This window comes from Toxotes jaculatrix, chromosome 14, assembly GCF_017976425.1.
Source record: "Toxotes jaculatrix isolate fToxJac2 chromosome 14, fToxJac2.pri, whole genome shotgun sequence".
Lineage (NCBI taxonomy): Eukaryota > Metazoa > Chordata > Actinopteri > Toxotidae > Toxotes > Toxotes jaculatrix.
The window spans coordinates 16,776,336-16,846,628 of record NC_054407.1 but is presented as its reverse complement, the minus strand read 5'-3'; the positions used below and the strand labels follow the sequence as shown (position 1 = coordinate 16,846,628).

The following is a 70,293-nucleotide window of genomic DNA, read 5'->3' as shown; positions in this document are numbered from 1 at the left end:
TTAGCGATGCCCTCAGCGCCTCCGTTACCTCCAGCTGAATAACCAGCCAGGAGACAACATATAAGAGCAACATGAATATCTCTGTGCAGTCCAGACATGAGGGTCAGAATGAGCGCCGTCCAGAGGCAGTGTGTCCGTTGCCATGCATCACTGTTTCTGTAGTTGTCTGGTGTAAATTTTTTAGTTGGAAAAACAAAAATCGAGAAAAGTTCAAGACATCTACAGTGTTGTCAAAGTTAGATATAAAATGTTTATGAATGCCAATCAAATTGTTGGACAGTCTATCCAGTTTGTCTATGGACAGCTCCTGTTGTTTATAGACTCCTGCCATTCTAGTGCTGAGGGACACTGCTCCTGAGGGATGGAGTTGTGACAACCACAAGCAAGACAGACAAGGGAGAAACTGATGAGTCAGAGCATTAAAAAAAAAGCGACATTGTCACATCATGTTGTCACTGAGCCTTGGCATACCATTCCACCCTTGCTGCTTGCATAGTCCTTACTTTGAGTCTAATTTGGTCCTCTCCAGCTGCTGCTCCAGGATCACTGTCCTGCGGCGCTCTTCCTGATACTTCTGCTCTGCCTCCAAACTCCTCTGGTTCATCTCTCTTTCTCTGGAAGATTCACAACAACGAGGTTTCTGATAGGTACAAATGAGTAAAAATAAAGGTAAAGCAATTCCTCTTGATGGTGACTGTAGAGATGGACATAGATATGTCAGCAAAGTAATTACTTATGCATACATTTATGTTACATTACATTATTTATGATGTAATTAATTTTCTTGAGGTAGGAAATTATGTTTCTTTTTAGTTACTTTTAAGTTACATAATTTTAGCACTGGGAAGATGTTCTAACACTAATTTTAACCAAAAGGCTGTGAAATAAACTGTAAAACTGTTTTTGTTTGTTTTAGTGCACCCCTCAATCTGAGTTTGAGCCCTTAAAATAGGCACATACAATGGACTACAAATTAGCAGAATGTTTTGGTTCTGTAACATTTTTTCATGTGAATCATTTAACCACTGCAAAACAAACTCTTAGTGCATGGGTACGGCCATGTCTGGGACTAGCAGTTGACAAACAGCATTGGTAACCTTTTACTATATTAACAATATATTAATTTTTAAGTTAGACAGTCTAACATTGGAAAACTGCAGTGACAAATGTAACAAAACGAAAAAGTTCTTGCTTTCAAAGGTCATGTAGGTCCAATTCTAGTGGCACAAAGTGTTCACCTGTTTTCGTAATATTTTGTTAGAATCGGTATAAATTGTTTTAAAATTACAGATTGAGAAACATTTTTAGATCTATGTTTCTCCAAGATGACCATTTTAACAAACACCATGTAGCACTGACAGTAGAAAATGGAGAAGAATAAATTGGCAAAAAAGGTGTGTTCAGCAGGAAAACAATTTCCAAGACAAAAAAAAAAACCAATATCAACTGGCTTTATTACTTTATCTGTAGGACGTTCACCAGCTCAATGAGTCTGTCCTTCTCCACGCAGAGGATTTTATATTCACTGCACTGAGTCATGAGTGCACTCACATCAGCTGAACACTGAGGACATTTCGAAGAACCTGGACCCCTGAGAACAAAGGATACAACATTAAAACATTATTTGCTGTTTATTAATTTCTATTTTTTAGATTTAGTGGCACCTAACCGGATATATAATAATAAACAGAGTAGCTTTATGTCCACTTACTTGTGTTCTATACTACCACCCACAGCAGGCAGCACCAGTTTATGACCAAATTTAGAAACGGAACTGGAAAAAAAAAAGTTGACAGACAGTCATATTAACAGAAATCCCAGCAGAATACACTGACAAAGCTGTGAGGCATAAACAACAAAAAAAAATCAATAACCTGATTACAGAAAGCTCCCCATTAGCCAGAGAGAATTATTAACCCTTATTTTGCCAGACAACCCTATCTTACAGTAACAGCAAAGAAAATTAGTTTAAGATTTAAATACAAAATCAACAGTCTTAGTGAGTGTCAGTGGTAAAAATCCATTAAGGTAAACTAACAATATTCATACTCCAATGATCATTTAGCATGATTACCACTAGCATGCTTACCCTGAAAATCTTATTCTCTTGTCCATGTCTCCCTCTTCAGGGGAAAAACCTGAACTGCTGATTGTTGCCTTGAGAACGGACTCTCTTTCCACGCCCTCTCCCTGCAGCAATTGTAAACACAGATTAAATGTCCTGCCAGATTTTTAATCCAATATTTCTGAATTTATGACAGAGCACAAAACCTCTGGATTTGATTAATTGAAAAGTCTGAATAGACACATAACTTTTCAAACTCAAATTTTCCTGAGGCTTGCCAAAAAGCAAATGCAACATAACATTTGCTTTTTTTTTGTTTTTTGTTTTTTTTTTACCTCGACAGAGAGCTGCAGGATTTTTTCCTCTAGCTCTTTGATCTTTGCCTCTTTCTCAGCAACCAACTGCTGAAGCTTCTGGATGAAGGGGTTGTGCTCTGAGGGCTCACTGCTCAGCTGTTGTCTTGGGCTCTGCTGGGTCTCCTTGCACTGTTCATTCTGCTGTTGGGTGAGCCGTCTCAGCACCTCCTGCATCTGGGTCTGCTGCTTCTGCCAGAGGTAGATGAGATAAGGAGCAGGTACTGTTGAGAACAATGTTGCACAGCATGGGTTCACCACACAGGATCCCTCTTTCTGCATTCTGGGGCGTATTTTAACTTGTAAATGTGATGTCAAATCGATCATTATTCATTGTTATGTGGTATGTGGAACAAGAGCTGAACTGTGCATTTAACAAACCATTAAATGTAAAAAGCATTCCTTGCCTTTCAAGGAGCATTTATCTCTAAACTACAAATTGTCAGATGGGCTTTAATCGTGTTATGCATTTAACAATACTTAATTCATAAACTAAATGAATTCCTGTTATATAAAAACCTCATCATGTTTCTGCAATCTGAATGCTTTTCTTCTCCATGATCCATAATTTCATGATCCGACTGAGTTTATGTACACCTTCTATAGTTAATCTCAAAACGTCTGTTTTTCTTGTTGAAAAGATGATTTACAGGTTTTCATACACTTGAAAATGTAGTCACAAATGCTCAATAGGTCTCATAACAGCTACTTTAAAATTACGATACACAACACTTTGTCTGCACATAAAAGCAGGTACAAATGGTACATAAATGTCACTAAAGATCATTTTTGTTTATCTAATTCCTTACCAGCAAAGCATCCACAAGCTCATCATCATGTTTACCCTTCTCCAGTAGGGTGGAAATTTGGGCCTTCAAAGTTTTCATTTCAACAGACAGAGATTTGTTCCTGGCTCTAGAGGCGTCCAACTTTTTCTTCACATCCTCATGGTCTTTCAGGAGGGCCTCATATTCCACCGAGATCCTCTATACAGAGCAAGGTCTTAGTACACTAACAGATTAATATATTGATTCATTAAATTTAATGTACAAATATGTATACACACTTCGAACGCCTCCCTCTTCTCCTTCTCGATGGTGCGGATGTAGCTGAGGTTCCTGTCTTGAGAGGGGGTTTTCAGAAGAACCCCCATGCCCAGAAACTCCTCCTCTACACTCAGGACACTTGGCTGTCTCTGCTGAGTTGACCGGTTCAACTGCTGCTCAAGGTCCCGCACCTGTTGCACAATGTCCAGTTATCTTAACTGTTGAATTCAGGTACTTGTTTTATGTGTGCTATCTTTTATTAGTGACTTTACAAAGCACTTTATTATCTCTGTTATAATCTTGAATTTGAGAAGCTCATTATGGCTTAAGATTTAATTTCATGTCTAACATACCCTTGTCTGAAGAGCCAGTATTTGCTGAGAGCGACCTCTAAAGCTTCCTGGGCAGCTCAGTAATTGCTGAAGGTTGACCTCCTCTCCAACTTCAGTGATCAGAACCTGCAACGGTAGTAGGAGTTCATATTTCGGAATATACAAGTCACAGATGATTAATCATAAGAAGTCATAATATTCTTCCTAAACAGTTAAACTTAAATCAGGAAAAAAGATACTACCTTCTGAGCTACTTTCAACTCCTGCTTGACGGATTGAACCTGGTTGCGATACTCAATCACTTTCAGTTGGGCAGCAGCTAATCTTTCCTGTAGAGATTTCACCACTGGATTTTCCTGCTTTTGTGAACAAATGATACATAATTCAGACTGAGTTGACACCATTACAATTAGGAAGACTTAAAAATATCCTTTTGGTCAATTTTCATTACAGCTACTTCAGTAATTACCTCACAGTCTTCAGATAGCCTCTTCTGTGACTTTGTCTCTATCTTTTGTCCAGTTGGAGAGCTCACCAAAGCAGCCTGTAGCTATAGAAAGGAGCATAACATTACACTTCTTCATTCATTTATTCCCTCTGTAACAAATCATGGCTTTCTATAAACAGCATGATAAACAACACGTAGTTATTTAAGAAGAAACCTAGCTTAAAACTGTTAACAGCTGTGTGTCAAAAAGATGAACTTCCATCCAACAAATCAAATTAGATGATACACTTAACTCATAACTTTGTTACCTCTTTCTCAAGCTCTTTGATTCTGTTGCTGTTTTGCTTTGACTTAATCTTTTCTCGCTCAATTTCAGCAGTTAGCTCTCTATTCTTCTTGGACAGCTCAACAATCTTGGTGGCTGCTGCATCCCCTGCCAATCCCGATGTGCCTAAATGGATGAGTAGAGGAGCCATGAGGAAGCTGTGATGCATCTCTGACATCACTGTATCGTGGTATGAAGTACAGGTTATGGTATGGTTATGGTCATACCTGCTAAAGCCAGTCGTTCCTCTTCTCGTTTCTTCTTTAGGTGTTTAATTTCAAAATCCTTTTCACTCAGAAGTTTGAAGAGCCGACCATTTTCATCTTTAAGCTCTCTCAGCTGGTCTTTCAAATTCTGATTCTCATTCTGCAGGAGCCTATGGGAAGGAAATTAATTGCATTTTAAGAACATGATTGTTCTCACTTGTCACCAAAAATTAAGTAAATGATAAAGACTTCACACTTGAAAGATTTCACTATTTATATTCTTTCTATAACATAAAATAACATAACATATATAGTACCAAAGCAGTTAAAGCTGCCATTGAGGTAAACAACTTTGGTAAACATTTTCAGCCTGTTGTCTAAGACTCACCTGTTGTCTGCAGCCAGGTTGGCTTCCTGAATGCCTTGCTTTGAGAGTTCCAAGTCATTCTGTGAAACACTGACATTAGGTTTATCTGGTTCTTTCTCCTTTTTCCTATCCAATTTTCTTTTCTCCTGCTGTCTTTGTAGAGCTTGGAACTGAAGCCGCAAGTCATTCAGCTCATCATCATGCTCCATGATCTATGATGTACATCATAAGGGGAAAATAATTATCTCATACAGTAAAAGCTAAAGCTTTTTTAAGCTTTTGGCTAAAAGAAAGTTTGGCCCTCATAGATACATCGATTATTATATTTTTCTAGGATGCCAAATTTAAACACGTGGTCAAATAAATGCAGTAAACTTGCGTTCATCCCTGTTAAAGTGGCTGACTCCACCACTTAGCAAAACTCCGATATGTGGTAGGTGACGTGTCGAGCAATTAGCGAGATAAGTTAGTTGATGTTTATGTTGATGTTGATGTGATAAAGTACATTAACCCACAAGTTAAGCTTGTAAAAAGAGAAAATGGCTCACCTATCACGTATCCCAGAATAACAACTGTAAACAAATTAAAAGCTGTTTTGCACTACATCGTTTCGTATGGCAGGCGAAGAGAGCAGCTTCCCCACTGGCTGCGACGCTCTTGTATCCATAGCAACGGCTCTCCAGAGCCTTAAAACAAGATCTCGCGGGAGCAAGAATGTAGTCATCGGCGTTCGGGATGTTCGAGTGTGTTTATACTGCACGCGAATCTCCAGTGGTATCGAGTTTGTGGAGTTTTTCAGGTTTGGGTGCTACGCACCTTTTAGGCCACAAGGTGTCACAAGATGTACATTTGTTCTGTGCTTTTCAGAGCACACTGAGACATTGTGCCATGTTAACTTCAGCAACAGCAGGAAAAATGGAGGTGTTCCAAGGTGGAACAGGGCGGTTGCATTTCTGGATATCAGGTAGTCTCGCTGCGTGAGTAATACTTGTCACAGGAATTGCCGAATCACAATGACACCGCGTTTTACAGCATTTAGTCATGGGACAATAGACGGGAAGTATTTCAGAGATTAAAACATTGATATATCAGTTAAGGAGAACAGAGATTTATTTGATGGGAGTGTAAGGGTAATTTAATGGTTTTATTGTTTGGAAATTTTTTGGATGCTGGAGCGCAATGACGTGTAAAGAGTAAAATGTTCCATTTACTGGGAGGCTTTTTGGTGCAACTAACTAAAACTAAATCAGCCTGGATTAAATCCTACTTTTATGAATGTTGTAATGTTCAGTTTTTGTTTAAACTGTTGAAAACATTATGGCAATTGTGAAGGCTATACTTTATGGTGTTGTTGACTTGCACAGCGTTGTACTGGTAGGTGTTTCTTGTATCATGTCTGTAGTCTGTACACTAGACTGCATTTTTTTAAGCAGCAGTAGGTGTGCTTGATTAATGTGCAGTTACATATATAATGGTTTACTGTATGGTACAAAAGACTAAGGAAAACAGTCAAAACACATTTTCAGGGCAACTTGGTGAGGTTCCAAAATGTACAATCTACAAAATTTCAGAATTATGAGAATGGTCATTTTTATTTCCAGAGGAAAGAAAACAGCATTCAAAAATAACAGATTCTGTATTAGCACACAACATTCAAAACTCAACTTTGTGGATACCTTAACAAAGCATCTATTTAAGCATATCACAAGGTAGGGTATATGATGATATTTTATAGGCTACCACAAAGTCTGCATGTGTAGGTGTCAGTTGGTTTATATGTCTCATGAGGGCTTGTGAAGCTGCCGTAATGAAATACTGGACCCCTCTGTTATACACCATCAATTTCTAAGAAGCATACAGAATGAAAGTCGCCCATTTTAATTCTGCAAGAGACCTTTATAGTTTGGTATGGCTTTTCCCTTTGCAAATTTCCATGTTAATAATTTATAACATTTGTTGTATGGCATGATGCTGTGGTGAGTCAAAAATTCTCTAATTGTTCTAATGGTTTAAATACTGTGAGAGCTCAGGCCTTGTTGGTATGCCAATACTGTCAAAGCCTTCCTCGAGATGCCCAAAATGCGCTGGGATGCCCATTTGAAAGAAAGTAGGCTAAGGTGCAAGTATTTTTTATTTGGCAAAACATCCCTAAATTAGGACATAAAATATAGCTGATATGAGACAATAAAGTATTGACAAAGAGAAAAAATATCAGGCTACTTGCCATTCGTGGTTGTCTATAAATTATATTCAAAATGTTCTACTTTCTGATATCTCAGTCACTCTTGAAAATAAAAGGCATCAAAACTCTGTACTCACTAATGTCACCTGTCCACACGATATCAAACCAGCTGGGTTTATAACTGCACACACAGAGTGTAACCAGTGTTCAAACAGCTGAGATTAATACACCTTCTCAATACAGAAGTTATAGCTCGACTTTCTGGTGTACTATTTAGAGGATAGCGTGTGTAATCAATAAATTGTAGCTATTTATAGTATAGGTGACATGCTGAAGGGATGCGTGCATACAAAAGTTATGACACATCTGTAAAAATAAATGCTCTACACACCTTAATATTAAGGGAAATAAAACAACAGTATAAGAGGCTTCTTTCACTTGTTTTGCTCTGATTTCTGTTGTTCGATGGGTTTTGCGAAGTAATCTCTGTACATTGTATACAGGACTCCTAAAAACCAAGAAAGAGAGGAATAAGTTATACAATGCCCCTTAAATCTACTTAGAAACAGATAAGACAAATATTGTAGCTCAAACTTTGTCATTGACAAATATAAATGGTCATGGTGTAACCAGGCAAAATCCTGATCTATATTTTTTAAAGATAACAGTTTTAATCAAAACCACTTGTGATAAAGAGGAATCAAAAACATGTCATTATGTTAAAAACATTAAATAAATAAATAAATCAGAGCAGTTTGGCAAAAACTGAAACTGTGCAGCTGAGATCTAATCAGACACTTGATACTCCAGGCTACATACCGACAGTCATGGCGCCAACCACAAAGCCTTGGGCAGCTACACGCATGTGGATCAGGTGCACCGACATTTTTGTGTCTCCCCGACTTTTCATTTTCATCAGTCTGTACCCAACAATGGCAAAGAATCCAGCAATCCCTACAAGGAGCAAAAAGACATGTCATTCTACATAGGTGACTAACTACAAAGGGTGTAATTACTTTTACAACACAAAAAACAAGCAAACAGTGGGGTTCCTCTAACAACATATTGTAAGACAACACAATTCTGTTTTAACTCAAAAATTTAATTCATTTTAGTTGAATGTAATTATTTCTAACACTTTATTTGTCTTTCCATGATGTTAACATGAGGGTCTACTCACCGACTGGGACAAATGGATTCTCCTTTACTTTTCGCATTAACTTGGACTCATTCTCATCATAGGCAGACATCCTGACTAAAGAGAAAAGGAAAGTTAGCTACTAGCTTAAGATGGATGTTATTACCAACACATAGCATGGTAGCTCATTCAAGTGGGATAGAATCCTCACTGCAAACCTAAATTACAGTTGTCGATATGGTTATAGCTTAGAAAATGAATACTGTTTAAATTCGCACCTGTAGCTGTTCTGTAACTCGCTGTTCAAAGCTAATGTGAATATCACATGAACTGCTCAGAGGTTACACATGAAGGGCAGATGGGTGACGCATGCCTTTATAAGCCTAAAATTCTCTGCACATCCTGCATCTTGTAGGACACATCACCCACTGTACAATCACGCTTTAAAAAATATATTACATTACAGTCATTTTAAGTGCCTTCCATTTTGATTAAAGGCCATAATGCGAACGCTCACATATACGCACAAAACATTGCAGAGTGAGCATTACAGTTTAACAACAGATAAAATCTCCATTACGCCATAGTTAAGGTTGGATTTAATTCTTACCTGTTTTAAGGAGTGTGTCGCGGTTTGAATCAAATGTAAAGAAATTATCCAGAAAGGTTTTAAGAGTATTTAGTATTTGGACTCATACGTCGCACGTACCGTCTGGCGGAAGTAACGAGCCGGCTTCGTGATGTAACTGCCCTCGCACGCAAGTTTGACGTAAGCAGCTCATCACGAATGTGTGGCGTTCAATGTACAGGAAAAAATGGTAAACTCGGGTTGCACCTTGGAAATACGGTTGTTTTAACCTCCTGAGAGCCAGACGAAAAAAAGGTTTTGCCTTTTTGATATTTTTTATGATAATTTTATATTGTGGTTGAAAGGATCATGTAGCAATTTTTTTTCCACACACATTATTTATTTTTGTTCAGCTGTCCCTGTTCATCTCTTACACAGTCTACCGCCCCCACAGCCTCCCATTCACAATCACCACGTTCTTCGCTCGGGGGTTCGACTCAGGGGCACGCCCCCACAACCCTCTCGGCCTCTGCTGTCTCTTCTTTCCTTTATGTTTTTCCAAATTTTTCCTTTAAAAATTAATAAAAAAAATAAAATAAAAATTAATAATTTAATAATCAATTAGAACATTAAAGAAAGGGAACCTGGCTGCGGACAATAAAGCGGACCTCCGCAAGAGGGAGTGCTACTAGGCTACTACAGGAGTCTGCCAATGTGAGCTGCACATGCGCAGTCATTACCTATTGTAAATTTTTGTGAGCTGTACTGGATTATATCAAAACATGGACCGCCTTCTCACAGTCTGGAGTTTGGGATATTTAATTTCATTTTTAATTTAGAATTGAAATTTGCTCATCTTCAACTCTTTAAACTTAATTCAAAATATTGTTCAAAGCCTTTAAGAGGGTCAATTCTTGTTTACACAAACTAGAAAACAGTTTATGATCAGATCCCGAGCATTTGGAGCATCTTGCCCATGTATGTAATTTTCATCAAATAATTTGACTTTCTTAAAACAACTTGTAATTCTGGCCCTAAATAATTAACATAAATGATCAAATTTATATACTAAGAGAGTTTTGTTGTTAAAGAAACATTTGTTAAGCTGATAAATGTAGAAATTATGCATGATTAGTTGCAGGCTTGTAAACAAGTCTATCTAAGCCTGATATGATGTGCTAACTGAAACCAGCGTGCTTCAAACTAACTTAAAATTTTTTTTATTAACAATAACAACCTGTCATGTTTTTGTGGGATCTTCTGCCTTGTGTCCTGCCTTTTTGAGCAGGGGCATCAGAACGGCTTTGAAGCCCTAATGAGCCTGTGGTATTTCCTTTATGTAATTATCAGTTCCCACTGATCTTGTACCAGGCCCTGATGTACCCTCTAGATTAAAGCAGAGAGATAAAGGAAGGAGTGCTGCAGGAAATCATTACATATTTGCAAGACAACCTTCTAAAAACATAATTAAAAACACACGTTTTTATTTATTTCTATTTTGTTGTACAGTGGCATATAGTGTCATATGTTATACAGTACTCTCCAACCCATAAATGTCCTTTCTCTCTGCTCACCTGGTGAAGTAAATACTGTTATACTGTTATTAACTAATATTTATTTTTACTACGAATGATTAGTTAACTTGGTTAAAGAAAATAAAGAAAAGAACATCTCCGCCTAGTGGTGAATTTGTGAATGACTAGTGAGGTGAGATGTTAAGTGTTAAATTTACAACAATTTGCAACTCACTGTGTAACGGCCAGTAATATCCGTTTAGTCACATGTGTTCAAATTTGATTTTGAAAGTATGTGTGTCGTGTGTGTCTGCTTCAGAATTTGTGTGCAATAGGCCTATTGTCTAGATCAGGGGTGGGCAACCCGCGGCTCCAGAGCCACATGAGGCTCTTTCATCCCTCTGCTGTGGCTCCCTGTGACTTTGGAAAATAAAGAATGAATATTTAATTTAAATTTATTTTTATTTTTATCTTAGTTCGTTCGTTTTTTAAAATGTAATTCTAAATTTGAAGATTCTGGTGATCTTGTAACATTAAAATAAAACGTTTTTAATTTTTTGTCGCTCAAAATATGCGTCACAACCGCCGAAGTGCGAAACCCGGCGGCAACATTTTCAAGTTGACAGCTGACTGCACGCTCCAGTACACGTGATAAAGTGATGAGGGAACAAAGAAGCAGACGGCAGGTGGATAATTTAAGTTTTTTATTTCATAAATACGAGGAGGACTCAAATAAACATTGAGTATTTTATTTGAAATTTAGCATCAACCAAGCGTCTTTTGTTCGGAGTTCAAAATGTTTTTGTTACATACAAAAATCAAACGGTCCAAATGGCTCTGAGTATTTAAGGTTGCCGACCCCTGGTCTAGATACTAGTGTTTTTGGTGGCAGCCTCACCGCTACAGCAGAAACATCTGTTTGTCGCTGCTGGGGGGATTGGATGTAGCAATGCTTCAGTGAACAAAAAGGCCTGTGTTCATCATAAGCAACCACTACTGCCACCAATAAAAAGTTATAAAAGTTAAAATATATAAAATAAATTAAAAGGCCATCATGTTTTCAGACAAGTATGCCTCTTCATATAAACTATTAGATCAAATACATACTTTATTAAAGTTTCATTCATAGATTTTTAAAAATGTTTTAGTGTTACAGATTTCATGCATGTATTGTGTAACCCCTATTTGTGTGGTTCTCATTTATGCAACCGATTGATGAGGTATAATTAAGCGTGTTGGGACGCAACTTTGGAGAAACAGATCAAACAAAAATGAAAAGGAATGTTACTGAAATCCACTCAAGTCCACTGAAGTCTGAAAAGAACCTGACCTGATGGTTTCAAGTGCCACATTTACTGTCTCACAGCCTCTTCTGACCTTTTCTGTCAGGGCCATCTCTTGTCTCTTGTCTAATTTACAAAATACTGTCTTTACAAATGTAAATAAATACTGATTAATATCTTACCAGCTATTTGTTAAATAAGAACTATGATCTATTTCTTCAGCTCATCAGCTGCTCTCTCTTTCTCTCTCAAAATGCTGTTTGTATTGTTTATCTTCATATTCTCTGCATATTTCCAGAAGTGCTCATGGCATCAAGGAGGCAGACTATGGACAACACTCACAGGACAGATGAGCGGGACTAGAAGGTCAGAAATGTTGTCATAGCTTACTCATGAAAAGTCTGAGGTGATATAGAAAGATCATGTACATCTGCTGTCATTTTAGTTATTATTCATACAAAGTGGATATAGCAAATCCACAGATGTCAAGGGTGCCTCTTTAAATTTTGGTAGACTGAATATATTACTATGTTGATGTTCTGAGTAAGAATTATTTGGTGCATAAAGTGTAACATACAAAAATACACACACTGTTACCCTTATTATAAGCTATTTACTATAAATATAACTCCCACTCTTTTCTGCCTGTAAATTGCAGTCTTCATATCTACATATTGAACTTAACATTAGAGAGCTTCTTAATTAAATACAACAACAATTCAATCAACCTAGAATGAACTAAATTTACAAACAGGTTGAAGGTGTAACAGTGAGCACCCTGCTACTGCTGCTTTGTATTGTTATTTTCAGATAAGATATTTTAACCAGTAGGGGGCGCTACATGTTAAGGGACCAACATGGGTGAAACAGATAAATATGCAGACTCTTGACAGTTATGTTCAGATAACTTTTGGTGATGTTATTTTGCTTCTTTTTCTACTTTTCAAAAGATCAACGTAAAAAAAAAAGATAATTTGGTGGATTCAGTATTCTTAAAATGGCTCTGAAAGTATTTTGCTTCATATTCCTTATGAAATCTATGTATATATTTACTTTGTGCAAATATACTTTACTTTGTGTACATTCAGTAAATTTTCATACAATTTTTAAATGAGTTAACGCACATAAAATGTTAATGTGCTAATGTGTCTGTCCTGTTATACTTGTTATACTATGAACACGCAAGCGACAGTTTGTTGTAATGGAAATAAAAGTTAATTTAAGTTATAAATGTGGAGAAAGCCGAAAGAAGCAACAAAACAGTTGCCTCCTTAAGACTCTACATTTCAGTTATATGATCATCATATAAAAGATCTTTTTAGAAAATGCAGCTCCCTTTGTGTAACCCTTATATCAGAGAGGGCAGGTTTTATCTTTGGTACATTCTGTTTCACCATTGCACATAAATATTTAATCAGTCAATCAATACAGCTTTTAAGGACATGTGCATAAAAGGAATTTAAACACACCAGTTTTATCACAGACGTCCTTTTTCCTTGAACTATACCTATAGCCATAAAAGCTGAAATTATAGCTCGTTCATTTGAACATGGAAAATGTGTTTGCTTTCTATTTTTTCCACTTAATGAAGCATTTATTTGACCAAAAGTTGACATTTTTTTTGAAGCCAGGGTCTAAGGATTTCATGAGATGGCAGTAAAAACCAGGTATGTTTCCTGTGTTGGATAAACCTATCACACACTGTAGCCTCTGAGCTTGGCTTAAGGTGTAACTGCTCAATGACCCATGTCTTGGAATGTCCTTAGTAAGGTTTACGCAGCAGCTGCAATAAATAACCTATTGCCACATTTAAACTACCCAATCAGCAGTTATAAGGGTCAGGGTTATAAAGTGTGCTATTCAGCATTACAGCTTGAACGGTTTGGTGTGATCCATTCATCAGTTAATCTGAATATTTCTTAGTGAAATTAAACTCTCTCCAAATTAATGTGTGATGTTATTTCATCATTTTAGAACCAATAGAAGAGAAAACAATGCATTAGAAAAGAAAGTCTCCATCTAGCCAGGCAGCATTTGAATTTTTTCACTGAGGCCTTTATTCTGCCGACTGGCTCATTCACAGACTGTGGACAGTACGATTATTAGTACTACTATTATTCGTGTTTTTTTCCAGTTTTATGAATGATGAACAAGAATGATTGTTTAATCACTGCAGGTAATCACATGTGTATCTTTGCTGGGTTTTTTTATTGTGCTATCAGCCACTGCCACGCATTAAGTTTTGGAGGCGTGGTGCACAAATTACGTTTCATTCTGGAAACTATGTGCTTGGTTGGTTGATTTTACACAGGGGAAGTGCCACCTTATTTTTCTTCTCTTCGTATGCCCTGTAAATGACTGCACAACTACCCTTCACCATTTTACCAGTTTTTTTCACTACATGAATGCGTAGTGGGTGTGTGGAAGGGAGGAGTGACTGTGGCTACCTCTACTCATAATGACATTATGTGAATAATATGCATAAAAACTGGCCTTTCATGTAGATTTCACTGTTTCCTGTTTCCACTGTTTCATCATGCTCTTCCTGGAAGGCTGAAACTGAGCTCACTCAAAGGGAGGAGCAAAAGTCTGTTTATCATGCAGGATGTGGAGCTTGACTCCAAATTACCTTGCAGTTGTTGGAGGAATCGGTCATGGGACTGCTGCTGCCAATCCTTCTTGGCTTTCTTGCCGCTCTGATTGGAGGGCTCTACCTTCTCGGGGTGTTTCGACAGCAACGACCAGGAGAACCCCCTTTGGATAAGGGACTTATCCCTTGGCTGGGTCATGTATTAGAGTTTCGGAGGAACACCTTAAAATTCCTAGACCGGATGAAGCAAAAGCACGGTGATGTATTCACAGTTCAGCTAGGAGGGTTTTATATTACTTTCCTTCAGGATCCTCTATCGTTTGGGTCATTTGTTAAGGAGAGTAGAGAAAAACTAGATTTCAGTAAGTTTGCTGTACATCTGGTGCAAAGAGTGTTTGGTTATGTTGCTGTAGAGGGTGACCACCACATTCTCCAGACATCCAGCAACAAGCACCTCAAAGGGGATGGCCTGGAAGTAATGACCCAAGCTATGATGAGCAATTTGCAGAACCTGATGTTGTTCAAGATTGGCTCAGCTGCAGACCAAAGCACCTGGACTGAAGATGGACTGTTTATGTACAGCTATAATATTCTTTTTAGGGCTGGTTACTTATCTTTGTATGGCAATGTGCCAGACAAGTCAGAAGGAAGTGAGGAGAAAGCCAAAGAGAAAGACAGAACTGAATCGGAAGCCTTATTTCACGAGTTTCGTAAATATGACCAGCTGTTCCCTAACCTGGCTTATGGGGTCCTCCCACCCAGGCAAAGGCTGGAAGCAGAGAGGCTAATGGAATTCTTCTGGAATGCTCTGTCTGTTCAGAAGATGAAGACCAAGGACAATATCAGTCGCTGGGTGTGGGACATACATCAGACCAAAGAGGAGATGGGCATGAAGGAGTCAATGATCAACAAATATATGTTTGTGCTTCTGTGGGCCTCTCAGGGCAACACAGGGCCCTCTGCATTCTGGCTGCTCCTCTTCCTCATGAAACACCCACAAGCCATGACAGCAGTAAAGAAAGAGGTAGATAAGGTTCTGAAGGAATCAGGTCAAGAAGTCCAACGTGGTGGCCCTATAGTGAACCTGACCCGTGAAATGCTGATGAAAACACCCATCCTGGACAGCGCTGTAGAAGAGACCCTCCGACTCACTGCTGCACCCCTCCTCACCAGAGCTGTGCTCCAGGATATGACCCTCAAGATGGCTGATGGCCGTGAATACTTACTTCGCAAAGGTGACAGAATGGCAATGTTTCCTTACAGTGCCGTTCACATTGACCCAGAGATCCACCCTGACCCACAATCATTCAAATATGACCGCTTTCTGAATCCAGACGGGAGCAAGAAGACTGATTTTTACAAAGCAGGGAAGAAGGTGAAGTATTACAACATGCCCTGGGGTGCCGGGGTCTCCATGTGTCCTGGGCGTTTCTTTGCCACCAATGAGCTGAAACAGTTTGCTTTCCTCATGTTGGTGTACTTTGATTTTGAGCTGAAGAATCCTGATGAGGAAATACCTGAAATTGACTTCAAGCGATGGGGTTTTGGATCCATGCAGCCCCAAAGAGATGTTCAGTTTCGATACAGACTCAGATTTTAAATCAATCAGTCACTTTTACTTTTCTGATAAAGCATTTCTGATTTTGCTAATCTTTTCAAGCTTTGGCTTGATGATTATGTTTCAATGAAGTTATGGATTTGGCTTCAAAACTTAATATGTTTTAATATATATCTTGGGGAATATATAATGTAATTGCGAACCATAGTTGATCCTCACCAAGTGTACTTTACACAAATGCATGACTAGTATTGTAAAGTATTGTAATTGTATATTTTGAACAGATTGTTATGAATATAGCTCTCTCTGTCTTCTGTTTGTCACAAATCAGTAGTTGAGTTCCCTTCAACAATAATTCAATACTTTTTGTATAAAAATGTTTTTGGTTTAACTGTGAATATTGTTGATACTGTAAGTGCTCCTTTGCACAGCTGTTTTCCAGTATATGTCCGCTTTTCCAGTAATAGACTATGAGGTAAAGTGTCCATAATAATCAAAGATTAACAGCTTTAGATGCCAACATTTGGAGTGTTTTACATCTGGAGAGTAGCTGGTATTACTTTTACATTAAATGTCATTAGATACCAACAGAGGAAGCTTTGCAAAGAGTGTGGAATTCCAGCAGCAATGTGATAGAAAGCTGTAAACACGGCTTGGGGAGCTACATAATGAGAAGAAAAGAAAAGAAAAAAGTTGTGGACACTATTATTAATGCTCTTAACACTCTTTGTTCAGCATTTATTATACAAAGTCCAACACAATGATTTTAGATGGAAACCTACATTCAGTATGTGTTCTTGTAACTTTAATATCAGAGAGGTTAGGTGTTATCTCTGATAGCTTCTGTTCCTCTGTGTTTTATATAATCAAGACAGGGACCTGTGTATATAAAACTTGCATAAATGGAGAGTTGCTGAACTGGTTTCACTAGAAGATCAAGGTTAAGTTGGGAAAGCCCTCTGCACCTGTAACCACAATAACCTGTACTTAAGCATTTTAACATGATACGTGTGTTCTCAGATTTTTTTTTTCCCAAACTGTAGCTTTTGCTTTTACTTTATCAAAATAGAAGAAGATTGTATTTTATGATGCCAGAACTTGTAGATTTAATGAGTGGAGTAAAAATAAAGTTCATTCTCCTTGACCAGATAAAACTACAGTACAAACTTTATTGTTTTACAGTGCAATTGGTCAATAAACAATGACTGAAAGTCTATTTTAGTAACTGTAAATTTACTCAGCAACCACGATAAATGCCAATGATTGCCACATTTAAACAACATGATCAGTTTTGCCTATACTCACTATAATTCTACTAAGCTAACTCTGCAGTTTTCATGAACTAGCAGAATTTAACTCTAATTATATGTGATATACATTATTTTTTACCTGTAACTGCAGTCGTATGGCTTATAACATGTTACTTTGTGACACAATTACATTATTTCTGAAAAAGTGTCTGAATCAAGGTTTCCAAGTCTCACAGTTACCTTCCTGATTGAAACTGCTAGTTATGGTTTGTAAATACTCACTGTAGAGTGGGTCTATCCTTATAAAACATTGAATTATTTTTACAAGCTAGTGGTGGATGAGGGGGGTATTTAGGTGATTACTGCATCACAGAAAATCCGAGAGTCCCATCCGTCCCATCTGTAATTTTTTTGCGCATGACTGTGTAATGACAATAAAGTCTATTGTGAATGTTTCAGAAGAAACCTGGCTAGAAAAAGCATGCAAGGCACACATCTGGAAGTAATGTAGCTCAAGCTTATCTGTTTCAACAGATTCAGACAGACCTCACCGTTTTAAGTTATTGCCTTTCACCTCCCTAGACATGAATTTAACGGACTTAACTCTTTTGTTTAGTCCAATCTTACATAGCACCGGTGCAATATTAGATTCTGTCATTCAGGTCATTGGTAGCTATTTTTTCAGTTGCCGTTTTGGGATAGATTTGAAGCATATTCACTTAACCATCTGTAAACAAATGCTGGCATATTGGAATGCTAAAGAAAACCACAAAGGTGGGCAAAAAGAACAAGTGGAACAAATGCAATTGGTTACAAACCTTGATTCCTAATAAGTGCAATGGTTGCAGGGCTATTTGAAATATGTGATGATATAGATGATATGAGGAATAAGTGTGATGTAGGATTCCTAGGATTTTAAACTTCTGTACAGATATCACAAATAGAGACACGTGTTGACGTCACACTCACACATTCACACTCACATTTACTAGTGAGATGTTGCTGTTGTTAGATCAAGAACAGACTGCAGTACTTGTTCCTTTATTGGTTGAGACAAATACATGCTTTAAAATTGGTTTCACTTACACTCAAAAATCCCTAAAAGTCTGACAATGTGAAGAAAAACAATTTTCATCCCCACAGTCAAACCTCATTTACCAAAACAGCTGTGATGTGGGCTGAATCATTCATGCGGTTTGTTGTTGTTGTGTGTGTATGTGAGAGAGAACAGACACACACACACAAAACCATGCACACATCTGGACCAGTGGGCTAAAATTAGAACACCATGTGTTGTACCTCTCCGTCATTTCCAGCATCTCATGAAACACACAGGAAGCTTAGAAACCCAATGGAAAGTTAGAATGAATTCAGGCATCAAGATTCCAGAGCGTTTCTTTTGATCTTACTCTCAGTGGCCTGGGAAACCAAGTGCTTTATGATAATCCTGCAGTAAATACTATTCTTGATAGTCCTGGAATAATTACTGTCTTGTCAGAGAGGTGTTTTTTTTTTTTCAACTCTATTGTCATCTTCTCACAACTTAGCTTGTGCAGTTGTAATTGACTGCATAATTTTAAAATGTGTTTCTGATATCTGTCCACCTCTATTTACATTTATTTTCACTGTGCTGGGACATTTTCCAATATGTTAATGTTTAGTTTCTCAATTGACTTTAATTGGACTTCATATAGACTACCCACCTCAATTTCTTTGACAAGATTCCTGAATGTAGATTAATTGGTAGCTGTTTGTTCAGCCAGTAATTTCTGCGAACAATTCCTATTTTAAACATAGTTACCTCATTATTACTACATTGACAGTTGACTAAATATTCAGTCACTGGGATTTGATGTTGATAATTTGTTGGTAACAGACACTGAAACAATGTCCCTTCCTACCGTTATATGAAACATCACCTTTACTTCAGTTACATTTCTATTAGACATGCCATCACTTCTAACTTGTGCCAACTTGGCACAACTATGGAACACAAGTTTACTGATACTGCCGTAGGCAGCCGTGATCAGAGGCCACACTGAGGCTTATCTTCACTTATCTTCATTACATGTTGGAAGTCTGAGGTTTGTCTGAACTGTAAAAGGCTTTTGCACATCTATATCTAACTGTACGTTACTCCATATTTTTTTCTATTCATTCACAGTCCAAAACCAAACTGCTAAACTACATTATCTTGCATGTTTTTGTCTTTACTTCAGTGGCCAAATGTTCATAAAATGTAAATACAAATCTTGCTGTTTTCCAACTCATTCTCTCCTATTGTGCTAAAGTCACAGATGTGATAATCTATATTTTATGCTTTTAAAACAAAAATAACTACAAAGATGTTCCTTCATTGAGTCAGCTTTTGGGAGCATTATAGCTCACCTTGTTGACAGCATTACTTCCTTTTCAAGAAAAGCCTTCCAACACCTTTACGTCTTTCTATGTCAAAGACTCTTTTACAATTAACAAGTACTGTACTTAACTCAGACATTGCTCTATGACAAACATATCCTTTAGATAAAGCAGGAACTATATATGTCCTGTTACTCATTAATTTAGTATCTCAGTAGATCTGGATGGGTGCAGACATATGGCATTTGAAAACTGGCCACGTTTAACTAAAGCATTTACCAAATGTATAAACAGTTTTAACAGTAAGTTTGCATTGACTTGCTGATGGCGCTAGACAAAAAAATCAGTCTTGCAAATGTGTTTAACTTCATCAGCTTACACTGTTTATTTTGTGGTAAATGTTGTTTTCACGTCACGTACTTCAATTTCAAGAAGTAAACATTTCAATAAATGAATATATCATCCGCTCAAATAAGAAGTGTTGTTAATATTACAGCCACATTTAAAGGAATTTTTAAAATGCTTGCTGAATGCTGAACTTTAAACATGAATACACAGCTGTCCATGACACTGACCTTTGGAGCACAAACACATCAACTGACTCCATCCTGCTGGGTGCTATCACAGCATGTCCTGGAATGGAAGTTGGAGTTATAAACAATGGGAAAGAGTATATTCAGTCCTTTATGGAAGAACAAATGCTTTGAATGCGGACTGAACACAATGACACAAATATTCATTGCGATGTATATCAGCAATTTTATTTCTTAAAACAAGTGGGATTGTTCAAAAACTGATTTACTGGTTAGACTTTTGATTTATCCTTTATAACTCATAACTGTACTCGTTTGTTGCCTGGAATAAAGTAATAAATGTGACACCCATTTTAAATAATCTTTGTGTTATTATTTTTTCATCTCATTATAGCTTTGACAGAAACCTGTAAATTTAAAATTTTGCTGCAACTCCTCAATTGTTTTACATAGTCTTTGTTGTCTGTTGCACTGTTGCACACACTGTGAGGTGCATTCCTTGTATGAATACATTTTAAGATAACTGTTATTATACAGTGCAAACTGATCCTTTCTAAATAAGTTCAACTTCATTTTCATACTGTACTGCATTTGTACTACATTTGACACAAAGAAGAGGTCAAACATAACTCCAAAAAAATAATATCAGATCATTTGTGATCATCAAGTTTTTGGCATGCCTTGGCAAGTAGTTGTCAAGTCTCATTTCCGTCACTCGACAAAAAACCAACAAAGAGCCTAGCTGAGGAAATGCCTTACGCAACCCTTCTTGGCCTTGAAAATAACCTCTGCAAAGGAAAGTCTTCATATTGTATCAGGAGAAAAAAATATGTTGCACACCCAGAAAGCCACTGAGGGTTTACTAAACCCCTAAAAAAATTAATAAAATGAATTGCTTGTGATAACTTTAGTAGTCATCTCAGGTCTCACGCACGCACACACACCCACACATACACTTTAGCAGACACAGCTATATGAGGAAAATCAAGGTTTTGGAGGTCCAGAGCTACATCACAGTTAATTTCTGGGTGAATGAATGGGGTGGTAGTAGGAGTCATCTTGCATTAAACAAATAAACAGTTGGTGGTCATAGCAATGGAGGCGGACAGGCTGGGGAACAATGGGGCCTTTGGCAGGATCCTGGTCTCCTGAGTGTCCTGCCTGTACTTGGTGGTGAGGGGTTTTGAAGAAAAATGACCCATTGTCTCTCTTCTCCTTCCTTTAAGCCTGAGCAGTGAAACGATGCCCCTGGATTCCTGCCCGGGATGCTCTTTCATAAAGCATAGAATAAACTACTGCTTTATTCACATGGACAGGTAAGTACAGCCTTTTATTGTCCTCTTTTCACTATAGTCTTGTGGATTATGCTAAAGACTTTATACGCATAAATAACAGCTCAAATTTTTACGAGCATTTGCTTTCAGCTGGATCTGTAAGTTAACTTTGCTGAATACTAAAACAAGCTATGGCATCTTGTTAATTTGAATGGGGCTGTTTCTATAAAGCAAAAATGTACAACATAAGTGGGAGTTAGAAGATGAAGAAAAAATATCATATTTTAATGAGACAAGGGTGTGAGTGGTTTAACAGGAAAGCAGTCCCCCCAACATTACTATTTCCTGCAAACTACATGTGAATTGTTGTGGTTGTTTGGATTTCTAGTGAAAGGCAAAGGACAATAACATTGAAATGATTCATAAAGTGTTAACTTTTGTCTGTATTTCTCTGCACACTACACTCCTCCGCTATTATTATCAGATGTGCCTTAAATGCCTTAAAATACTGTCACTTAACCTTGATGGGACCTTAAAGAATTTCATTGTGATGCTTGTGTAGATCTGACACAGCTTTGTTTTCATGCTTTCCAGCTTTTCAGGTTTCTCTGTGTCAGCTAGGTCATTGCTCCCTGTATCAGGACTGTTATCCACTAACCTGGTCAGTGACAACAGTCTAGACAGGTCATTCACCTCAGTGAACTTGCACTTCGCTTCAAAAATGTTCATGAAAGTTCATGAAGAGTCTGTTTTAACTGAATACATGATTGCCATCTAGTGGCTAAAACATCCACTGAGAAAAGTATGAAGATGAGCTGTGAGCCAATGTAGGTTTTCAAAGCAAATATGTATTTAACTAGAATATGTATGTAAGATATGTATTCAAAGCACATGTTCTTTTCCTTTGAAGCTGCTACAAAAAATATTCACTGGGTATATTCATTACATACATACTTCATGACCTCAAAGGTTAATATTTTGCCCGGTCTGTCACCGCTTTCCAGTGCCTTTTGCTCTGCAGATTTCTGTCTCTTATCACTGGCTTAACAGCTGAGCTTTAAATTTCACGTGTTAATTAGTACACCATGCAGTATGTGCACATGTACAGTTTTGATCTGAGCTTTTGTTGCGTAAGTGAATGCAGAAGAGATAGGGTATATTGCTATTATCAGTGGGGGTCCTGCAGCATTGCTACCAGTGTGTGGACTTCACTGAGCTGGAGAAGGGCAACAGCACTAAGGCGTCTGGAAGGAAGGAGGAGCTGCAGTAAACATATCTCTGGTAGTCCAAATGACCCCAACTAGGTCTGCTGGACCTTTGGGCATGCCTCAGATCAGCCCATGACATAGCCAGTTAAGACAAGATAATGTCAGAGATTAAGGCCCTGTAGCTCTATAAGCAAAGCCCTGTTATTTTGTTTATTTGGATGGGTAGTTGTGTGTTGGATTTTATTGCCCTGATGGAAAAACTAATTTGCCAGTGAGAGTAGAAACAATGACAGGGAATAGAACAATCAAAACAATGTACATCTTGTTTTCTGAGTACTATTTTATGAATTCACAAGATGGTCATTTTTTTTCTTCCACATTTTAAAACAAAAATTCACACCAGGTCCCTAAGATCTACAAATTCCTGGGAAAAAATACAGATGATGTCACCTAAGTGTCAACCACACGGTCCTGGCTTTTAATACACATAATCAGTCCATTTTTCAGGAGCTAATTTAAATTAGGTTTGCTCATCTCATCTTCTTTAACACAAGCAGGGGATGTAAACATACAGTATTTACTTTCTCAAACATTATTATCACTGGAGTATTTTCAGTCAGAATGAGGACATTGGCTCCACCTAATGACTTTTATCAGCTGATGCTCTCTTGGTGATAAAAAAAAAAAAAAACACCATCTATTACTAGCTAGTGGAATTAGTTTTGACAAAGGCCAAACATGATGTTTATCATATAGCCCACAGTCAGTCAGAGTGAGGCAAATTTGATGCAATGCTTTATTACATCCAGTTCAGATACAGGTTTTAATTGCATGTCTGTCCTACTCACACACATATAAATATAAATTAAACATGGCTTTTAAGCTCATGATGTCTATCCTAGGGGCCAGAATTTTTAGTGGCAAGTCTTTACTATCAGATTGATTGTAGAATCTCAGCGCAGTAAAATGAAACTTCCTTCTGGGACAGAAACAGGCCTATTCCAATGAAACTTAATCTACCTTGCTGTGTATCCTCATTCACTCCAGTGCTTTAAATAATTTGACATGCGACTTGCATCTTCGAATGAGTTGAGCAGTGTAACATGAAATGATGAGAGCTTTATCTGTGATTTTTTGGGATATGTTGGAATACCTGGCACTTATTGTTTATTCCCTTTATACATTCAAAACTTCTTACCTACATAAATTGTGTTTTTTAGTACAATAGCAGTGTGGCAAATTTTACCAACAGAGCCAAAGTACATTAATAATGAAAACAAGTTTCCACTGGTTTTTTGAGTGCAATATTAAAACAGTGTAATGCACACATGCAACACAAGTTGCTTTGCTCATATGTAGGAGATGCAGAGCTCTAGCTGAGGAAAGTTGTTGGCATCCACCTCAAGGCTTTTCATCTCAGTCACTTCAGTAGAGTCCAGCCTTAGTAAAACTGGCACGGGACGCACTCACCCTAGGGGTAGGGTAGGCTCAGCTGAGAAACTGGGAGAAAAATGAACAAATGAGATGGGACTGCCACCACTCTCAGGCTGCCTATGGGATAGACCCCCACAGCCTGGTAAGAGCAGTTTAATGATAGTGGTAGGAGAGATGGGAGAGAGGAGGAGTCCACACACCAACTTGCATGTTTTTGCTCTGGTGTCTTGTGTCACTCTTTTCTCTAAGGGGGGGGCCATCCAAGTCACATGGTGGAGCTTGATCTGTTACATAAACACAGACCTCCACAGCCCCCAGTCTGCTTGCATCAACTTTGTTCAGTAAATACATGCGGATAAAACTCTGGTGATGACATTGGTGGCGGCCAAGGAGAATTGTCGAGATGTTCACTCCTCCATGTTGCATCACTGCAACACTTGGCTACGCTGCAGACCCTCACAGCTCCCAGTGACCTCTCAAAGGTGAAACTGTCTGACACAAAAAAAAATCATTCTGTTGAGATATTTCTGCAGTGTCAAGTACACATGAGGACATGAGCTATACATACATGAAATGGTTCATAAAGTGAGTGTTCACTTCTTGTGTGCACCACAAGAAACCTGGTATTTTGTGAAGTACGTTAAGTGTGCCAGTGTGTTCATTTGTCAGCTATCAGATTAGATTTTTTGAAAGTATCTCTCACAGATGCTACCACAATTGAAAAAGATAATCAGATCTACATTTTACATGTAAAACTAAATATAACTTTAATCTAATGAATATTAAACACTCTCATTTGGCTGACAGGATGCCAGTCCTTGTAACAAGAGCAATGTCAAGCAGTGTCTTACAGGGGAATACTGTAATATTTTCCTGTCTCTGGGCAGTCCAATCAATATTTATCAACACAAACTACAGTTTCCCAAAGCTAGAATGGCCTGAATTGTCCGAGGACGACTCAGGGACAACATATTCATCTCTAGACAGTCACTGGTTTGACTATGAATTTGTGTGCTTTTGTTTTTTGCTTCAGATAACTTTGAGCATTTTAATGCAGTATCAAAGACAAAGCAATTGCTGGCAAAAATTCATTTGTTTTAAAAAATATATATATTATTTCATAATTGCACTTTTGTTGACATCACAGAATTATCACATAAATGCTGCTTTATTGTAAAAGAATATTAACAGTCTTATGCAGGGTAATTTATTAATGGTAATTATTGTTTCTCAGGTTAAACCCTGCACGGTGTAAGGTTCTTAGAAGAACCAGAAATTAATGGTTCCCTTTTAGATGATGCTAAACTATTGATGTGATTATTAGCATCAAAGATGTTTTATTCAATCAGACAACAGACCTGTGGAACCTCAGTGAGTGTTAATTGGAAACCATAACTATGGATAGGGAATTCTACCAACTATTGAGGAACAGAAACCACAAAGTCTAATTGACTTTGAGTTTAAATCACACTAATGCTCACTTATCAGCCATGATCACTGAACCATCTGTGTCTCTTTGGATGACGGGAAGATTTTGGAGGGAGAGGAACGCATCACAATTTAAAAACACGTGCTTATCTGTCCCTCGGGGTTAGCACATGTCCAAACCCCAAATGCTCTAGTCATTCCAGCAGCATTCCCTGTCGTCTTTTCCTCAGTGCTGCACCAGGGGTGCTCGCTATACGCCACATCTCCTCAGTCAGATGGAGAGGGGAGCCTTGAAGGTGAAGCCTCTGGTGGATGGGTCCTGCAGGCCCAGATGGCTAGCTCTCTGAGCTTTCTTTAGACCACAAACTACTCAAACAGAATGAGATCTAAATGCAAAGACTTCTTATGTGCTTGTACCATCTACGTTTTGACATGTTTTGCTGCAGTTTTCTTTGCTCTGGCAACTCAAAATATTCTTATAATGTTACAGTATATTAAGACACAGTGGATTGAGAACTTTTTATCATAATTTAAGTAACTAAGTTGAAACTCTGATCTGATTAATGGTGGACTTACTGATGTTGTTGAACGTTATTCTTTACTTTATAGCTCTATACAGGTAATAATTAAGGGTTATTGAGGGCCTTGTGACGGTAGCATTATAATAATATGGTCACTGTGACAATGACCAGACACATTTCATTAATGCAAGCCAGACACTAACCCGTTTATCTGTCCTCTGTTAAAAGTAGTTGAGTTTAGATCCCTTCCCAAACTTGACAGAAGGCTTGGCACATAAAATAAAAGAGATGGGGAAATTCCTTTCCGATTTTACTCTTGCATGAATCACCTCCTCATCTGTACTTTATCGTGTCACAGAAGAGTAAAAAAAATGTAATGAAATGTGTGTGTTTCTGAGAGCGAGAGAGTGAGAGAGAAATTTCTGTCCACATATACCCGCTCTTGCCCACATGTGAAAAAAAAATCCCTCACATGCCTCAAGAAACAACGTGTGCTACTGCACTTCACAGGCTGAGGTGAAAGCATGAAGTATAAACATCAAGTCGGAAAAGACATGGAACGGTAGAGCAGAGAGCGACCTGTACACTGCTCTGTTATCTGGCCATCTGCCTGGATTGAAGATCTAAATATTATGACACTTGATATGACTGAGCATACCTGCTGGTTACATTCTAGCGGATCTGCACTGAGGCAAGGTGGCTTGTGTCTCTGTGACACTTCTGTCCTCGAACTCCATGTCTTTGTCCCCCCCAAAGTTGTTTTTTTCATAACTGTCACCCGCTGTACACTGTTATGTAATGGACAGACAATATAGAGTTTGCTAATCTGAATTTACTGTGGTAGATGTATGTATGAATTTTGCAAATGTGTGTGAAGCATACCAAGGACTCCATATATCATCTTTTTTCTCAGAATGAGCCACTGCTGTTGCTGTTTAAAGCGTTGGGGGGGCATGAAGACATTAACCTGCAAGAAGCTGTGATACATAGATAGATGTAGACAGAGAGGAGGAGGAGAGAGAGAGAGAGAGAGAGGAAGACAGAGTAACACAGAGAGAGAGACCCTCATCAGCTGTGTTACAAATGTTCCATATGAGCATTGGAGGGGAGGTTGACTGTGTTGCGATTAACACGCTTCCTCAGCTGGGTGTTCATTTCAGTCTGCAGTACGATATCCTCAAGTCTGAACCCTTGAATGAGGGTCACTTGCCAGAGGAGGATTTTTTTTTCTGCCTCTCTGTTTTTTATACTTCCTTCTTGGGCAGAAGGCTGGTGTAATAGAAACCAGACACAAGTCAGAATGTGAGGCATTCACAGCGGCGAGACCTCACTTCTTCACAGAGTAAGAAAACAGGATAAATAGAAAGTCTAGTCTAATAAGTTTTGTCATTCTTTCTCCTTTTTTTGCCATTTCAGAAGTTATTAGTAAGTTGGAAAAGGCCAGGACATTAGGATGGAAGTGGAATTCCGTGGATCAGACTGTTGAGGGAATATCTAGAGAGGGCAGAGGAGACCTTCAGGATGGGAAATGCATGCACAACTTTACCAGGTGGGTTGTTTTGGTTATCAATTTTCTTCCAAGGAAACTGCATGATGGTTTCTGTTCAACCATCCTGTCATATCACACTATTCGATGCACACTATTCGTATCAGTCAAACTGTGACCTGTTCGTGAAGTCCAGTGTCTGAATTGAAAGATAATTTCTTTCAAATATTAATATTCTACAACATAGGCAACTGAAACAATGTAATGAGAGGTTATTGTTGGATTTTCATCCAACGATATGATACAGATTTATAATGTAAGCAATATAAGGTCTGCGCCTGTGATCATGTTGAAATATATCTGATCCTCCAATTGAAAAAACGTGTCTTAACCATACAGTATGAGCTCTATACTTGTAATGGAGTCAGCTAAAACATTGTTTCTCCACTTTATAGTCTGACCATCTAATTGTAATACGTTATAATATAGCTTTATTTTTTTTTTTTTAAAGTGGCTCTATTTTGTGACATTTAAATATCATAAAAGAACATATTATATATAGGTTAATATTTTCTGTACCTTGCTCTCATTTAAATTCCTAAAAGTATTGTCATTTTTACTGTGTTTATGAAAATTATATTACTAAGTTGTTGTTTATGAAATCTCAGCAGATGTTTCATGAATACAAACTATGATCTCAAACTGTGCTTACTACAAAGATGGCATTTGGATGTTTTTAACAAGTACAGTTACATGTACATTCATTTTCTTATTCTGAAAGAATTATTATTCATCTTCAGTGAAATTGTATCTTTATCAGGCAAGTCTCCCTTATATTAGAAAAATCTATTTTCAGAGAAGACCTTGTTAAAATGGCAGCACCACAGCTAATTAGAGACAGGAAAGGCAGCAAATAATCAACATAAAAAGCTATAAAACACTTTGCAAAACACATCTGCAGCAGGCAGATAGCTCATGGTCACTTAAATGTTAGTAGTTGTTGTTGTAAGAATGAGGTTGATGCTATGCACAGCAAATTTATTGCAGCTGAAGTGTACATTCTAAGTGAAACAGCCCTCCTGTCATGCTATCCTGGGGCAGACATGAGTTGCCCACCATAGGTGCCATCTGTCTCCATGTGGCTGTACCCCTCCCTGCCGTCAGCAGTGCTGGATCTGGAGGGGAGGCCTCGTGGCAGAGCAACAAACCTCTCCTGTTCACTCAGATGGCAGGGGAGATGGCACATCCCACGCCAGGGAACACAGTGCCGCAGTCATGAGATCAACATGAGCCCCATGAATGAAGGGACAGAAGCGCTACGCTGTCTCCTCATCGCAGCTTCACTCGCCTCTCAGAGTCAGCAGTGACTCTGACTGTGAGGAGAGTATGAAACCGTGAGGTTTCATGTCATCTGTTTTTCTGTGTTTGTCCCTTGGCATTAAGTGTCAAAGCCACGTACAGTATGTTTCTGAAGTAGCACTATAAGTGGAACGCACTGTGGTACCAGAATGGGCTTTTCATACATTCAGACTATCACTATTTTGTTGTGTTCACTGTGTCCTTGGGTGTGATCAAAATGATGGTTGTTGTTGGGTTTGTGCATGGTTTAAGAGTTTTTTTCCCCCCTTTTTTTCTTTTAAGCCTCCCCTTGCTGTTTTTGCCATTTAAACTCTTGCACAAACTATTTCAGCCTGCTTGAATGACATATTGGAAATGCTGTGTGGTGTGTGTTGGGATAGGGTGACTGAATGACATCACTGTACTTGCTGACGTGAATCAACACAAGCCTTTGTCTTGTGTTTGGATGTGCAATCAATAGAAAATGGATGTCTCCTCTACATCAAGACGTCCTACTTAGCAGATGAGAATAGTTTATGTTTGAGCCATCTGGAAAGATTTATTACTTGTTGAAAGTAGGACAAAAAATAGCATTTTCAGATGGATGTTTGTGTATAAATCATTTCACTGATTTAAGAATTAGGCTACAGATTAACAGCGACTGTGTTTCTTATTTACTTGTATCACTTTGAAAAAGCATGACACATTTATTAATTATAGGTCTGCACAGAATTAGAGTTGAAATGGTAATCAGATTAACCGATTAGTAGATGGACAGAAAATAAATGGCAGACTTTTTTGATAATTGATTGATCATATATTTTTATTTACAAGAAAAAAATGCCAAAAATTCCCTGGTTCCAGCTCCTCAGATGTGGTTTTGCTCATCTTCTATGATTAAAAATTTATTATTTTTGGATTTTGGACTGCTGGGTGGATAAAACAATGCATGTGAAAATGTCACTTTGGTTTCTGGGAAACTGTGGTGAACATGTTTTATTTTCTTTGGACATTTTATGGTCTAAATGATAAAGCTATTAAATAAGAAAATAATCAGTATTTTGCTCAATAATGAAAATTTCGTTGTAGTCCAACACTGAACTTATTTTGATTAGACAACTGAACAAAAAAAAAACAGCTCAGGCTGTGATATAAGTAATATAACTGTAGGTATATAGCCACAGCATAGTACAACAAAGTAATGTTCACTGTGATTTCTAGTATGAATTTACAGTTCAATAAAACAATGCAATTGATTTCCAACTCATAGATTTTTGAATGCCCCAGCACACTTCTTAATCAATTCTTTTTTTCTCTTTCTGCAGATTCTAGTTGAAAAGCTTTTGAGAGCAACATGAGCTGGAGCTTTCTCACTCGTCTCCTGGAAGAGATCCACAACCATTCCACCTTTGTTGGGAAAGTGTGGCTGACTGTGCTCATCATCTTCCGCATAGTGCTCACAGCCGTAGGAGGTGAGTCCATCTACTCGGACGAGCAGACCAAGTTCACCTGCAACACCAAACAGCCGGGCTGTGACAACGTGTGTTATGATGCCTTTGCTCCCCTCTCGCACGTCCGCTTCTGGGTCTTCCAAATCATCATGATCTCCACTCCCTCCATCATGTACATGGGTTATGCTATTCACAAGATAGCTCGAACTTCAGAGGAGGAGCGCAGGAAGCACCAAAGGCTCCGCAAAAAGCCTCCTCCTCATTCCAGGTGGAGAGGGAGCCACCATCTGGAGGACGTCTTAGAGGAAGAGGAAGATGACGATGCCGAGCCCATGATCTATGAGGATGCACTGGAGGTGCAGGAGGCCAAGCCTGAGCAAGTAAGCAGCACCAGCAAAGACCCACCAAAACATGATGGCCGCAGAAGAATTATGCAAGAAGGGCTGATGAGAATCTATGTTCTTCAGCTCATGTCAAGAGCTATTTTTGAAATTGCTTTCCTTGCAGGACAGTATCTCCTCTATGGTTTTCGAGTTAATCCTTCATATGTGTGCAGCAGGCTTCCCTGTCCACACAGCGTGGACTGTTTCATCTCAAGGCCCACAGAGAAAACAATCTTCCTCCTCATCATGTATGTGGTAAGCTGTCTTTGTCTGGTGCTAAACGTGTGTGAGATGCTTCACCTGGGAATTGGCACTTTTCGGGATACACTTCGCATGAAGAGGAACCGGGGCCGACGGACATCCTACGGCTACCCGTTCTCTCGCAATATCCCAGCCTCTCCTCCAGGGTACAACCTAGTGATGAAGACAGACAAACCTAGCAGGATTCCCAACAGCCTCATCACCCATGAGCAGAACATGGCTAATGTGGCCCAGGAGCAACAGTGCACCAGCCCAGATGAGAACATCCCCTCTGATCTTGCGAGCTTGCACCGTCACTTACGGGTTGCCCAGGAGCAGCTCGATATGGCCTTTCAAACATATCAGACCAAAAACAACCAGCAAACCTCCAGAACCAGTAGTCCTGTATCTGGGGGGACCATGGCAGAGCAAAACCGAGTCAATACGGTTCAGGAGAAACAAGGAGCCAGACCTAAATCAGCCACCGAGAAGGCTGCAACCATTGTAAAAAACGGAAAGACCTCTGTCTGGATCTAGAGATAAATCTAATTTAGTACATTAACAGTAAAAATGTTTAAGACTCCAGGACTGCACTGTGACACAGCTGGAGGATGCGTGTGTGAGTATGTGTTGCGACTTTGGACAAAAACAACTGAGAATTTCAATCACACTAGCTGAAGGAATACAGTACACAGTAGGCTTAGTAGGAAACAAAAAAGAAAACACTCATGAAGAAATTATCAAACCCAGTATCATGAATCTTTGTTACTGTAGTGTGTCATTTTGTGCTTGCCATAGCTTTCAGACATGATTAACATATGCTGACTTAGTTAAACATCTCTAATTCCAGCTAAAATGTCAAAGTATAAACAGAGTGCTTCGAGCTGTTTATCTGATCTACCCTTGACTGCGGCTGAACTGGATTAATTTTAAGAAATTTAGAAATTTAACTTTGCAAATGTGTGATTGCACCCTAAATGCAAATTTGAAATTGCAGAACACAACAATGTACAAATGCACAATGATTCATATCTGAAGCATGGTGATTGTTGTTGGAAAGATGCATGTTTAATATTTGGGAAAGTATCCTTGGATGTAGTATGGATGAGTGCTGCTGGAAGCATTAAAGGTGAAATATTTTGATAAAGGTGATGAAACAGGGCTGTACCACTGGAGGCTCTTTTGGTAAATATTTGCTCTGTGTGATGATTCAGTCATTGCGTGCAAAGCTTTTATCTATTCTATGTTTTCCAAAGCTTTGCAGTGTCACATCTAAAGGGGACGAGGTAAGTGAATAGAAAATTTGATTATTTTCTAAAGTAAATACTGATTTTCTGTAATCTGAAGCAGATGATGCATGCTTTACAACTGGGAACAGTATACACTTAGGCTACAGTAGAAATCCCATCCTTTGCTATTCAGTTAGCTTCCATTTAGGTTATGTTTAGTCATGTTGTCTTGAAAATGAGCATTTTAGTTTTTCTGTCACTGAAGCAGTATGTTTCACAAACTGGTTTCAGAGTAATATTTAATCCTGCCTTCACTGTTGTCAGACTTCAAAGTGCCTCAGACTTTTAAAGACTGTTCTAGTATTTTATTCATGAAGAAATAAACTTATTTGAAACCTCTGATTTCCTGCTTTTTAGTAGCTGTCTGCTTCTCATTGTTGTTACATGCATAACAATGGTGTGTTTATGTCTGTGCAAGTTCTCATTCATCCAGGTCATCGTATCCTAAGGGTCGATTGAAAGCAACTGGAGCAACTTGAAGCTTGAAGACGTATCACCTCTCATCCGAGAAGCTTCAGTTCTGAAGTCTATAACATAGTTTTGAGATCCCTCCAGAAACGACTAACACATTCACATCTGGGCTCATGTGACTCTAAGGACTCACATGATGCTTAGTTTCTACGCTCACCTAAGTACCCTCAGGTGCTAACGACTCCACTTAAGCAGCCCAGAATGAGCCACCCAAGGTGTGAACGTTTCACTAAGTGGTTTCTATTGCTCCCAGGGGTACCACCCACTTCGTGAGATAGGGATGAGTTTAAATGTTTGGACTCTCTAATCAGTCACCAGAACTGAAGAAGCTTCTCGGATGAGAAGCAAAACATCTTCAAACAAGAAGTCCAGTTGCCTTCAATCAACCCTTAGGAAATGGTGTGTTTAGGAAAGTGCAAAATTAAAAGCTATGCATGGGATGAAACGTGTAGAGATGCATCAGTGTGACTGGAGTAAGTCTGTTTTCAGTAGGAATTTTGAAGTATATAGGCTGTAAATCTACAATGAGAAGAACAGCACTTACAGTAAGCAGTTTAGTAAACTGTGGGTGTAAGAGGGGCATATAATTTTAACAACGTAAGAAATCCCACAGCATTTCATTATCTTAAATATGGGAAAATACCATAAAAAGGGGAAAGGGGCACTTTTCCAGAATCAGCTGCAGTAATAAAATAAATAAATAAATAAAACATGCTTTTATTAGGGTGGATGCATGTGGAGGCAAACAGTTCTTCTATGTATTAATTTATGGATAATTAGCACCAGGTGTGGAATGCCACTTACAATAAACAACAAACCCAAACTACATTGCAATAGCTCATTGTATACAACACCAAACCCCATCATCATTCCACAAAACTCTAATCAATTATGACAAAATCATCCCCATGGTCAAGTCAACGTGATAATCATTACCATAGTCTAAGTGCCAATGGAGGTCAGGTTTCTTTGTGTATAGCAAGAGGCACTTTACAACAACATGTCTCTAACAGACAGAACAATGGGTGCTTGTCCAAGCTTTAGAGAACGACATCATATCAAATTGGACAGAGTTTGTGGAGTTGATTCTTTTCCATATTGTATTTTAATGTAGCCTTTTTTCTTATTTTCCATCAGTTTTGTTTCTACAGGCTGGTGTATTTTTTATTTTTTTAATTAGTCACACATGTTGTTCAGTAACTACGGGTGTGTGTGTTCTTTTTCACGTGTTAAGACATTTTCCTGAGCAGTGCATTGTTTGTAGCACACTTAAATGCACCATATAATGCCTGTGCAGCATTTTGTCATCATAATTAACTTAAATTATTTATTTTGGTTGCACAATTAAATAATTATTAATTGCCAGGATTGAATCTGATCCTGAGTACATAAAGGCGTACATTAATTTGGGAATAGGACTTCCAGGCACACGCCTGAGAAATGATGCAACATCTAAGAGGTCATTGTCCTCTGCACATTTTTTTCTCACGCATACTTAACACAATACCAGGAGCTTAATAAAACTTGAGATGGTGTTATAGAGTAACTGGCTATGGAAGCAGAATTGCAGTACCCTCGCTTTAAGCTTTGGCCAGTTCCATTAGAAGCTAATGGGAAAAAATAAATAAAAATGCATAAATAAATTCTTACTGTACACTTATTATTTATTGTTTATGTGTAAGCTATTGCAGTAGGGGTCAGCACCAGTTTTAAATACATTTACTCAAATACTATACTTGAGTATATATATATATATCAGTTTTGATGTACATGTACGTTTGAGTATTTACCTGCCTCACAGCGAGGAAAAGTGTGTTTAAAAAAGATACTGAAACACTCCCAGCCTGAGCCATTTTTCTATGTTGAGCACTTTTACTTTTAATATTTGAAGTACATTTTCCTTTTTTATATAAAAAAGGAAAATATTATAAGTATAAATACTTACAGGTAACATTTTCAATTCAATATTTTTACTATATATACATATATACATATATTTACTTATGTAGATGATCTGAATACTGTTTTGTTTTTTTGTTTGTTTTTTTGAGGGGTCATTTATCGAGCACACGCAGGTTACGCAACCATGACACACGTGCTCCAATATTTTCGAGAAATGCATTGTGGGATTTCAAAATGGAGCTCTTGCAGCAGAGCAGGAGTTAACCGTAATATCCTGTGTTATGTAGCCGTCCGCGGGTGTTATTAAGCGGAGTAACCACTTCATTTTAACCTCTTACACACTCCCGGACCGTGTACAGCATGGCGGTTTTGTGTTTGGCCAGGAGAGCGTTCACGTCCAGCGGCTGTCTCGGTGTTTACGCCAGAAAATACACCGGTCGGTATTTGTGCGTAACGTTTCACTCCGGTGTTTCCCGTGTCAACGGGTACAGTCAAGGACAGTCTAGCAGTGTCCCGGGACAGTTTGTGTGCTATCACCTCCCCCACAGGACCCTGCTCAAAATCCAGGGTCAGGACACAAGTCCGTTTCTTCAGGGGATCATAACCAATGACATGGGCCTGCTGGAGGAGCCTGGACTCAGAGCCATGTACTCACACATGCTGAATGTACAAGGAAGAACATTATACGACATCATATTGTACAGGTACAGTACGAGCCATTATACTGTGTGAACGCATGTTTTCAGTAAATATGAGGGTGTGTACCCGCTTATCTTTATAAAGCAGCTGTTGGCATTGGTGGTCCAGTGCCAAGAAGTCACAGTTAGAAACCCATGGCTTGTGTGTGCACTCCGGCTCAAACAGACTCCTCTAAGTTTAAGCTTCCTTGTCAAAGTTACTTTCAACTGAGCCAAAGTTTTTCACTTTTCCATCTAAGCTTGTACTCTCAAATTATGCACCTGTTTTACAGTGGATACAAAAATTTTATTAACTGTTAAATGTAAAAGTTTCTGGCAAAGTGTTTCCTCTCATGTAACTTAAAGATCATTAAAGATCCTCAGTACAGATATCTAATATCACAGATGTCTCAGTAATGATGACTCCGCCTAACACAATTACATTTTCCTAACATATGTCTTCTTTGAAGTACCCTTTCTTGCCGATGCCCAGGGACGATAATCATATGTACAATAATTCAGTGAAATCCTGGATTTTGATCACGATCACCATCATTTTGAGCATGAAATATTGTAAACTGGTCATTTGATGATAGATCGAAGGACACATTGAGGTTTCACACATGCAGCTTGTTTCTGTTTTGAAACACACATATAACAGTGCAGCAGTTGCAGCGGATATTAGTTTCTAGTAGCTACAAAACAGATACAACTGATGCCAAATGTTTAGTGTCAACACTTTGTACTTTGGTGACTACATGTGTTTCACAGGACAGCTCCACGCAAGGTGATCTAATTAACTACAATGAGTGAAAAAAAACTAGTGAGGTGTTAAATGGTGGATTTTCTTTTTTTTTTTTTTCTGAGGCACTCAACTTGCTGTATTTCCTTTCAGTCTGAAAACAGCTGATGCCGAACATGGCGTCTTCCTGGAGTGTGACAGCACAATTAAAGACTCCATCTTGAGACACTTGAAGGTTTACAAGATTCGCAGAAAGGTCAACATTAACCCCTGTCCGGAGCTCTCTGTATGGGCGGTTCTCCCCCAGCAAAAAACCCAAAGTCAAGAGGCCAGTAAACCTGAGATTTCCTCCCCTGAAAAGGCTCTGGTTTGGCAGACTGATCCTCGAACTCAGGAAATGGGCTGGAGATTGGTGTTAGACAATCAAACTGATCCCTGGGATATCATTCCATCATGTCAGAAAGGTGACACAGAGGAGTATCACAGACATCGCTATGCTATAGGTAAGACCAGTCAGAAACAAAGTACATACAGTCTGTATCAGAAGATAAATGGGGTGACCAGTATGGATTTGTATGAACACGCGCTACTGAAATGTTGTGACAAGTTTTGCTTGTTTCCTCTGTTGTCATTGTTGTCTAGGACTTCCTGAGGGGGTGAAGGACCTTCCTCCTGGGGTGGCATTACCACTAGAGTCAAATCTCGTCTACATGCAGGGCATTAGCTTTAGCAAAGGCTGTTACATTGGCCAGGAGCTCACAGCCAGAACTCATCACACTGGGGTGGTTCGGAAACGCCTGATGCCAGTACGCTTGTCATCTCCAGTCCAAGACCTGGAGGAAGGAGCCGCGCTGCAAACGCAGTTGGGCAAGCCAGCTGGGAAGCACCGATCAGGGGTGGAAGAGCTGGGTCTGAGCCTAATCCGCATGGCTCATGCCAAAGAGGTGTTGACGCTCAAATCTTCTGATGACACCACAGTGACACTTGAGGCCTCTGTGCCAGATTGGTGGCCTAAAGATGTGAAAATCAACTGAAGACAGCGTTGTATAGCTCCCTAAAATGTGACATACATCACATCTGACAGACTTGTCATAGACAGAGCCCTGAAGTACAGTATGTTACACTGTCATTGCTTAACAGCTGTGTGGCACTAATTTATATTTGTGAGTACTGTTTTGTTTCCAATAAAACCTACTTTTAGAGCAATTTTTCCCAAATTATGCTATTTAATAAATCTATTGCAGAATTATACACCAGGATGTACCAAATGTGATATTAGTGATATTAGTGGTTCTTGAATAAATATGCAAAATAGAAAGACAACAAACTCAACTTTTTATTTATTTATTTATTTATCTATTTCATCTGTCAGTGCAAAACTCAATTCCAAATGTTCACAGGCAACATTTGAGACTGTATTTCATCTCAAACTAAAGGTGCAGTAACACCTATTATATCATCTTTTTCACACTGTACAAATTGGCACTTTTCATTCAAGCTGTTTCCAGGTGAATATTACATTGCTGAAACCCACTCCACATCTTATTCCTGATAAAGGAGATGCTGCCCTCTTGTGGATTGAATGGTATCCCGAATTTGCTGTAACATAGTTTCTGGCTGCAGAGTCAGTGTTGAATGATCAAGCCGCTTAAAGTCTTCATTGCAGAGTAAGCATTCAATTACGTGAGCCACTCTCTGCAGGTCAAAGGCAGCATGGTAAGGTCCGAGTGTGGTGAGGATCTCCGAGAGATGTCGTGGGTAATCGGAGGAATCCCCAGAGGAGCAAGCATTCAGGAAAGCCATTCGGTTGTCAGCAATGATTTTCAGAAATGAGGCAAATTCTCCATAATTAATACCAGAGCAGGCCTTCATGATGACCTGTAAAGAAACACACAAAACAATAACCTTACATAATCGTCTTTATATTGTATACATTCAGGACAGCTGCACATTTTTGGACACCATGCACCCAGAACAGTCTTGTCTGCAGAGTACCTGGCAGTGCTGATGCCACGAATCCATTGTGTTTCTCCACTCATCGATCTCTTTTTGAACAGATGACAGTTCACTCTGAAGGAACTGCCACATGATGTCAATGTTGCAGCCATTCAACCAGTTGTGATTAATAGAGATGGTGTCCTCCTGTAAGAAAAACATTTAAGTCACGATCAAAGCCGCTGACACCAATTAAACTCACACTTTTAAACATCTGTAATAAAACAGAATTCCTATGTCACTATTAGATAAAAGGCCACAATTTATAATATGTCATTTGGTAGATCATTTTGCTGTAGCTCTACTGCTCAGGTATCATTACAGCTACAGTTCTTACCAGATTATAAACTTGATGGTGCCAGCCACTAGGCACAAAAATGATTTCACCCGCCTCTTGAATAATCTCAAGAGGTTGACAGGCTTCTTCAGAGTGAGGGAAAAGGCCTCTGTCTCGAAGTTCGGATGATGTTACATCATAAGGGAGGTTGCCATGAGTGTCTCGCAAAAACTCCTCCTGACCTGGGGGATATAGGAGCCATTTCTTCCTCCCACAGATGTTTGCTGACCAACTGTAGGAGCGGAACACATCAGCATGGAACGGGGTCCTAGTAATGACAAAGTTAGTCTGATTGTAAGGAACTCATAAACTAAGTTATAATCTGGGCCAGTATTATGTTCAATTTCTCATACCATGAACCTTTAGGTCCCATGTAGACAAACCGGTAGTCATCCACTTCAAGCGTATCCCAGTATTCATTCAGCCAGTCAGAAGAAAAGAAGACTGGTGTGGTGTAAACACTGTGTTCTGGAAAGTCCCTGTAGAGTAATAACATTTATTAGTCATATATTTTGCACATAATTGCTCACAAATTAAAAAATAAATTCATAATCTGTATTGAATTTTCACCTTGACATGTGCCAGTCTTTAAGATAGAGACATCCTTTAGGCGATGAGTGGCCATTTTGGATATATTCCTTCCAGTAGTGTATAAATTCCTTGAAAGGCATAACTTGTTTAGGGTTTGCGTTGTACTCCTTTGCATTGCAGTTTGCAACAGGAACAGGCGTCTCATCTGTGACAGGGAACAAACACATTAGTTTACGTGACAGCAGTCACTGCAGCAGCAGCATTATGATATATGGCTGTTGGTTAATGAATTGGTAATAGGCTTATTTACCAAACTCTTGCAGCAGTTTTTGGAAATTAGGCTTCCCCTCCTCAGTCACCCACTGTTTTCTACACTTCCAGTCCTCTGTAAACCTCCTTGAAAACATACACGGGTGATTGGGAAGCAAGTATTTCTTGAAAAACTTAGAATAGCTCAGCTCCTTGTCGATGTAATCTACAAAATGTGAAGACCAAAACTGCTCATACGACTGTCTTGGTATTTTGACCAGGCTGCAGCAGTTACGGTACGCCTCCCTGTCCATGATGGTAAACAAGAGCTCGGCTAGCCAGTTAGCGAGCTTAGCTGTCACCGCTTGGACAGCAAGAAACGGTAAGGAAAAGCTAGCTACGTCTTTTAACTTTTGCTGTCACACTTCAAACCCTGTTACTCAGAGAACTTACATTATGCTAAAACGTATTTTTTTTTTCTATTTTTACAACAGGTCGCTGCATATGACTTCATCCCAAAGATTTCAGGTTACGACTCCTGAACGACGCACTTATAACACCGTTGCTGTTTATTGTTTGCCACAATTGGCTATATTAACGTTGTAGTTTCTTTAACGCTAACACCGCACGCTATTTTAGCAAATTAAAAAACCGCCCTAATAGCCAACAATAATTGTTTTGGGTTTTTTTTTTCCCAAAAAACCTTGCCGTGGTAGCCTCTTCTGACAGCAGCATTTTCTAGTCGGACAGTAAACACGGTTGCGCACATGTGTGACACAACTTCCGTAATAAACATCACCGTCCTTAGTGAGAAGACTATGAGGCGACGGCATGTTCAGCCCAACAAGATAATGTCGATTAATGCGGTTTGGGACGGATGTAATCTACCAGGAGGAAGTAATAAATGCTAAAAGGGTTTATGACATTAAAATGACGCACTTGAAATGCGGTCAGTTGGCTGGAAAGCTGAAGCTGCCAGTGTAAACGCCTCAGCTGAGCTCATCTTCTGCCTGAATCCCTGCAATTGATCCCTCATTACACTCTGAACAAAGTATGTTCACTATCAGGATAGATTGCTCACTCAGTATTGTGTCCTTAATGATGTAATTGTGTATTGAAACTGCAGCAGTGTGTGCATGTGTGTGGTGCAGATGTCATATTGAAGCTTATTTGTCTCTCTTCCAGGTGAGTCAGTGTACCTCCTTCCAAAATGAGCCGGGACGCTCCTATCCACAGCTGGCCCGGCTCCTATTACATCAACAGTGAGAAGCGGTGGGAAAACGGCACCCTGTCCCTCACCAGGACCGTGGTGCGCTTCGTCTCCAACCAGAGCAAGGAGAGTCTTGCCAGCTTCCGCCTCTCCCGTATCATGGAGATCAAGATGGAATCGTCCAGTTTCATCTTCAGCACTTTGACAGTGCTTGAGGAGGGCAATGTGAAACACTGGTTTGGTTCCCTGAAGCCCAACAGGGTGGTGGTTTATAATGTGTTGGAACATTTTTGGCGAGAACTCCTCCTGTCCCCGAGCTCAGAGGCCCGTGGGGCCGAGTCTCAGCCCTCTAAAGGCAGAGAGCTGATTAACCTGGTGGCAGGAGCCCAGAGAAGACTGGAGGACACCGGCAGGGTCCTCAGCCACCAAGGAGAGCAGTTTGATAATATGATGCAGGGACTGGAGAAGATTGACTCTGACCTGGGCGTGGCTGATAAGTAATTATTTGCATATTTCCTAACTGGGTGATATTTATTTTTTTAAATTTTATTTTTTGTGTATTGCCTGCAAAAAAACAGCCTAATATACTATTTACAAACAGTCACTCACAAATTCTTCTGATCCTTGTCTACTCTGTTGCAGACTTCTGTCTGAGCTGGAGTCTCCTTCTTGGTGGCCTTTTGGTAAACTACCCTGGAAGACTCAGCAGGAAGCCAAGGCTGAGGATGCTGCAAGAGCTGCAGCTTCTGCCGCTGCTTCAGCTGGCAGAGCGTCTGGCAGAAATAAGGTGATCACAAGCATCCCAGCTGTAGTGTCCAAAGGTGGAGACTCAGACTTGAAACCGGGATGCCTGTTGGTGCTGGTGTCCTCGTTGGAGGTGCGAGACACAAACTGCCAGCTCCTTCATCGTTTTGAACGTAATGAAATCGACGAAATCAGGGTGCGGAGTCCTTATGAGATTACTGTTAGACAGCGGTTCATTGGGAAGCCAGATATATGCTACAGGTTCCTGTCTGCCAAGATGCCAGAGGCAATGTCAGTTTTAGAGATGCAGTACAAAAAGAAGGTTGAATTTACCAGCGAATACGCTGCTTTCAAGGCAACTCCAGTTTCATCTCCGTGTGATGCAGAAGGGACAACTTGGAATGAAGGTAAGGAACAAAAAAAATGTTATTTTACTGTTTTTCAGTTGACCACTGAGTGGCACTAAAGCTCTATGTTTCCATTTCTGTATATTTTTAAGTGTGCAGCCACATGTAAAAACACTTCATCCACATGACTTCTGGACATGGTTATTGGTGTCTCCTCTTGACAGAAATGTATTTTGATGAGTCACTTCACCCTGATTGCCTCAGTTGCTGTGCTGTTAGTTTACTGTCTGGTTTCCTCATAAACAACATATGCACTCTGCACTTTTTCACCATCTCCACCCATGGAGTCAGGTTTGTTGCAGAGGTGCCAAGACACAGAGCTCCCACTGGAGGTCCCAGCAGGAGAGCTGTCCCAGTTGCAGGTGCATGTCCTCCAGCCATCTGTCAGTCAGGCTGAGGCCCAGGAACTTAAACAGGTGAGGTCCAGTTGGACAAGTTAGACTCCCGTTGCTGACTGTATGACTTGCACTATTGTTGCATTTAGATTTTTCATATTTGTATATACAAGCTAGGTAATACAAATGTAATGTCTGTTTGTACAGGGAACAGATTGCCTTGGCAGCTGTTATAGTAACATGTATTTTGATAGTTCCATTCCAAGCCACAATTCATCATAATGATTTTTATTTTTTATCCTGTGTGTTTAAAATGTTATTTGGTGAGACCACAAACCAAAGTCCATCCCGGTTTTAAGAGAGGAAAAGAAACATGGTCAGTCATTTGGTCAGACTGTACAACATCTTTCCATTCAGAACCTCGCAGCGCTGAGAACTGTTACAGACATGGTCTGTGGTGGCAAGACCGACACAGTGACGCAAATTCAGACCTATGATTCAGACAATTTTTTGTGTGTGTGACACACTATTACAGGTTGCCTGGAATAAGATATTTAATGTAAAATCTTCGGCAGGCTACTTTAGGCTTTGGTATATCGTGTTTAGATACACATCACATTGCGATTAGATGAATGATAAAACATAAGACATTATATGGACCACTGATTTAAAAAAAAAACAAAAAAAACAAACTGCAAAATCATTGAACGGCCATAAAAAATGAAGACTCTGATTTCCGAACAGAAAAACAAGCAATTTCCAGGACAAAGAGCAGCCACTAGCTGAAACCAACAGATCAGAGTACAGTACAGTACAGTACAGTTGAGCCTAAACAAATTACTGAGCATATGACCCACCTTTGTTTCAGTGTTTTCAATTGTGGTTTAGTTACTGGTAAAGTCCTGCTTCATGATACATTATTTTGTCTGTGCACGGCATGAATCATATCTCAAACGAGGCACTGTTAACACTAATATTTAGTTAATTATTGTATGTAACAATTATGTACAGCAGTTTTCTGTTGTTTTTGTCTGTATAATCTTTTTTCAAACTAATTTATCATAGAAGTAACAGCACTGAGTAAGTGATTAAGCTTGGCTTGTCTATTGTGTTTATAAATGGGGCATTGTCTGCTGCTGATAATGGTTCAGACTTCAAAGGCTGCCAATTTTGAGTTAATACTACGCTTCTGTACACACCCTACTCTTAATGTAATTCATGTCAAGATTAGAATCTACAGAGGGTCACTCAGCTTAATGTCCTGCTTTAAGCACTTTAGCAAATATTCGCTTTTGTTCAAGCGTTTTTATACAATTATTATTGTTTGAAGTTGGAAATTCCAACTTGTTAACAGTACAAACTAGTTCACTCATAAGAATGATAAAGCATTTTTTGGATATCGTGCACTGTATGTCTGTTAACACAGTCCTGAAATTACCCCACTAATGCCCATGACACAAGGAATTTTAGCTCATATATTTTTCTATTAGCTGTAGCCTAAATGTTTAATTTTTGGGGGTTTCTACATGACTTAAGTCCTCTGGCCGTTGTATAAGCAGCAGCTAAAAATATTCATTTTCTGTATTTTTCTATGACACACCAAAACTCTTGTGAATGTTAACTGCAAGGTGTGATTCAGTTATGCTTCCCCAGATTAAATTGTAAAGTCACAGACCTGAGTGAGTGAATACAGTTGTCCCTCGGTGTGTGTTGACATACTATCTGTTTTTTAAACTGCTGTCTGGACTTCTTTCTGTGCTCAGTTGCAAAATCGGCATATAACGGCCAGTGAAAACTGACATAATGTCAGTGGGTGTGCGAGTGTGTGTGTGTGTGTGTGAGAGAGCATATGTAGCATAACATAATATTAGTTTAGAAACCATGGTGGTGGGGTTTGGAGTGAGTGTTTATTAGGTTTTGCTTGGCACATCACAGTGTATTTAAGTTGTTCCATCAACCATAACATACACAGTTGTTGGACCACTGAGATGTAGTCGCAGTATCCCTTAAACCCACTGAAAGTAGAAAACAAACAGTATTATATGATATCAGTGATCCCAGGAGACAAGCCAAGACTTGTCTCTGAATGCATTCTCAAGTTTCATATACTGCATAATATGAAATATTATTATATCTGCCACATGAGTAGCTGTTATTGCATCATGGTTGGTGCTGAATTGTAGTGTTTTCTTCTGATCTGCAGACATGAAGCGGCAGGCTTTTGTCTTCTTAGTCAAAATTTGGAGAAAAAAAACTCTGAATTAAATGAAAATCTCACTCTCATCTACTCCTCTTTCTCTGTGTCACTAACACACTCACTTTCTAAGTCACTAACCCCATCTTTACACCTCTCCACATATGGTCCACACGTTCCACCCTGCTCACTAATTTTGCGTAGGTTTTTATTTGTGTCTTGCTCCTTAGTTGTCCATGTTCACTGGGAGCTATTGTGTAATTTCAAATAAGTGTATGTGTGTGTCTCCACAAGTGTGTACTTATTTGAGTGTGTGTATGTCTGAGCAGATGCTGATGCAGCTGAAGAACCTTGCCCTGGAGGCTGAAACGGAGCTGGAACGGCAGGACGAAGTTCTGGACGTCCTGACGAGCTCCACGGACCGAGCCACCATGCACATAGAGAAGCACACCTGCCGTATGAAAAGACTGTTGTAGCCCTGGCAGTCCAGCTGATGCATGTGGTCACCATATCCCTCCTATGAAACACACCGTAAGCCTCTTCATTCTCCTCATGGGATTGTTACAGCAGTAGGGACTTGCATATACTCTAAGATAGTTCATATGATATTTGATATAAGACTGATTCTTCATTTTGGAGACTATAGCTTTTAATGAGCTTCATGGTCTCGTGAATTTCGACATAAGTTAACCCTTCAGTGCAAATCCAAATTTGTCACATCTTACTTTTTGGAGTTTCCTTAGAGGAGAAATAACTCACCCAGTACCAGGTTCAGTCCCTGGTAAAGGTGCTTGTGGCCTGGCTCAGTCTATTGAATCCCAGTGGAGATGTTTATGGTAGGAAGGCAGTGAGGGATCACATCCTTGTTGGTGCATTAGTGAGTCCCATTGGCTGGTCGTGGCACCTGAGTGGGATCTGTTGGAATACCATGAATCCTCAGTGCACGTCAAGCGCTTCTGGTGAAGTTAGCAGGTGAAGAAATGAGCTCATGAGTCTGTGTATATCAGAGGGGGCACACAACAGTTTACACCATCCCCAGTGGCCCAGTGGGAGACAGCAGTGACGACCACTACAGTGAAGGGCAAAATAGACATCAAAAAGCGATAAAGGAAATAACTAGTCTATTTATTCTCTTTGCATAAACTAATTCAAAACAAGTTGCATGATGTTTCCATAGGTGTTATTTACAAGACAGATGTAAGACAGAAGCATAAACCTTATTCAACATTGTGAAAATGATTAGCAAATAATTAACAGGTAAGGTTTGCAAATATCATCAGAGTAATGTCTGTGTTTCTGATGATGTACTGCCCCCCCCCCCTTTTATAGCCATTTCTGTCCTCATAAATTGTCCTCCTCAGGTCGTAGGTGCCACTTATCCCCTCTGGACACGGTTTTCCTGTGGTTTAATGTTGCATGTCTCAATGTTGCTGCTTTGTACTGCATCCAGTGGAAATGTCTCGCCATTATCAATAAATAGCATAAGATTATAAATGTGCAGCTAACTTCTGGGACAGAACTGAAAATAATCCCTCTTTCTGTTTAATATTATACACAAAATACTCCATTTTTAGGTCCACATCTACTGTATATGATTTGCTTAAGATTGACACTATTCTAAGACTGTATTATCTCTAAACATATATAGTAATTCTGTCATTTTATTGTGGTCTGTCATCACTGTGAACTTGTAATTAGAAGTTTAACTTGAAATATCAGTACTGTGTTTTAAAAGACGTAAGGAAGTGATGTATAGATGCATCTTTTTGCTGATAATGCCAAATTTATCTCGACACGGGACACAACTAAACAATTATCTCTACACCTGCATCTTTCTTATAGTAATAAATAAATAAATAAATAAAGCAGCACAACAGGAATGAATTCATTTTATCAGCTAGTGAGTCATCACCATTAGAAGTCTGTAATAGCATATAATTTGCAATAAAATGAAGTCTCACATTGTCACACTAAAGATAAGTAGTTTGTTTACTCAGATATATTTGCTGGTTTAAAACTGTTACAGTGCTGCCTGGTTAGCTCAGTTGGTAGAGCATGAGACTCAATCTTTCGGGGTCGTGAGTTTGAGTCCCACTCTGGACGGCACCACCTTCCATGGGCTCACCACCTGTGGGAGGTGCTGTAGGACTTTGGTGGGTTGTGGACTGGGTGGGAGTTGCCCCTGCGACCTGGGCCTGGGCCCAGATAAGCAGCAGCAGATGATGATGATGAAGCTGTTACAATTTTTTGAACTAACGAAGGATGAAATTATTAGTGTGTATTACGTTGCAACTGTCCTCAGCTCTATGGAGAGTTTTAGTGTCTTTGAGCTCGTTGTTTTAGTTGACTCTCAGTTCTAGTTAGTATTTCCAGATGCAGCTGTTTTCAGTAGGGAAAAAAAAAAGAAAAAACCTATGATGAACCCACCGTACACTACCTGCGCAGGAACAAAAGGCAAACAGCAATAAGAGACGAGCTGGTGAACTGCTAAAAAGAGATATTTGCCACAAGAGTTGGTGGATGGCAATACTGAGCTAAGAGGAGAGCAAATATTGAACTACAAATGAAGTGTGGATCAAAATTAATGTGAAACAGATTTTCAGCAGCCTTTCTGAAAAACTTAAACTGTATAGCTATTTTTCTCAGTAATACACATAAACTGTATTGTAAAGAATATTTTTATCCCCTTGAACTAAGAGCGAAGTGGTATCAGTGGGCCTGAGTCTGAGTAAATCATTGGCAGCATCCTTGTTAAGCGCTTCCATAATCAGAAATTAGAAGAAACAATGCTCAATAACCTTTGTTCTAGAAGATGTTGTAAAATATGTACTGTTTTCTACCTCGCTTTCTTATCTGTCGCTGACATGTGTTTTGGAAGATAAATTGTCATCAGGCATACACACATAATCCTCAACTGTATATAGGGAGTATGTGGATCTCATTAGTCGAAAACTTCTTGTGCTTGAAAGCACTATAATCTGGGTTTTATCACCTTTTAACACCTTTTAACAACCTTTAGCCTTGGAAATATTTTTAAAGGCAAGTTGAATGTTTTTTGAGCAACCAACTGACTGGAATCAGCAGAACACTCGAGTATTGTATTCTGGCATAAAATGACCATTAAAGGCAAAGAAACAACATAATTTATTAACTGGGAAGCAAATTGGGTTTAGTTGCTTGGAAGAATCCAGAGTGAAATGAGCCTCCTGAATTCTAACCAGGCTTTATTCCTTAACAAAAAGTCAACAGGCAACGCCTCTCGTAGTCGACTCCCATGTGACAAATTGCAACAGAGAATATCAAAACATGTGCAAATTAGAAACGGATGTTAATTACTGTTTCAGCCGCTGTGCATGCTGTTGTGTGGAAGTGGCTCACTTTGTACACTCTGCTGTTATAACATCCTGTTGGCACTGAGACTGTTGGCATCAGCTGACCACCTCTGTCAGGCTGCTTTCACCAAAAGGGGGGACTCCTCCTTGTCAACAGTGGACCAGATTTGATTTGGCAAGTGGTTCAGCACTAAATTATGAATCAGGAAGACGCTTTACATAAAGGGGTTTGAAAGAAGACCGACGGCCTTACTCAACAGTCTGGTCCCAGTTAGTATGAACTTATCATTTCTATTAAACACAGCCCACCATGAAAGATGTGACTGAAATCACAAGCACATGATCACACAAAAGGGATGTCTAATTGTGACATTATGAAAAGTTCTTCCAGCACGCTTGAAAATGTTTTCACTGTGGACTGTTTATTTTTGTTGATTTGAGTGATAAACAGTGAGATTCTGGAAGTCCCAAACTCCAGAAGCACACCACATGGTTATGTGAATTCCAACCCTTAAAAAAGGTTAGGGAAATAGAGCACACACTGGCGTGGTTTTGAAGCAGCCTTGCAATACGAGGAAGTGGTGGCGGTCTTGTCTGACCACAGATACATGAGATCCGGCTTTGCCTTCCTAACGGATGGTATGGAGACACAAGGGATTTTGCTGGCCTTGACTTCCAAGTCTGTTTACTCGATAGTTCTGCGGTGAGCGCTCTCATTCGAGGAGCGTGTCTCCATTGATGGCCAATCAATCAACTGTTGCTGGGAAAAAAGCAGCCCAAGACTGTGGGTTGGGAGGGCACATGTGGGTTGCCCTGCACTCCAAAATATGGAGCCATGTGATTGCAATACAAATTGTTTTTCAGTGTTTCTATTTGAAACATATTAAAACACAGCATTTTGCTCCATTTTGTGTCTGTTATTTGGCATTGTGTAAATAATGCAGAAATTAGCTTTTCAAGTACATGCTGGTTTCCACTCCCCTATTAGACTGTCTGAGTCTAATGGCCCGATTTTTGACTCACGTCCTGGCCGGCCTCTGACTAGTGCAGGTGTTGCTGTGTTTCCTTTTGCTGAGGGAGTTTCTGGTTTCAGGAAATAAGGCCTGTTGGTTAATGTTAGAACTGGGAGAAAACGTTCCTGGAAGGAAGGTTCTTGAGTCCAACCAGGGGGTGTATATGTAGTATCCAACAGAAAGTGATGTGACACTAAACATCGACATTATCTTCTCGTCTCTGGCTGTCAGTGTGGTAACATTTTCTCTTCTGTTGTAGTGAAAGACAGACATTACTCTACAGATGTTTCCCCCCGTAAATATAAAGTGTTTTACTTTATTTCGTAGTGAAAATAAATTCTTTGCACGTACATTGTTTGGATTCAGAGCTTTCTTTGGTTTTGTCAAACCATAAATGTGCTCTGTTAGTATGGTACTTTCCCAGATGCTGAGCTGCATGATGATATCATGTGCTATTGCACTTATTGTTATGTTTTCCTTGGTCTTTGAGGCGCACTTTGGTTTTCTGGCTTTTGTTTCACAAACTTTTCTCATTTCTATGCGACAGAGTTAACAGCTAGGCAGCCAAACCAAACTTGGCTCTAGTTTTATACAGTAGTATCGGTCTCAAATCAACTCCAGGTGAAATCCCACATTACAACCTACCTGAACTCTGTTGAAGTGCTTGTATTTCTAGCATATGAATACTGAATTACTTGCTAACTTACTGAATAGTAAGGAAGGAATAGCAAGTGTAAGGAATGGTTCAGTAGACAAGCTTATTCTAGTCATGTCAACATCTTGTATAGGGTGTTTGTAATGACTTATTCCTGTGTATTTGTATATATATTCCTAATGAGTAAGATGTCATCATGTAGGAATGCCTACTCACCCCCACCCACAAAAACACAAGGTTTATCCTGATCATCCTGCTGGCCATGAGGTGGTAAAATATTCCATAAAAAATTATTTTAACAAAATCATTGTTAATGTGTGCCTGTTGGATTCAGTAGAGGGCAGCAGTAAGTTGCTGATGGTGAGTTTCAGTTCATTAACTAAAAAAATCCATTGCAGTATTACCTGTGCACTTTGAGTGAGGACAGTATTATTGTATTTACATTACGTGAGGTCAGGTGGGATACTGTCTTGTGCTGTATGAAGTGCACATATAAATACTTCCAAATGTCTATCAACTAACTTAACATTTTCATCCTTTCCTCCTCTTCTCTGAAGTCAGGTCTTATGTTTGGTCTTAGTAGTTAAAATTAAATGGCTACTCTCAACTTTAATCTTCGCAAATAAAAATGACGAAATAGCCCAGTAACAGTAACTAACAACAGAAATTTCTTTCTAGATTTTGCTTATTTTCTTTGCATGCCACTTTTCTGCATAAGGTGTATGAGAACACAACAGTCCAAAGCTGCAATTTTGGCAAGTGTGAGGAGCCCTTTTTGTGATGACTGGATTATGTATTCATTAAAACCCCATCTATGCAGCTCCCCAAACAGGTTGTCAGGCCATGAGCCAGCTCACACCGCATCCCTACTTTTACAAGTGGGCCCCCCAGAAACCTTCAGCGAGTCTGTTTTTAGTGGCTCTTACTGCAAATGGAAACACTTAGCTCCCACAATAAATTACCCACCCGACTGATGCCACACTGCATAGACCCCCAGTTAGTCACAGACAGACTATGGATTTATATTTTAACATTAAATCCTCTTGGAATCTGCTATGTTGTAGTGACTTTGGGTCACATGAGCTGACAAGAGGACAGGAAAAAATTAATCACGCAAAGGTTGTTGCACTTGCGTGCAGCCTGCAGGGCCGGCGGTTTGATTAAAGTTAAGGATGTGTCCCCCCCTCACCTCGTGGGGTTGACACTGGGGTCATTTCAGGATAAATATAGACTTTCTTGGTTACTCATTTTCTCTGGAAAGTACATAGCCATTAGTGCAGCAGGCCAGTGATCTCAAGGGCAACGCTAGTGTTCAGTCTAAACTATTGTTTATACTGTAGCAAGATGATTAAAAGAGACAACGGGGTATTTCAGGCCCTGCTGTTAAATAGAGCATCCCCAACACAAACAGTAACGATGGTGCTCCTGTGAACACAGTCCAGTGGGGTGAAGTTCAGATACTGTGAAAACACACTTAAAACCACTTGACTCAAACTTCTGTATTGAATGTTGAGTTGTGTTAGGAAATAAGAACAGCATCTTAGACCCTTGCTAAGAGTGCCCGTGAAATAATCCTAATTATCATTCCAGCAAACTTATGTGTTTGACCACCTAGTGATGTAATTGCAGCTGACCAAATAGATTGTTGTTGAAATATTGCCCCGCTGTTATAACTACGTTGTGACAGCGTTGTGTGTTCACTGAGGGCCGGCACAACCATAACAAACACAGCTGAATCTGGGGTTTACATTTCAGCAGGATGACGGCGCACGCAGCGTCTGGGTGGAACTTGGGAAAAGGAGCCTGGGCCTGCAGCCTCGTATGGCTCCCTGCCAGCATGGTAAGAACAGCCTTGACAGTGGGACCTGTAAAGTCATTGTCCAGATGCACCAGTTTATGAATGTAAATGAATGAATGGACATCACTGGTCAACACAAGGCAGAGAGCTTGTTTAACAGAGTAGGTAAAGCCATACCAGGACAAGATTGGATCTGTAACGAGGGTGTGGACCATCAAATTCATGTTCAAATTATCGTGATGTGTTCTTTTAAGAACTTCCAAAAAGACGCCGCCGGCCAAATACCATTGACTGAGACTTTTAAAGTCAATATAACCACAAATGGAAAGAATAATTGTAACCATCTTTGGCCTAAGAATGGGCTTAAATTAGAAATAAAGTGAAACTTTAATGTTTTTAGTCCAGTAATTCATATTTCTTGTCTTCTTTGGTGCAACTAAAAACAAATTAGCCTTCAAAATATTTTCATGTTTTTTAACTTGAATGTCTGTTGAAAGATTTTGCTAGTTGATTTCTTTAACTTCATCGCAGAGCTTGGAGATGAAAAGTTAACAACAAAAGGGGAAAAAAAAGCCCTGGTTAAACGTACCCAAAGGCATGACCATAAGCTCATTCTCTACTTTTCTCAGTCTCTATATCACTTGTGGGTTTATTTCCATAACTGCAAAGAATTTTTGGACAACACCTATTTTGTGGAAACTCCTTCCGCAATCCCAAATGGTTTGTCCACGTAACCTCAGGGGAACAGCCAGCAACTATGTAATTGGAGAAGATTGAATACACAGAGCGAGACCATAGCCTGGTGAGCTATTGAGAAGCTGAAACAAAGATTACCAGATGTTTACCCAGCCCTGCCATATGTGAGGTGGTTACTGAACCTATGCACAATATGTGTGAGCAGCAGACAGAAGGAGTATGAACCTTTGACCCAGTGTCCATTACAGGTACAGAAAAAACTGTAATGCCAATTGACCATGAAGCCAGTGCAAAACAATGACGTGTTACACTGTTTGGTTTTCCTCTAAAAGGAAATCTAGTGTTCCTCAGGATATCACTCAGGAATCCCCTTTTACTGATGGAAACCATGGAGCCGTCAAAACAGAGCTCTGTAATTCTGCTGCCTGGTTTCAATTAAAGCATTGAATATCAAAGACAATCACTCTATTTTAATGTGCATTTTTTATGTGTTCCCAGTTTATTTTGATGGAAAATTTGTGGGTGGAGCACTTGCTAATTGGTATGGAAAACTTGCACCTGTGGTAGACCAATGTTTTGAGAGTCAGAAACATTGAATATTTGCGTTCTTTTCTTCTGAGAAGGAGCCCAACTCCATCCCAAAAACAATTCCAGACTGGATGTGATGTTTGAGATTGTCTGGAACAATACAGTTACACAGTGGTTGTGAGTTTTCAAGCTCTGACTTCATAGTGCAGTATAATTTGTCATTCATCAAGACAATTTACTAACCATTTAACCACAGGCTTTCTATCAGATTACTGGCATTGAAAGCAAATGTAAAACTTTGATAGCAGAGTCTTTGATTCCAAATGTTTCAGATCTTATTTACTGTAAAAGATATTAGTCATATGACACTGGTGGTAATGACGATTAATGGAACTGCCATGTACTTTGACTGGACCATCCTCTGTCAGAACTACGTGTTAACACATTATGTCATTGTTTTTTCAGGATGCATCAACTTTTTTGTCACATCCTGTATTATGTCATAGCACTAACAGAGGGAAGTCTGTGTCATTTACACTGCTGCGCTCACATCATATACAGTACTCTGCTCAATGCAAATTATATCCAAACCACCCTTCACAATAAGTCAGTCTATTTGCTGATGCTGACTAGCAGTCCAGTCATGACACTTTAGGATGGTTTTGTGGAGGAATCGAGATCTTTGTGCCACGTTCCTCGCTGTTATCGTCAGCATTTGGAGACTCTGTTCACCCACCATTCTTCATGATAACTGTCAGTCCTCCTCAAGCTGGAGGCCAGAGTTTCCTGTCAGCGCTGTCACAGCTTTGGATAATGACAATCCTTGCCTCTGCTAAAATGCTAAAATGATGAGAATAACATCTTCACTTTACTAAAATATTTTCTTTGTTCAAAAATGCTTTTTCAGTTGCTTTACATGAGCAGGGTGTGACAAGGTCAGAGCCTGGACAACAAACGTCAACTCTGCACTTGCACGGACCCACAATGAACAAACTAATCTTTCCTACAGGTATTTTGGCGGTTTGATACGAATCCAGTTTATACTAGTATGTGATGGCACCAGGAAGTAGCCTGTGTAAAGTCCCTCACTGACAAAAGCTTTCACCTTCTCCCACCTACTTAGCTTTTATATGTTACCAAAGTGCAAGCCATATCATTTAAAGCTCAGCTCGGCCACTGCTGATACCAGCTCTCGTACACACTTGCTGCCCTTGGCACAAGTGCCAAGGAATGCCGAAGAGACCCCTAGGGAGCTTCGGGGGGGGGGACGCCAGATTCATTAATGTGCCAAAGTCAGAAAGTAGACTCCTGATTCCTGCTACCTGCAGAAGAGACTCACCTCTTTAGTTTGGTTAAGTTACACAACTTTTAGTGCCTGTTAGTGTAAATAATTTATTTGCATTTGATAGCTTAATACTTTGAGAGGATAATGAAGCATATTGTTTAATTTTCAATCAATACCAACATATTGTGTTAGCGTGTCTCAAACTCTTGTGGCCTGAAACACATAATGCTCTGACACTCAAACATCCCAGCACTACTTGACTACTTGATGTTGACTGTAATTAAATGCACATTTATTAAGTATTATATTTGCAAGACTGGCTCCAATTTAATTTTAGGTTCTTATGTTGGAGCTATTTTTCTCCATATATGTATGTATGTGTGGGGTGGATCTATCAAGACATTCTTTCCATTCTGGTGAGAGAGAGGTGGAATCACCATGTCTATATATATGACAAAGTGCGTCACTCTCCTCCTCTGTGGTTTTCAGGACTAGCGGGAGATCTATAAGTTACTGTGGTGTTCTGTCATTAGTGGTGAGCTTTAATCTCCAAATTAGAGGGGTAAATCATTTAATATTGCTTACATCTGCAATCACAAGCACGTATGATGAGTGTTTCCCTTTTAATAAAACAGCTGGCTGACATGTAGTTTATGACGTTCACTGGCTGCTAAGTGACTGATATTACTTTTTCAATGCAATTGTAATATAGTACTATAGAAACAGCAACTGGTGAGTGGACTATCATTATCTGGTTTGGAATCCATTACCACGCAGACAAATTTTAATATTTTATTTGCAATGATCAACCCCTAGGGTGGCTGCTTTTAACTCTTTGCTGAACTTTTGTTGAACTCTTTATGGACGGCTTTGGACCTTTTTGGACTCATTGAAGAATCATGTTTTGGTTTCTTGAGTTTGTTCTGTATTTTCAGTTTTTTTTTTAGCCCTAATCCTTGTGTGTCTCTGTTCCTGCCTTTGTCTTGTTTCCCGCCTTTGCTGATTGCCAGTCCCACCCTAATGTGAATCACCTGTTGCTAATTTACCCCAGTGTATATAAGTCTTGTTGCTCCCCTGTCTCTGTTAGTTTGTCTGTTGTCAAGCTTGAGTCTGTGTTTCTGCCCAAGTCAAGTCTGTCCCTGTTGTGTTCTTGCTCTGTTTGTACCTGTAGTTATCATCCCTGTGGTCATGTTAGCTTCTGAACTTCTGTCTGCACCTTGGATCCTGTTTGTGTTTGCCTCCTGGTTTTGTCTCCTGTGTTGAGCCTTGTGTTGCTCTTTTGGACATGTCCCTGTGCCCTGTGCCCTCTTTAGTTCTGCCTGCCATGTGGATGGCCTTTTGTTGTCTGAGCTTTTGTTTCCTGGCCAAGGATGATAAGCCAGTGACTTTGCATAAAAGATATTTCCCTGTCCGTTCACTTGGTGGTGTCTGCATTTGGATCCTTCCCTTGTGTTCTTTGCAGCAGCCTTATAAAAATAAGACAATTGTGTTTTTGTGTATCTTTAGCAGTATTTTGATGAAATATAAAACAATTTAGTTGCACAATTTAGTTTCTTGACATGCTATAGTAATGGAGCATGGAACACGCATGTAGAAGTAAGCAAGAAAGGAAACACTATTACAGTCAGAATTAAACACTTTCTGTGTATGACTTTCAAACAGTAGCAGATCAGAAACATAGATTGATCATATTTATGCCAAAAAAGTTAGTTTTGTTCACATCGAATTAAAGATTACATACTGCATTTGACACACTGTGTTTTAATTCATTCTCATGAAACTCCAGTGAGTGAGAGTTCCAGTGAGAGACCAGACATTTGTTGGGTCACTTACTCGCTCACACCCATTGTTGTCAAGTTCCTTAACTTGATTTATAGTGGTCTAACATTTCACTATGTATTAGAGTTAGAATTTATTAGTTTGGAGATATGACAGACCTCTGAGAGAGGAAGAAAAGCAAATTTTGTGTTTGTTAGCTCAGTTGCGGAGTTATGAAGCAGCTAAGGCCATCAGGGTCTACAATCCTTGCACGTCACTCAATGACGACATGAGAACATCAGGCTGAGGTGGTACCAAAACCAATCACCTAATGGCAATTACATCATGTCTTCCCAATGAGCGCGCCAGCAGCGATTTGACAACCAGTAAATTGGACCTGACCATCCTCAAGAAAATGACTTACTTTGTTGTAGACTCACACGATATCTGAACTGTTTTGGACAGCTTTATGATAATATTTCTCTTCATGGCTATAGACCCCTATTAACCTCCTTGGATGATTGTTTTAGTTTCATATGCCCACTGCGCAGTATTATTAAAATGTTTTCCAGGTGTTGAATAAAGTTATTTAATCTGTCCATTTTGCGAAGTCATATGCTGTGATTTTGTTATGGCTTTTATATGTGCACACCTGCTCACGGTACATTTGGGGAGGTAATAACCACCATTGATTACGTGAATTCATGGGACACATCCTGCATTTTTACAGTCCATTGAAAAGGTACTGAGAGCCAGAGAAGCAGTAAATGAGTGTTCAACTATGACACCATGTCTGGTTTTATTATTACCCTCATATGTCAGTTCACACATTACTCCCTCATAACAAGTGAATACTCTACGCTCATTGTCTTGCATATCATTTTAAGTAACTGCTATGCATCAGGTTTACATAGATTTTCCAGCTTGAGTCAGAGCCAGCTTCTTTTTCCTTCTCAATGGTCAAGGGATTCACTCCATTATGTGCTCTTAAGGAGTGCAACAAAGGACAGCCCTTCCTCCTTTGAGTGTTGGGAGCGATCAAGTATCTCTTTTCTGGTTCACCCCACAAACTGAAGCTACATCTGGGAATATTTCTCTACAGTGACCAAACCGTAATTTAAGACTTGCAACTGACTATTGGAGATGGTGACCTCTTGTGATTTGGGCTTACGCTGCAGCTTACACAAGGCCGCCACGCCAGAGAGAGGGGCGGGCGGGGGGGGGGGGTTCACAGGCCCACCCGCAAGGAGAACGCAACTATTTCCTCTCCATAAATCAAAACGGACACGCTCTGTCTGGGGGCTTTCAATAGGAACAGAGCATGTTCATTTTTAAAATGAAAAGAGGCTGAAATTAACTTTTTTGTGCCACAGCGGATTTGGCCTCGCACATGCACACACTGTGCAAGCTGTATATGTTTTTTTTATTTCTATACAAGACGACTGTCAAATATTTCATTGAAAACTTTAGTAGATCGGAGAGAACAACACAGGATCCCTTGAAATGTTGTTGTGCAAGAGCAAACTCATGAAGAAAAAATAAGAGACTAGAGAGTAAGATAATAAACCAAGAATAACCAAAAATCTAAGTAAAAAGTCATCATGATTCATGTCTAAAACGCTCTTTAGATTTGCACATATTGATTTCTTTGGTCCACTTCGGGGCAGCACAAGGAGCAGTAAATGCAACGATGACATCTTTTTAAAGCAGATGTAACAACTGTGTAGCCTATTTACACATCCTGCAGACACAGAACAACGTTAGCATTCATTTGGAATTTCCCATCCGTCCACCTGACAACCTGACCAGGGATAATATTCACTCTCCTTTTAGCTCTGTTATGGTCTTCACCATCTCCACAGGGAAATATCTGGCTCTTTAGCTTGTTAGCCAGCTGCTAACTTTGTCTGTCTGTCACTTGGTGCTGGACAGGTGAGAGCGAAGCAAAGACTGTGGTTCCAGATCTCTTGTGGTGATGTTTTTCACCAGTTTTTTAAATCAAATTACTGGAACCTTTTTCACATGCAGGCATGATGGTGTAGTTCAGTTTATACTTACCTTACAGATAAAAAGACTGTGAATTTGAAAATCAGAAACATACCTAAGCTGAACTGACATCACAACAAACACAGCAATCTCTTTGGTTATGTCTGTCTGTTAATATTACCCAGGGTCCGCAAAATTTCCGACACGGTGAGCGTCCGTGCTTCAACATATCTAGATCCCTCCTCCCATCACAACAAAACAATCCTCACCATTTTCCTTGTAATGAGATTCTCTGCGGGGACCAGGGGTTATGGAACACACATACAGACGAGTCATGACATGACTCACCCCACCAAACTGCGTCTACAAATATGTGCCTGATGTCAATGACACCATGTCTCGGATACTAAAAGCATTCACATCCCTGAGAAAATATCAGGCAGTAATTACACATTTCCTTTGAGATATGGAAATTATTAAAATGTGTTTTAGACGTGCTAGCAATGATGTGTCACTGAATGCCCCTTTAGTGATTATAGAGAAAAAGAAAGAAATAGTTCTCTTCACAATGCAAATTTATGTCCATTGGCCACTTATTGCAACTGGCATGCTCAAAATCTATCCCTCGCGCCCTCTGTGAATTGGTGGTTGATGAAAAAATGTCAGTCGATGGCAGGCCATATTTCCAGTGTAAACCCACAGGAGGATGTCCTGGAACAATTCAGCCAAAGCGTCTGGCTGAGACTCCGCAGAGCTGTGTGCGTGGGTAATTGGTCGAGCAGCAGAGGAATGACCTTAAGTTTAGATTCAGGCAGTTAGGAGACCTTGGAGACAGCCTTGATCCCCAGGCTGTCCCTCACATGATTTTATTTTGAGTCTCTGCTTATACTTTGCCACTGGGGAAGTGCACATAGACATTATAGTGCCTGCGCAATGACAGCACAAGGCCTTATATGATATAAGTGCTGTAATAATTCCTATTAATGAATACTGAGTACTTACAACACCGGGATAGCAGAGAAACATCCATCGAAAAGGAGGGGAGCTCAGTCCTCCCACTGAATAAAGTCTCTATCCGTGTTGAGGAAACAGTTTCTTCTGGATGACCTTCAGTGTGAGGCCCTTTTACATGCACGACAGCCACTTTCATAAAGGAAAAACTGGCTCCCACTCAGCAAAGAGCTTGATGGAAGAGCTAATCTTACCCATAGCACCCGTCCTCCCATTCGATTCGGTCAATATACAGCACCACTGGTGGCTGTAAGTGCAGGGAGCTCCCCATTGATCAGTAGTGGAACAGAATCCAGATCCAGCCAGCTGGGGCTGTTAGCTGGGGAAGCCGTGTTCTTTGCAGTGAGGTAATACTTCAGACATCTGCAGCAGGTTCTAATTATGCCAGAACAACTCAGTGTCTGGCTGCGTTTGGCTAGAGGAATAGCCAACACAAGCCATTCTGCTCTTTGTGCGTAAGACATAAAGGCCAAGGGGATGCCCTCATACCGCCCAGCTTCGTCATCAGCTGCGTGAGAAATTCTCAAGAGCAAAGGTTGCCTTATAATAAAAAATGTTGGTAAGTGATCCTGGGATTATGTGATGCATTTATGGTCTTTATTCTCCTCTTTGCATCATGTAGATTACCAAACTGAGAAGCTCAAACATTTCCTATCTTTGAGTTACAATGTTGGTCTCTTTCTGTCCCTCACTGCAGTGAGGGACGTCTCTGTCTAACAGTAAGTTTGATAAAGATTTTAAAAAAGGGTATTCTTTAAGACCTTTTAACCTTTGACTGCGCCACAACACAAGGTGGTGCTACTGTATCTTCCTGTTCTGTTGCTATGTGGTAGAAAGCGCTCAAAGATGCCAAACAAGCAATCATGGTAAAGGCCTTAAAGGTGTTTAAGGTCAGAACTGTTTTATAATCTGAGCAACCAAACTGACTTCCTGTAAGTGGGGAATGATTACGAATGTCATCCTGTACTCAGACTACATTGCTTGGGGAATAATGCATTCCCAATGGTTACAGCTATATCATTTTGTACATTCAATTATCTTTTATCCTTACTCAACTTGAAGGTTTCTCTCATAAAGGCATGTCATGAAAAATGTTTCTTTTTTCATAATTAAACTGATATTTCCTTCCACATGACAAAATTAAAGGTTTGTCAAGAACACCCTGGTGTTAAAATAAGATGGTAATAAGAGCAAAACTACACGTGCAGTGAAACCCTTGATTTGAGTAAGCTGTAAACTGTAAGTTGACAGCGATTAACACAAAAACATTTGCTGCTATAGTAACCGATCAGCACACTGTGTAACAGAGATGCCTGTGTCATGGTGCAGTCATACCTGGCAATTATGTTTAATCTGTTTTAATTGTTCCTTGTGAAGGACTATAATTCTGCTTTATTAAAGAGCTGTAGATTTACCATCAGTCAGTTGAAAACTTTGGTGTGGCAAACGTTGCGGGTCTTTTTCATCACCGTACATGCCATGCTTTTGCCCTCTCTGACCTCATCCAGCACATGCACACAAGAACACATGAACAACATGTGCCTGCAACCCCTCCGCATGCACATACATGCTACAGCTCTACAGTAGCTGCATATGCAATCTTGAGTTTTGATTACACACACGGCAAAGTGGCTGACTAACCTCAAATCTCATCATTACCAGTGTTACAGGGGACGAGAGAAAACCCACTGTAGTCCCACCACAGAAATAGAGTGGTGACAGCTTAATGGTCTCTGAGCTCTGAGCACCACACCCTTGCCACTCTATATAAAAGACCCTACTCCCACCCCAGCACGTGACGTCAGGTGCTTGAACCTGCTCTGCAAAGCTTTCTGGGCTTGTTAATCTACAGGGGGTTAAATTCCCTTCAAGCGATGACATTACTGTGCGTGACTGCAAATGGAAATTTTGCAGCCCTCCATCACTGTCAAGGCTCCTAATGTTAACATTTACTTCTCGTTTATTTATGCTAATCAGTAACAAATGGATTCTTTTCTTTTTTTTTAAAAAATATGATTTGCAAGTTGATATGTCTGAATGATTAAAAGCTGGAAAGACGCGAAAAATTTTATCATGCTTTGGGAACTCTTTCTCTGCTGAGATGAGAAGCTCATTCCATTGTAATGAATTCTCTACGCCTGACTCTGTCCCCTACATCCACTCTGAATATTCATTAATTTTCCCCTTCAAGGTTTTTCCAAATAATATGACTACTTTTTCCTGTGCACTCATTGAGCCATCCATACGGAGAATTACAACCCACAGACTTTCTGTCTCTCTAAGCCCCATATTCCACAACAGGGGGACCTGGTTGAGACAAACTGTTGAAAGTTTGCTGGAGCCTCGGCAGCCTCCCTGGCCTGACAATCTTTTGTGTGAGACACTCCAGATGGGATCCCACAATTTGAGCTGTCCTAATGACCAGCAGTATCACCAGAACCATAAGTGAAAGCCTCTGATGTGACAGAGAGGGAAGTAACATCATTAATAAAGATAATGAAGTAGATGGGTGCTCTAATGGGTGGCTGGAGTAAAAACTGAGAAGTCGGTCAGAGGTGAAGGCATGGGATGGGCTTGTTGGGAGACGGTCGGATATGGAAACCGGATGATTACTGCTGAGTGTTTTTGACCTTGAATAACCACAGTAAATATGTCAGCCAACTTTGCCAAAGATGAGTCAGTTAATTTAGATTTCATCACCTTGATGGCCACATGCCACATGCCACTGGTTTCTATCTCTGATATGACAAGTAAAAATGACAAGGGAAAAAAATAAGATATTTCAGTTTTAGGTGTCAGCTTGGCTCGGAGGTGGGGGGACTTGGAAATGAGATGAGAATGGCTCCCATCAAGTGAACCCAGTGTCGATGGATTAATTACCAAAGCTTGCTTTTCTGGGCAATATCGCTACCTTTGAGATGTTATGACAGCAAAAGGAGAGGGGGTTAGGTGGAAAGAGTGGACAGTTTAGGCATCTCTGCCCTGGGGCCAATGAACATTATACAGTATATTCCATCCATGCCCAGCTGAACACTCTTGCATGTCATACTCCTCTGCTCTCCCCTTGCTTCCTGCCTGCCTTTATACTGTGAATCATCCCATATAAGTGAAAATACCATTTAAAAAAGTATTTTGTTGTTGTTGGCACTTAAATTTGATTCCATGTATGTGTAGGTTACTTTGGTTGAGGGCTTGACTCCCTCGACCTCTTTGTCATCTGCTACATGTTTTGTGTGTTGTAGCTAAGATTTAATGTCCTTGTATGTTAGGAAAGTGAGGATTTAGTTTAGTTTAGTCATGTACATAGTATACCTTCACATTTTTAGCTCTGAAGCCGGGAGATAGAGCCCTCTGAGAAGGGAAACAGTGTGTTGATACGCCCAGGGGCAGTGGAAAAAAAGGCCTGTGTGAACTGTCAGCACCAGATAGACACAAGAGCAGCTAATCTGCTCCCAGGCCACCATTCACTACCATGTGCCACTTGCACTCTTGCTGACCGACTTCCTCCAAATGCACACAGAAGGAGGTGGAGAGGGTCTGGGTGTACCCGCAGCTGGAAATCCTGAGTATAGATATACATGCATGAGGAGACCGTTACCAAACATCAAATGCAATTGAACTCTGGGAAACACACTTCCTGGCGAGGGACCCCCATTTGGAAAAAAACTTAAAAGGCAGTGTGTGGGTCACATGCAGTTTGAAGACACAATGACATGCGAACACAAATGTATTGTCTCACTCTGTACACAGGGGGAGGTGTTGACATGCAGCTTGTACTTTAATTAAATATATCATTTTCCAGTCAATGGAAAATGGATCATTTAATCAGCCTCTCCTGGCTGAACGAGAAGCGCAGATAAAAGATTGTTTGCTCAGTGACTAAGATTTGGAGATGGATTGAGGATGGATAGCTACAAAGGAGACCAAACCCCATGATATCATATCCTTTACTGTAAATCTCCTTCATGAAACTTACTTCACAATTCATTTGTGCTGAACAGAGTCTGTCTTGTCATTAAGACTGTTTAAATCCTTTGATTGCTGTTGAGTGATCAGTAATAAATAATACTTGATCTGGATGTAGAGGGAAGTTGTCATGACACGGAACAACATAATATGTATTGGCAGGTATTCTTGTATCTCATGTGTAGATTTGGTTTTTTTTGGAACAACCTGCCAATCATTTACAACATAACAAAGGTCAACGAACCTTGAAGATGCTTAGGATTTTTTTTTTTTTTTTTTTTAACTGACTCCACCTGCCGCTCTTCCACTGGCTGCACGGGTGTTTTCGCCTTTTATCTGAACAGGTGCTGCTGCCCAAGCATCATGCTAGACCTCTTGCGGCTGACACAGTGACCTTATGGCTTCTGCTGCCCGCAAGGCAGTCCAGGACCTGGTCTGCAGGCAGATCAAAGTGGGAATCATGCCCCACCAACAGAGATAAATACACACTTCCTCTCTTCCCTTTCACACTGGTTTTTCCCACACTCCTCGAACCCCCGTGCTGTAGCAAAGCCAGCTCAGAGGAAATGACAGACCACATCAAGAGGCTCGCTGTTGCTTTAACAGGAGCACTTGCGCCAAGCTTCAGGAGAGAGTGAGACGCTTTAGCATTCATCAGGGGGTTGCAAGTTATTTGTGTGTCTTTTGCAAATGTTGGCAGTGGCAGGATGGCACATCCAAATAAAAATGGTTTCTCGCTAATTTTAAACCATGCATGACCTACATTCACCATACTTGCACCAGATGCTGAAAAGGAATTCCTTTAAAGCCATGCACATTTTGCCAGTAATTTCATACTGTAATCAGCCATAATTTGGTCACCAATTGCTCTAATTGTGTTTCATTTATTTTTTGTTTGTGCTCTATACATCACCTTCACAATCTACAAACTCCGCCATGCTAACTGATACGAAATAAAGTGGCGAACACAGCGAAAAATTGGTTTTGTTAACTTCCTCATAATGTACCTTTTCAAACCAGTGAAGCGCCATAGAAGAACTGACCCATGACATCAGTAAATGATGCAAAAAGCAAGCAGAACTTTTAAACAGCTGTTTTTTAAAATTAAAATTATGCTTTATCTCTACTTCTGAAGCTCATTATGCTTTACACTGCTTTCTGTTCTGAGACATTAATGGAGAGATATTAGTGTTTATTGAGTCATGTAATGATTTTCACCAGAGGTTACAGGATTAGTTCGGCATTTTGGGCAATATGAGTGTTTGTTTTCTTGCGATGAATGCAAAGATTAATGCTATACCCAGGTCTGTCCAATAAATATAATGCTACAAAGCTCCAGCCAGGAGATGGTTAGCTTAGCATAAAGACTGGGAACAGAAGTAAACAGCTAGAATTTTTAAAAATCTGCCTCGTAGCGCTTGTGAACATGTTTTATATCTTTGTTTAATCTGTACAAGAACATAGTTAGTTAAAATAGACAACAAGTTGTGGTTTAATGAGGGGTTGTGTGCTGGACTTTTTCTCTGCCGGGCACACTGACTTCATGGAGCCTCTGCTGTTTGTATTGCAACCTCACAGTGACACAAAGAACACATTAATTAGAGCTTTAGAGGTGCAGAAGATTTTTTACATTCAGGCAGAGCCAGGCTAGCAGGTTTCTGTTTCTCTGTAGTTTCATATTTAGCATACAGATATGAGGGTGGTATTGCTCTCTTCTTCTAACTCTCAGCAAGAATGGAAAACAATGTCAAACTATTCCTTTAAGATGCACTCTATTTGCTATTAGATACTTTACTTTAAATGAAACCATAATCTGAACATTTGTAATTTGTGTAACCTTTGAATGCCCTTACACTTTTTAAATTATTTATTGATTTGACCCCTTCACTGGTTACCTGATGTTCTTCCCACCGAGTGGCGTATCACAGGCAAATACCCTCCTAATGGCTCAGTTTTACTGCCTGTTAGGCTGCTTGCTGTTGTAGCACACCAGAGTGCATTTAAATAGCATGTAAATCCTACACGTCTGATCTCATCTGAGCCTTATAGGCTCGACAGACCTCTCTGGAGCTCTTGGAAAACTGATGCTGAACTAAAACCTTTTGGAGATGAATAACGATGGATTTTCCTCTTCCAAGGTCTTTATTCCTTTTATTACCTGTACCTGTCCTTACTTTCTCAAACAGTCCATCACAAACTACTGCACTGTAGACAAGCCTCTGTCCTTGACATCAAGAAACAGTAGCGAACAAGTTGTTTTTCTGGATTTGGCCTTGATTCTTACCTGTTTCCTCAATCTGTGTCTAGCAACAAAGGCGGCTCTCATTTTGAGCAACCCATGGAGTAAATCAACTTCACTTCTGGCCAATGTTTCTCTAACATGATCCTTCTGAGACATGTAGTTGTCATGGCAAAATATGGCAGCTGCAAGGAAAAACCTCTCCTCAAGCAATGAATTATGTTTGGGCATTCCCTGAACAGCGGCTGTTTATATTTTCTTGGGGGGATATGCAAGGCCACCCAAAACAAAATTGTGTAATGTTATATTATTCCACTGCTTTACTACAAACAGGAGAAAATGCCAGATCCTCCTAATAGGGTTGTGCTGCTTTTCCAGTTTTCTGCTCTATTTTATGCTTCTCCTCAGGAAATCCACCCATGCTCATAAGTTTCTCCACCTGTTTGGAAATATCTTTGAATCGTTTCTGGTCCCTGTGAAGGATCATAAGCAAGGCCTTTAATGAGCAAATAAAGTTTGGCGATGCTTTGCACCCAAAATCGGAGAGAATGAATCATTCTGCAGATTCATCTTCTGCAACACCTAATATTGTTTGTGATTCATGTAGACATGTCAAAATGAACCTGTGGGAGAATGGGAAAACTGAGCCTTGATGTCCCATGGCTGAGTCCAGCTCCATTAAACCTAACTGAACAACCGAGTCCAGCTCCATTAAATCTGACTGAACATTTCATATTCGTACACACAAAAACTCATGGCTGGAACAAATCTAAGAGCAAATGTGCACAGTAAAAAAAAAATTTTAACTTCTTGTTGACATTGGATAATATCTTTTGGTAAAATTCAAATACATATACAGTACCAGCCAAATCATAATTTGGACATAAAAAAAAGACAAATGCCTTTACATCAGACACTTGAGACACCCAGAACTGTTTTGTAGCAGTCTTTTGTGACAAGTGCAAGTCAAGTCTCAGGCCAGTCGGGACAAATGTAAATTAAGCTTCAAATCTCATGAAAGCATGTCTCAAGTCAAGTCTGAAATCTTTGAAGGAAAGTCCAAACCAGTTCCCAAGTTCACATCAAATTCGGATTCAGCTCTTTCAGGTCAATAAATGTTTAGAAGAAAAATTCACAAGTTCTCCAGTAAAATGACAAAATACAGGAGTTGATTTGGCGTCAAAACCTGAATTTTTTTGCTTTCAAGTTTCAAGTATGTCAAATCTCACTGCAGTACCTCAAGTCCAAAGTTTTGATAACACCTTATGTTAACAATAACTATGCTTACAAAGAGTCATAACATTCTTAGTAACAGATAGGAGTACATGTTCTGTGGCATCACCCAAAATGCAGGTTAGTGTAATTTCTTTTGATTTGTGCACAGTTCAAGAGAAGGCCTTTTAAAAAGCACTGTAAACTGTACTCCTGCCAGCCAGGTCCAAGCCATGGGAGCAGAGCGGCTGCCTCAGCTAAGAGATGGGGAAGGATACCAGAACTATGTCTGGCCAATGAAAAACAGGTGGCTGGACAGAAGTAAATGAGTTGTAAGGACAAGTGTAAATTGCTGCTGGCTATAATTGAAGGTCTTTTAGGAGTGGGTGGGAGATGGCTGTGGAGATATGGTATTCAAGATGAGCCCAGTGCGTCGTAGATGAAGTACGTAAGACAGTGGATCAGGTCACACTGATGTGGCCTGTTTAACCTCTGCCTTTGTTCACAGCCCAGTGACCCAGTGGGTCTTGTATTGTGTCACTGTTTATCATCAAAGAGTATCAAGAACCCCAACCTCAGCTACTTCTGCTGTGACAGTCAGTGTCAAGGGAATGTCAGAAAAAAAAGCGCCAGGGCTTTTTAGCAATCTGTTTGTTTATTTTTCTTTTAGTTCCTTTGTGGCTCTTTTAAAGCCTTTGGCAAGGGATGATTCCGCCTGGCAGCCCCCCTCCTCTCTACCGCACACCTTCCCTCTTGCCATCCGTAATTACCACACTGTTCGAGTCCTAGCCTGTCCAAAAGCCACTGCAGGTCTGATTTTTTTGGCTTGGCTCCTCTCTGACATGCCTGGGAAGGGCAAGGAAAGGAAATGGGTGGACCAGCCGCTCTCCTTTCCCCCAGAGCAGGCCTGGGAGAAGCCAGCCCAGTGTTTTTCGACTCGGCCGAGCTTGTAAGGGAGCACAGCCCATCTGGTTCTAATAAATCCTCCATGCGGCTTCGCAACTGGAATTGCCTGACCTGTTTGGGGACGTGATCACTGATACAGTCATTTTGCAAAACAACAGGGAAGAGCTTGAGAGCAGTTCTGAAAGTCAGACTTGTGGACCAGAGCTGAGCTTTGTATTCTGAAGAGAACAAAGCTCATACTAAGCAGACCTCCCCAAAACCCTACCGGGCTAGGTGATGGATGTGTGGTGTAACGGTGACCATATTGTAAATATACATTCCTGCCAACGGTGGGCAGTGTATCACTGTTTCTTGCTCCATGACTCCTGGTAATTTATCAAACATAGACTTAGGGGTCACGGTCAGACCAACACTAATTTTTATAATGAGTCTAAAGTGCTCAATTAGCCAATTTGTAATTCCTTTGCTATCATGCAAGTATTAGGTCAAGGACATCTTATTGGCATGGCACCTGGAATAAGTACAAAGTATAAAAACACTTTTCTGCCCCAACTGTGCCTTTTCCCTCAATTTCTGTTTAATTTTTTTTCTCCCAATTTTGGTGACAAAAATTTATACCTTCTTTGATCAGTATCATATTTTCTTATATATTACAGCAGCACAGTAAATCTATTTTGCAGTGTGAATGAATGGTAGTATGGGCACACCACAACAACACACTACGCCGTATATAGCTTGCCAGATCATTAGGTCATGCAGCACTATGTTGGTAATGTCTGCCTCCCGATCCCAGGCATATATTTATGACCTGTTGGCTGCGAGAGCCCTGCTGACTCGCGCGTATGAGGTCAAAGCCATCAAAGTGACCTCACCATCAGAGACAACACAACATCTGTCCTCATCTTTCACACCTTCAGTGGCTGAGTTTCCTCAGACCTCCCTGCCTCTCCCTGCACTCACTTCCCCCTAATTAGAAACAGTTTGATTTAGCGCTCTGAACACGGTAGATAAAATAACAGGAGTCAAGCCTATTAAGACCTAACGGGGAAAAATTTACAGCAGCACGTTTTACAGGTCAGCATAATGCATTTAAAATAACACTCTACATTTAGAAACAGAAACGACTTAATTCACCATTCACGTGACACAAAAATAGAAGGAACAGTTGTTATCTTCCAGTATAAGCCTGTCCATACTGTCTGCTGACATCTGACTGCCAAAAGCTTGTGAGGAATGTTCAAGATTCAATGGTTGTGACTATTTCAGATTTAAAATCACAACTACTGTGTTAACAGTAGCAGTCTCTGTCTACTTATTTGTCTCCTCAGGAGTAAAATGGCATCTCAAAAGCAAAACATGTGATGCAAGTGTCAATCAGTTGTATATTAATGATATTAGCAACAATAATGATACAATATCCCACAGGTATTATCCTGTAATTAAAATGGGTAATAATAGGATTTGGGTGGGGGTTTAGGACAGGAGACCACACATGGGGTAAGCTTGTATTGTACATGCTTAATCTGATTAAAACTTTAAATGTGATTATGAAAAAGAGTGACACAGACTTCACAGGAATGTTGACATCCACCGGGTTTGTTCTTACAGTCCCTCCTGATAGGGCAGGGCTATTAATGTTACCATAATTCTCTTTGCTGCAGCTTTAAGAGGCATTTTTTGGAGGATTTATTCTCCAATGTGGGCTTACAGAAAGCTAGTGAGCTGCTGGTATATATTTGCACATCTGGAACTGGATGTTTTGGGTTCAGTGAAACATAGAAAAGTGTAATGGGACATGTGAAGTAGTCCTCCTATATGATTCATCTGTGTCTGAAGAGGATATGCCATTGTTATTGCTGATTTTGGGGGTGAATCATTGTGGATTGATGTTTGATGTTGCCTTCACTAATTTTTTTTTTTCCTGCTCCATAACAAAATGGCACACCGTGACAGTTATGGAGTGTATCACTGTGATAAATTCAAAACAGCCACCACCAGAACTTCACCCCACATTTTCCATGCATTTTTCTGTGAAGTGTGTGATATTGACCACCCCTTGATTTTTAAAGGAGACACCCATCAGCACAACCTGACAGGCAATGAACAAAGCCTCTCATTCCTTCCCGCTTATCTTTTCATTATCTATGCACCACATTCTTTCTTGTGGCCACTTTTGTTCATTTTGTCCATTTCACTGTTGGCCTTTGCTGCACATATTGGGTGAAAATTCTTGCTTCTTTCTTTGTCTTTGTGTCCTGGAACTCTCCTATAATAAATTGTCTTAGCACAGTGGTAATAACAGAAACATCTGAAGGCCACATGGGATGCAACAGACCCCTTTGCCTCTTAGACAAAGAAATTAGAATTCATTTCTGCCACAAGACAGCACAATATATTTTGAAAAACAGACAGCCTCTTTCACTGTAGCTCACCAACATATGTGTGTGTTTCTTTTTTTCCCCCCTTTTTCTTCCAGGAATGAAACCTTTATCTTGAGAAGGCAACATGAAAAGTATAGCACCTGGTATGTATCAGTAAATTGAAGGGAGGAAAGGGAGAGCCATATGTCCACCTTCAGTCTTCAAAGCAGCTAGAATGTGTATCTAAGTGCATTTGAAGATTGAAACAATCCAAAAAGGAAATTTATCACTGAGTTGAAATTTCTGGGCTCTTAAGGATTTAGTTTCATAAACATTGCATGCTGGATGTTTTTCAGCTCAGTCTGATGCCATTTGAGCTCAGGCATCTGCAACTGTCAGGGTATTTGCAGTGTATTTGCCAAGGCCATTCATGTCTCTGTAATAATTTTAGTAATGGTGTATTTATCATTTCTGTCTCTAAATACAGAAAAACACAGACCAGAGTCCAGTTAATATTTGTGGCCTTTAAAACCTTTATTTCTGTACAATAGGGCATAATTAGCCAAACTGTGAGGAATAATTCTTAACATTTAGGAAAACACACTCATTTACTTACTTGCCAAGAGTTATGTTGCAAGATCTTATGTCTTATTGAATGAATGAAGATGAAACCAGGAGACAGTTAGCTCAGCAAAAACTACAACTTGTCTTTATACACTTTGGTTTATAAAGGGATTAAGTGTGATATACAATTTAATCAGTGAGCTTTAGAGGAACAGGCAGATTTTGTTACCATCAGACAGAACCGGGCCAGCCCCTGTTTCCAGAGAGTGGCATCTTCTCATCTATCTCTCAGCAAGAAAGCAAAAGTGCATTTCCCTAAATAGCCATTTCTGTTGTATTCAGATTATTTGCTTGAAATGTAATCATGTCACATTTGGGATAAAAGTTGGATTATTGTATTTTGATCTGGACTCCTCATTATTAAAACAGGTTTGCACATAAAACTTCTCTCTGGCTATCCAGTTTCCTCCTCATGGTCCACCAACTGCGACACAATGTTGATAGGATTTTTAATGGCCTTCCTGTGTCTCATAGTCTGCGTCCATGAATCATGCCCACTGCAGTAGGCTCTCCGGACAGTGAGGTGTCATTTCATAATAAATAACATGTGCACTGGTGGAGGGGGTGGATGATAAGTGGACAGAGAGAATCATCATTTACTCTGCTGGGGAAAACAAATACATATGGTAGTTAGATAAACTTCAAACAGGGGACAGACATCCTGAGACCATAGGGCTGCTTCGCATGTCTCTTCGGACCAGAGAGGAAAGAGAGATTTAGCTGTGTTTAGAAAGCAGAAGTCCCTCCTGATAAGATATATTTAAGATGTCTAAACACAGATAAAGGTATTTGTTGTGTTTTGCTGCCTTGAATGATGCAGTTGTGTTACATCTTTTCAGAACCACTGTAGCAACTCAAATATTTATCATGCTAAATTTACAATCATTTTCAGATTTAAATATTTGTTTTTTCCTCCTTGTTTTTTCCAGAAGTAATTGTCAGTTAAAACAGCAAATATGCTT

General features: G+C 39.7%; 7 protein-coding genes across 9 annotated transcripts; 4 read left to right on the top strand and 3 right to left on the bottom strand.

Annotated features, from left to right (window-relative positions):
- Positions 1–499: 499 nt before the first annotated feature.
- ccdc13 (coiled-coil domain containing 13) lies at positions 500–5,793 on the bottom strand. Its single transcript, XM_041055063.1, has 14 exons — positions 5,691–5,793; positions 5,164–5,354; positions 4,797–4,945; positions 4,553–4,695; positions 4,266–4,346; positions 4,039–4,155; positions 3,818–3,922; positions 3,485–3,655; positions 3,228–3,404; positions 2,401–2,610; positions 2,090–2,190; positions 1,712–1,774; positions 1,460–1,591; positions 500–614 (listed from the first exon to the last, which is right to left on the bottom strand). Exons 2-14 carry the CDS (start codon positions 5,349–5,351, stop codon positions 500–502), a joined length of 1,752 nt encoding a protein of 583 aa, XP_040910997.1. The 5' UTR covers positions 5,352–5,354; positions 5,691–5,793.
- A 1,462-nt stretch (positions 5,794–7,255) lies between these two features.
- higd1a (HIG1 hypoxia inducible domain family, member 1A) lies at positions 7,256–9,231 on the bottom strand. Its single transcript, XM_041055095.1, has 4 exons — positions 9,073–9,231; positions 8,505–8,579; positions 8,144–8,278; positions 7,256–7,832 (listed from the first exon to the last, which is right to left on the bottom strand). Exons 2-4 carry the CDS (start codon positions 8,572–8,574, stop codon positions 7,759–7,761), a joined length of 279 nt encoding a protein of 92 aa, XP_040911029.1. The 5' UTR covers positions 8,575–8,579; positions 9,073–9,231; the 3' UTR covers positions 7,256–7,758.
- A 4,075-nt stretch (positions 9,232–13,306) lies between these two features.
- LOC121192983 (5-beta-cholestane-3-alpha,7-alpha-diol 12-alpha-hydroxylase-like) lies at positions 13,307–17,189 on the top strand. The gene is made up of 2 exons (XM_041055065.1): positions 13,307–13,494; positions 14,380–17,189. The coding sequence occupies exon 2, from the start codon at positions 14,482–14,484 to the stop codon at positions 16,015–16,017; it is 1,536 nt and encodes a 511-aa protein (XP_040910999.1). The 5' UTR covers positions 13,307–13,494; positions 14,380–14,481; the 3' UTR covers positions 16,018–17,189.
- Positions 17,190–21,293: 4,104 nt separating this feature from the next.
- Positions 21,294–31,953, top strand: gjc2 (gap junction protein gamma 2). Its single transcript, XM_041055071.1, has 3 exons — positions 21,294–21,432; positions 27,398–27,530; positions 30,131–31,953. The coding sequence occupies exon 3, from the start codon at positions 30,160–30,162 to the stop codon at positions 31,414–31,416; it is 1,257 nt and encodes a 418-aa protein (XP_040911005.1). The 5' UTR covers positions 21,294–21,432; positions 27,398–27,530; positions 30,131–30,159; the 3' UTR covers positions 31,417–31,953.
- Positions 31,954–34,775: 2,822 nt separating this feature from the next.
- iba57 (iron-sulfur cluster assembly factor IBA57) lies at positions 34,776–37,273 on the top strand. The gene is made up of 3 exons (XM_041055076.1): positions 34,776–35,245; positions 36,114–36,463; positions 36,603–37,273. The coding sequence occupies exons 1-3, from the start codon at positions 34,902–34,904 to the stop codon at positions 36,992–36,994; spliced, it is 1,086 nt and encodes a 361-aa protein (XP_040911010.1). The 5' UTR covers positions 34,776–34,901; the 3' UTR covers positions 36,995–37,273.
- A 17-nt stretch (positions 37,274–37,290) lies between these two features.
- Positions 37,291–39,808, bottom strand: jmjd4 (jumonji domain containing 4). The gene is made up of 6 exons (XM_041055067.1): positions 39,134–39,808; positions 38,863–39,028; positions 38,646–38,771; positions 38,293–38,560; positions 37,956–38,102; positions 37,291–37,838 (listed from the first exon to the last, which is right to left on the bottom strand). The coding sequence occupies exons 1-6, from the start codon at positions 39,384–39,386 to the stop codon at positions 37,503–37,505; spliced, it is 1,296 nt and encodes a 431-aa protein (XP_040911001.1). The 5' UTR covers positions 39,387–39,808; the 3' UTR covers positions 37,291–37,502.
- Positions 39,368–45,923, top strand: snap47 (synaptosome associated protein 47). 3 transcript variants are annotated; one of them, XM_041055069.1, is made up of 6 exons: positions 39,368–39,454; positions 39,567–39,600; positions 40,258–40,779; positions 40,925–41,433; positions 41,725–41,849; positions 44,292–45,923. In XM_041055069.1, the coding sequence occupies exons 3-6, from the start codon at positions 40,283–40,285 to the stop codon at positions 44,436–44,438; spliced, it is 1,278 nt and encodes a 425-aa protein (XP_040911003.1). In that variant the 5' UTR covers positions 39,368–39,454; positions 39,567–39,600; positions 40,258–40,282; the 3' UTR covers positions 44,439–45,923. The 3 variants fall into 3 exon arrangements, with proteins under 3 accessions (XP_040911003.1, XP_040911004.1, XP_040911002.1); XM_041055070.1 differs by lacking the exons at positions 39,368–39,454; positions 39,567–39,600 and adding an exon at positions 39,873–40,123 and having other exon boundaries at positions 41,721–41,849; positions 44,292–44,426; XM_041055068.1 differs by lacking the exons at positions 39,368–39,454; positions 39,567–39,600 and adding an exon at positions 39,876–40,123.
- The last annotated feature ends 24,370 nt before the right edge of the window (positions 45,924–70,293 follow it).

Bases quoted from the DNA above. Each gene is read 5' to 3' on its own strand.
- ccdc13 (XM_041055063.1), bottom strand. From the start codon at position 5,351: ATGGAGCATGATGATGAGCTGAATGACTTGCGGCTTCAGTTCCAAGCT. The intron at 2,191-2,400 runs GTAAAAAAAAAA...CAATTGCTGCAG, and splicing joins TCCTGCAGCTCTCTGTCGAG to GGAGAGGGCGTGGAAAGAGA. The intron at 1,592-1,711 runs GTAAGTGGACAT...CTTTGTTCTCAG, and splicing joins GGTGGTAGTATAGAACACAA to GGGTCCAGGTTCTTCGAAAT.
- higd1a (XM_041055095.1), bottom strand. From the start codon at position 8,574: ATGTCTGCCTATGATGAGAATGAGTCCAAGTTAATGCGAAAAGTAAAG. The intron at 8,279-8,504 runs GTGAGTAGACCC...TGCTCCTTGTAG, and splicing joins GAATCCATTTGTCCCAGTCG to GGATTGCTGGATTCTTTGCC. The intron at 7,833-8,143 runs GTATGTAGCCTG...CTTGGTTTTTAG, and splicing joins GGTTGGCGCCATGACTGTCG to GAGTCCTGTATACAATGTAC.
- LOC121192983 (XM_041055065.1), top strand. From the start codon at position 14,482: ATGGGACTGCTGCTGCCAATCCTTCTTGGCTTTCTTGCCGCTCTGATT.
- gjc2 (XM_041055071.1), top strand. From the start codon at position 30,160: ATGAGCTGGAGCTTTCTCACTCGTCTCCTGGAAGAGATCCACAACCAT.
- iba57 (XM_041055076.1), top strand. From the start codon at position 34,902: ATGGCGGTTTTGTGTTTGGCCAGGAGAGCGTTCACGTCCAGCGGCTGT. The intron at 35,246-36,113 runs GTACAGTACGAG...ATTTCCTTTCAG, and splicing joins TACGACATCATATTGTACAG to TCTGAAAACAGCTGATGCCG. The intron at 36,464-36,602 runs GTAAGACCAGTC...ATTGTTGTCTAG, and splicing joins CAGACATCGCTATGCTATAG to GACTTCCTGAGGGGGTGAAG.
- jmjd4 (XM_041055067.1), bottom strand. From the start codon at position 39,386: ATGGACAGGGAGGCGTACCGTAACTGCTGCAGCCTGGTCAAAATACCA. The intron at 39,029-39,133 runs GTAAATAAGCCT...TCCCTGTCACAG, and splicing joins AAAACTGCTGCAAGAGTTTG to ATGAGACGCCTGTTCCTGTT. The intron at 38,772-38,862 runs GTGAAAATTCAA...ATTACTCTACAG, and splicing joins AAAGACTGGCACATGTCAAG to GGACTTTCCAGAACACAGTG.
- snap47 (XM_041055069.1), top strand. From the start codon at position 40,283: ATGAGCCGGGACGCTCCTATCCACAGCTGGCCCGGCTCCTATTACATC. The intron at 40,780-40,924 runs GTAATTATTTGC...ACTCTGTTGCAG, and splicing joins GACCTGGGCGTGGCTGATAA to ACTTCTGTCTGAGCTGGAGT. The intron at 41,434-41,724 runs GTAAGGAACAAA...CCATGGAGTCAG, and splicing joins AGGGACAACTTGGAATGAAG to GTTTGTTGCAGAGGTGCCAA.